Here is a 72,089-nt window from a genome sequence, read left to right as displayed (position 1 = left end):
AATCTCAAAGTTCACTGGAATCAAGCTCAAAAGCCTCCAGAAACATCACAAACCACAAATCAGCGAAGCTCTACGGATTCAAGCCTCCAAAGCCCCGAAGAACTTCCACCACAAACCTTCGAAGACGAAGAACATTCGAAGAGGAATCATCCAAATCATATTCCTACCCCCCCCCCCCCCCCCAAAAAAAAAAAAAAAAATCTAATATCTTGCTTGAAGTTTTGGACTTGTTTACATCTTGTGGTCACATATAGCAATTTTCTTTGTAAATTTCACTAAAATGTAATTTTAAATACCATCAATTTACATCTTAGATATTAATATTGAAGCTGACCTTCGCTAAAGGTAATCTTCCTGATGGTTCCAGGTCCTCCATTTCCTTCAATTATTTCAGTGGACTTAATGGCCTGTGGTTCAACCTTTGGGATGAGGTTGTCAGAATCAAGGACAAAGGCCTTGAAAAGCCTAGCTGGGGGGATAACAAAGGCGTTCTCAGATTCATAAGTGATGACACCCATGATGACTTAAAAAAGAGTTTTGTACTGATCAAAGAAAAAATGAACTGTTAAGGAGTGTTTTGATGAGCTTTGAAGATGTGAGTACTAAAGGAGTAGAGGGTAGCTTTTATAGAGCGAGGCATGAAAGTTTCGATAATAATTTATAGTCAAAGGAAACACGTTTAGTAGTTGTTCCAAATGCTATCAAAACCATGCGAAATTTTTGTCTTTATTTAACACGACTCTATTATTAACATTATTTATTTTTATTACATATCAATTACAACGGATTACGTCAACGGTTTTTATATAAAAATATTGTGAAAATTTCAGCATCTCTAGATTTATTTTAGGTATAGTTTGGAGAAAAACTAGTTGTACCATGAGTTTTGTGATAATCTGGGAAGAGTTATTAACGGAGCATCTGGAATCCGGAAGCATAGGCGGTCTTACGATTGAAGACTGGATTCATTGACCATGTAATCAAGCTAAATAGGTAAATATGCGTGTTTGCTTATATATTAGTGAAGGACCAAGAGTGTTTCAAATCAAAACTTTCTATTCTTTACGCACACCATGTGAAAAATATGGCGTGCGTAAAGAATATTTGATGTACAACTTTTATACTAACTAGTCACGGCCAAAATAGGGTTTTACCTATTTTTCACAAACTTTTCAGCAAAATACCCCATGTCTAAAACTATTTAGGGATATGCCCTTATTTTAAAACCCGATTTTTATAAAATCGAGTTTCAATATTGTGAGAGTGGCCTTTTTTTCTCACCTTAGTAGCCCAAGGATCCTGGGCCAAAGAAATATTTTTGGTAGACTGGGCTCGATTCACCACAGCTAAGAGGGCTGTTTAAGAACCGAGTGGTGCACAAAACAAACTTCCTACAATTCAAATAACTAAACAAGCAAAGATATCTGTATTGAATGACTTTTCAACAGTAAAGAAATGCACAGTAAAATGAAATATAATGTAAGAACAGGTTAGGGATCCTCGAAGTGGTGAGGTGTATTTTATTAATTTTCTTTAGTTATGATTGCAATGCTCACTAAAACGTGATGAAAGATTCAACTAAATTCAAAAACTACAGCCTTTGATAGCTATTTAAGCTTCAAGACTTGCAAAGTTTGAATTTGTTGAATCCGAGCATGTGCTATAGTGGCTATCTCTGGGATACCGGGAATGGTTCCTCTGTTTTCTTTCAATTTTACAGAGCTCTTTTCTAGTTCTGTAAAACTTCAATAAAAATGGCCGTGAATGGCTGAGTGTTCTAATCAAAGATGAATCTCTCTCCCAGAATCTCTATCTCCCCTTCAGCATGGATCCCTTCCTCTTTTTATAGCACAGCTTCGGGCTCCGGGGTACTAACGATTTCTCCCTTTTGCCCCTTAGAGTTCGTGCCGTGCCAGGTTGCTCAGGGTCATGTTGTTTCCTTTTTCTCTCATAGTTTCTTGCTTTTGGTTTGACCAAATAAAAGTCTCTCAGCTAGTTTTCTATTCCTAGACTTCTCTATTGGCTGGTCTGAATCTATTTGGCTTTTTCTTCTCAGTGCTCTAGCTTTTTCAGTGTACTCTTCCTTGTCACTTTCTCCAAATGGTCGGTACCAGACTCCTGCGTTTTGCTTCGTACCTCCTGGCTCCATTGCATGTCTGGAGCATGAGATTTGCATGCCCTTTGTCTTCTTCTTTTTTTTTTTTTTTTTTTTTTTTTATCTCTTTTTAAATTTGCTTTAATCTTAAATTGTTGAGGTCAAAAATTAATTGGTCACAGACTAAGGCCCAAAGAAGTAAAACGCTGGGCCCATTTCACACAAAAGATAAATAAATAATAAAACTAAGAGAGAAAAGGGAAGGCTGGACTCACACAATAAAGAAAAGAGAAGAAGAAAGAAGAGGCCTAGATGGTTGGAATCCAGAGACCCACAAAAGAACAAGAAAAGCCCAAACCAGCAGAACCAGCAAACAAAGAAAGCCCAGTAAGAAGAACTGGGTCGATCCAAAAGTCACCAGAGTCAGGGGATCCCTGGACGCGCGAAGTGAGATTGAAGCAAATTCAAAGAGAGATAAAAAGACAAAGGGCATGCAGATCTCATGCTCCAGACATGTAGTGGAGCCAGGAGGTACGAAGCAAAGCGCAGGAGCCTGGTTTTGACCATTTAGAGAAAGTGACAAGGAAGAGTACACTGAAAAAGCTGGAGCACTGAGAAGAAAAAGCCAAATAGCTTCAGACCAGCCAAGGGAGAAGTCTGAAAATAGAAAACTAGCTGAGGGACTTTCATTTGGTTAGACCAAAAGCAAGGAATTATGAGAGAAAAAGGAAACGACATGACCCTGAGCAACCTGGCACGGCACGAACTCTAAGGGGCAAAATGGAGAAATCGTTAGTACACCGGAGCCCGAAGTTGTGCTATAAAAGGAGGAAGGGGTCTATGCTGAAAGGGGGTCAGATTGAGAGAGAAAGATTCATCTTTGATTAGAACATTCAGCTATTCACGGCCATTTTATTGGAGTTTTATAGAACTAGAAAAGAGCTCTGTAAAATTGAAAGAAAACAGAGGAACCGTTCTCGGTATCCTAGAGACAGCCACTATAGCACATATTTGGATTCAACAAATTCAAACTTTGCAAGTCTTGAAGCTTAAATAGCTATCAAAGGCTGTAGTTTTTGAACTTAGTTGAACCCTGCATCACGTCTTAGTGAGCATTGCAATCATAACTAAAGAAAATTAATAAAATGCACTTCACTACTTCGAGGATCCCTAACCTGTTCTTACATTATATTTCATTTTACTGTGCGTTTCTTTACTGTTGAAAAGTCATTCAATACAGATATCTTTACTTGTTAGTTATTTGTATTGTAGGAAGTTTGTTTTGTGCACCACTCGGTTCTTAAACAACCCCCTTAGCTGCGGTGAACCGAGCCTAGTCCACCAAAAATATTTCTTTGGTCCAGGATCCTTGGGCCACTAAGGTGAGAAGAAAAAGTCACTCTCACAATGTCTTTGCATGGAGTCACAAAGACATGCCAAGGATTAACCCAAGTGTCATTACCCACTCTCTGAATGTGTATCCTTCTTCCAAGCCCATTCGTCAAAAGAAGAGGTTCTTCGCTCTTGAATGAGATAATACTATCAAGGAAGAGGTCCAGAAGTTAACCATAGTGAAGTTTATTCGGGAAGTTTATTACCCGGATTGGTTGGTTAATATGGTGATGGTCAAGAAGGCTAATGGCAAATGGAGGATGTGTGTGGACTTCATCGATTTAAACAAGGCTTGCCTCAAGGGTAGCTATCCATTGCCACTTATTGACCAGCTAGTAGATTCAACTGCAGGTCATAAGTTGCTAAGCTTCATGGACGCCTTCTCAGGTTATAACCAGATAAGGATGGACGAGGTAGATCAAGAGAAGACATCCTTTATTAATAGTTAAGGCTTGTTTTGCTACAAAGTGATGCCTTTCGGTTTGAAGAACACAGGGGCTACCTATCAGAGGTTGGTTAATCATATGTTTCATCCATAGATAGGACGAAATGTAGAAGTATAAGTACATGACATGTTGGTGAAAAGCTTGGACGAGAAGAAGCATCTGGATGACCTTAGGAGATCTTTGACACGATTAGATGATATAATATGAAGTTGAATCCAAGCAAGTGTGCCTTTGGAGTTTCATCAGGGAAATTCCTAGGGTTTATGGTTTCACATAGGGGAATTGAAACAAATCCTGATAAGATCCAAGCAATACTGAACATGGAACCACTAAGGAATATCAAGGAAGTTTAGTCTCTCATTGGACGAGTTGCTGCCTTTAACAGGTTTGTCTCAAAAACTACTAACAAATGTTTACCATTTTTCAAAGTTCTCAGGAAGGCGTTTGAATGGACGGACGAGTGTCAGAAGGCCTTCCAAGACCTTAAGGCTTACGTCACAACAGCTCCTCTGCTAAGCCCATCTACACCAGGGGAGAAATTGTATTTATACTTAGTAGTGTCCCCACATGCAATGAGTTCTGCATTAATCAGAGAAGAAGGGAAGATACAGAAGCCTGTTTATTATACAAGCAAAGCGTTAAGGGGAGCAGAGGGATGGTATCCTATGATGGAAAAGCTGGCCTTTGCATTAGTAATGGCTTCCAAGAAGCTAAGACATTACTTTTAGGCTCATGTCATCAATATTTTAATGGATTATCCACTTAAGAAGGCAATGAACAAGTTGGAAGCCGTAGGATGACTAATCTAATGGGCCATAGAGCTTAGTGAGTTTGACATCAGGTATCAACCAAGAAGTACGATAAAGGCTCAAGTATTGGCATATTTCATTGCAGAATTCACCCTAAAATATGGTGACCTAGATGAGGTGGATGAAGCTAAGAAGTGCGTCGTTTATGTAGATGGTTCGTCCACATAATATGTAGGAGGTATAGGGGTTATACTAAAATCTCCGGAAGGGGATAAGCTAAAATATTCAGCTCGTCTACAGTACCAGATGACCAACAACGAAGTTGAATATGAAGTCGTCCTTAAAGGGATAGAATTGGCTAAGTCCTTTGGGGCAGAGTCAATAGTTATCTAAAGAGATTCTCAGTTGATCATGGGTCAAGTGAATGGAACATGTGAAGCTAAGGAAGAACAGATGAAGAAGTATCTCAATAAGTGAAGCGGCTTGTTAAGAAATTTAAGGAAGCCAGTTTTTTTCAAGTTCTAAGGGAGGAAAACATGGAAGTAGATGCCTTAGCAAAGGCAGCGTCGGCAAATGGGTCAGTGGACGAGTATGACAAAGTCCAGTACGTGCCAAGCATAAATCTTCCAGAGGTGCAGCAGTTGAAGGAGAAGAAAATTGGATGACCCTAATAGTGGCTTACCTCAGGGATGGAAGGCTTCCAGAAGATAGGGACGAAGCCAGAAAGTGAAGGATCAGAGCGGCTAAGTATGTCCTTATAGACGAGGTACTATATAAAAGAAGTTTCTCTTAGCCTTACCTAAGGTGCTTATCTCTAGACGAGTCAAACTATGTATTGAGCGAAGTTCATGAAGGAGTATGTGGAAAACACTCAAGAGCAAGAGCTTTCGTCCATAAGATCATCTGTGTAGGTTACTACTGACTGACCATTCAGGCAGATGCTAAGGCTTATGTTAAGGTGTGTGATCAGTGTCAACGCTTCAGCAATATCCCTAAACAACTTTCAGAGTACGTTACTCCAATGATGGGCCCATGGCCCTTTGCATAATGGGAATTGGATATTTTGGGTCTCTTTACAATAGGAACCAGGCAAATGAAGTTTTTAGTAGTAGGGATCGATTACTTCACTAAATGGGTGGAAGCTAAATCCTTAGCAAAGATTATGCAAAAGAATGTCAAGAACTTCGTCTGGAAGAACATCGTTTACATATTTAGGGTTCCTAGGGTACTAGTGTCAGATAATGGAAGACAGTTTGATAACACACCCTTTAGAGATTTATGTGAGTAACTTGGAATAAAGAATCATTATTCCTCACCCTCCCACCCACAAGCAAATGGACAAACTGAAATTGTAAACAGATCCTTGTTGAAGATCATCAAGACTTGGCTTGAGGGGGTGAAGGGAGTATGGCCAGACGAGCTACCAGGTGTTCTATGGGCCTACAAGACGACTGTGAGGGCCCCCATAAGGGAAACTCATTTTAAACTAGCTTATGGAAGTGAAGTGGTCATACTTGCAGAAGTACACATAACTAACTACAGGGTGATGAAATATGAGGATGAGAAAAATGAAGAACAACTTTGCCTTAATCTTGATTTGATAGACGAGGTAAGGATGGATGTAGAACAGAGAACAGCGAGGTATAAAAACCTCATGGCTAGACAATATGATGCAATGGTGAAACCCAGATGCTTTAACGTTGGGGACCTTTTCCTAAAAATGGTCTCTTTAGCAACCAGAAACTTGGCCCACGGAAAACTGGGGCCTAATTAGGAAGGATCCTATAGGGTTATTAATTGCAAAAGGCAAGGATCGTACTACTTGGAAACCCTGTATTTACGGAAGTTAGAGCACCCCTGGAATGTTGAGCAATTAAGAAGATATTACTAGTGAAGTATCAGCTTGGACGAGCATCAGCCTGGACGAGCTTAAGTTATGTGTCACTTTCCATTACTTATGTTTAGTTGTGTTTGTTACTAGTACTTCATTTTTTTTAGTATTTCAATTCCCTAAAGTGTACTAGCTTCTAGCTTGTGCACCATCTATGGACGAAGTCATGACCTTCATCCGTTTGTACATAAAGTATTTTCAATTCCCTAAAAGATCCAGCTTCTAAGCATGTGCCATGCTCGTGGACGATGTTTATGATATGTAAATACAGTTTGGATTTTCAATGTATATAATGTTTTGTGAATTTTCAATCTTAATATTGTTGAAGTTTTCATCAAAGCCAACCCACAAGAAGGCTAAAGGCCTAAGATGAGCAAAGTCTCTGGACGTAGGGATGTAACGTCTATAAGCTTTCCTTAAATAAGGTAAAAGAAAAATAAAATAAACCTAAGGTATCTTCATCAAACTAATGGACGAGGCAAAGCATGCATTCAAGAATATTCAAAATCCATGGATAAATCATAAATGTAACCAGCTAAACAATCAAATCTCTAAATGAGTAAATGCTGGAAGCGTCTTGTCCAAAGATGAACAATAAGCCGTCTAGCCTATGGACGAAGATTAATGCAAGCTATAAGTCTAACCAATGGACAATGAAAGCTAGCAATAAAAATTTCATTCATAAATGAGTTACACTTGTAAAATCTAATGAGTGGTAAAATGTTGAGCATGAAAAAGTTTTCTTAATATGGACGAACTAAATGCCTTCACTGATGGACGGACCACACTTAATGGTGGACGAAACACACTTAAGAAACCATTGGATATAACATGGACGATATAAACAAAAGAAAATTCGTTCATAGTATATTTAACAATAGACAAAGAATGAAGATGGAGATAAATGTTCATTCATGAAAGTCCAAAAAAGGGTAGAGAACCATCATCCAAAAACCCTTATATTGTTAAAGCCAATGAAGGTAATTGAAAAGGGTAGGCAACCATCATCCAAAAACCCTTATACTGTTAAAGCCAATGAAGGTAATTGTATCTGTTAGACGTCCACAAACTTGGATGAGAGAATTGTACTTAAATAAGTTTTAAAATAAAAGCCCAAAATAATGGACATTCCCAATAAAATAAGAAAATAAATTTAAAGAAAATATGAAAATTACTGAAATAAACCACTAGGGGCATTCTCCCCAGACTTTGGATCATCCTTGGTGAGCTCAGCATCGTCTTTAATAGGCTCAGTTGAAGTGTCGTCCACGATGTTGACATCCTCAGAGCTCATCTGAAGTAAGGAACTTTTGGCTGCAGTAGTAACTTTAAAGGAATCAAAGTCCATCCCAGAATAGGCCTCCTTGGCATTAGAATGAAAGTCTTCATAGCCAGTAACATAATGTTAGTCTAGACGATTGGTGAAGTCATCTAACTTCATGAAAGTTGCAATGGCTTCCTTCTTGGCATTCTCCAGGGACGAGGTGAACTCTTGACATTTCACTTCAAGGTGATTGATATGAGTCTCCTTCTCAATAGAGTCCACCTTGAGCTCCTCCACCTGGTTCCTTAGTTCCTTCTCTATTCCCTAAAGACGAGTGAGCTCCTCGGTCAGCCTAATCCCTTCCCCCTTCTTCAAAGAAGCTCGTCCTTCAATTCCTTATTCTTCGTCCTAAGGGCCTTAGCCTCGTCACTAAGCTCCTTGGCTTGGATGGACGCAATATAAAACTTTGTCATGGCCTGAAAAACAAATGGACGAAGGAGAGTTAGAAATTTTCCTTAAATTTCATAGAAAAATGAAATGAGAGTAATGAGAAAACTATATACCTTGAAAAGATCATGGATGGTAGAGCGTTCAAAGTCTCTTACTAACATGTCATAACATTCACTCACCTCTCTGTCAGAGATAATCCATTTGAATTGCATGATCTTCGTCCAGTACCAAGTTAGGAGGACGTTTGGTTAGAATTGAAGGATGAACTCTATGAGGAACTTTGGCTACAGGGGGAGTAGGATTTTCAGGCTAGATGACTGAAGAAGAAGCTTGTAAGGCACCAAGTTCATTGCTGGGTCATCCAGGATTACCGTGGTGTCCTGAGGCTTTGAAACTTTGGAAGGAGGGGTCTTGTTAGATTTTTGTTTCTTAAGACCTTGGTGTCTTGGAAGATTTCCAAGTTCTATGCTACTTGAAATGCTCTTCCTCTTCCCAGCAGTAGCCTGGATAGTAGACTTTTGGACGGCCAATGGAGCTGGCTCTTCTGGAATCTGGAATTCTTCCTCTTCTTCAGTGCCACTAGCCACATTCTTGCCCTTATTCTCCTTCATAGTGGCTAACCCTGCAGTAAAGAAAAGTGAAAAGTTAGACAATAATAATAATAATAATAATAAAAAGAGTGAAAGATGACATATACTTCGACGAGTTGTCTCCTTGTGTGCAAGGTTCTCCTCAGTGGGCTCAGGACAAAGCCCCCAAGTAGTAAGATGACGTAAAGTCACCAAGCTATGGAAGGACCTTTGAGGATGAGCATGAGCCCTGTCAATATGCTCCAAGTAAAACTTATCCAAGCGTGGACGAGTAATGGCTGCACAAATGGAAGACATGGTTAGACGAAGAAAGAAATAAATAAAATGGACAAAGTAAAAGATGAAAGACGAACCCTCAGGATGAAGACAACCTAGGGCACTGGTAAAAGGAGGAAAGGGGGCATTATTTACATCATATGGGTCCCCAGCCCAATTTCCTTAAATGAAGAAAAATTCTTTTTTCCACGANCTGCATCATGCCTTCTTTTATAGCACAGATCGAGCTCTAAGGTACTGGTGATTTCTCCCTTTTGCCCCTTAGAGTTTGTCCCGTGCCTGGTTGCTTCAGGATTATGTCTTTTCCTTTTCTTCATAGTTTCTTTCTTTTTGTTGCGATGAGATGAAAGTCTCCCAGCTAGCTTCCTATTTCCAGATTTTCCCGTTGGCTGACCTGAGGCTTTTTGGCTTTTGCTCCAGCTTTTCCAGTCGTACTTTTCCTTGTCTCTTTCTTCAAATGGTTGGAACCAAAGCCCTGCGTTTTGCTTTGTACTTCCACTGCATGTCTGGGTTACCACGTGCCTTTTGTCTCTTTTCTCTCTTCAAATCTGCTTTAATTCACTTTAGCTGTGCTGCACGTCCTGAGGATCCCGAGCCTCTGGCAGCCTCTGGGGATCCCGTCCCAGCTCTTTCACTGGAATTTGCTGGACTTTTTAATGGCTTTTTTTTTTTGCTGGAAATCTGAACATATATAAGGCCTTGATGTTGATTCTTCTTGCTGCACGAATTGGGCCTTCTTTATTTTTTTATGGAGTGGGCTTTATTGTGAAATTTTGGACCTCAACACTATGTTAGAAAGCCATCTGGGGTGCTGAATGGGCTTAATAAAACCAGCTGCTAGCAGCTTCTTGACCTCTTGAGTTATCTGGGCTTCTACATCAGTGTGAAAGACCCTGGCTAGTTGGATTACTGGTTTAACTCCTGGGTCCACATTGAGGGCATGGACTACTAACCCAGGATCCAGACCAAGTATTTCATCATAGGTCCATGCAAACACATCCGTGTATTCTTTGAGCAAAGCCATTAGTGGCTCCCTTTCTTGTGCTGCCAACTGACTGCTGATGAAAACAGGCTTCTGGGATCCCAGCTCAGCCCCTAAGTTTATTTCCTGCAATTCTTCCTTAGGCTGGATTTGTGTCTCTTTGACTAGTTCCTCTAGAACTTCCTTTTGAGCTACCATACATTCTGCTGGTCCGGGGCCTTCTTGCACGATGCACTCAGGTCCCGCGCACCTTCACAAGCGGTAAATTAACCTTCCCCCGAGTTCCTGTACCACTACACACTCCCGGGATCTTGAGGTACTAAGCTCCTTCTTTTACCTTTTCCTCTTCAAGAGGTATCTTAAGTCATGGGTACCTCTTCATTCTTCTTTTTCCAAGATAGGTGTTCCTGGGGTCCTTGGCATAGGACTCTCATCGTCAGGTTCTAACTCATCATAGAACATAGCTTCTACAAAGTTTACTTCTCCTTGGCTGAAAAGGTTGTGGTTGGCAGGGATCCTTACAGGCCTCCCATTCAATCTCCCCTTAACACACTGATGGTATGTGGATGGTATAAGGCGGTGCTTATAGAGCCATGGCCGTCCCAATAGTACATGGTAGGACACCTCTGAGTTGATTACATGGAATCTGGTCAAGGCTATTATTGGCCCCACTCTTAGGGCCAGCTGTATATATCCTTCGGTTGATTCCGCCAATCCTCCAAATCCGTTTATCTCTATGGGAGCCCCCAAGATCCTCCTTCCTACCAGGCCTACGGCTTCCAAGGTGCTCAGAGTTATGAGGTTGAGTGATGCCCCTGTGTCCACCAATGCTCTTCTGATTTGGACACCATTTATGGTGGCCATTAGATAAAGGGGTCTGCTGTAGTCTGGATGTTCAACCTCCATGTCTTCGTCAGTGAAAGTTATGGCATTGGTTGTTTCTAGGAAAGCTCGACTAGCATGTGATTCTGCTGTGAAACACTCCATTCCTGAATCTACTGCTATAGTCATGAGAGACTTCGTGGCCACCCTTTTTGCTTCTGGTCCAAATCCCAGCTGGTTGAATAATGATCTGAACTTGGGATTCTTCTTGAGGGTCCTAACTATGTTTGGGTGGAAAGATCCTTCTAGCTCTTCTGATTCTGCCGGGTTCCCATGGATTACTACAACCACCACCCCTTTTCCTTTGTGGTTAGGCAAAGGGTTCCTTTGTACTTCTGGCTCCTTCTGGGTGAGCTCTAGGGTTCCTTCTCTCAGCTTCCTGTGAAAGAGCCTGCAGAGGGTTTAGCAATCCTTAGTGGAATGCTTAACATAATTATGAATCCTGTAAAATAAAGGATTTTTCCTTTCTTCCTCGGTTGGTGGTCTGGACACAGTGAATGGCTTAATCACTCCATCCCCGATCCATTTGTCCAGAACATGGTTTAACTCTTCTGCGGTACATGGGATCACCGGTGGTTCCTCGAACATTTTTCCATTAGGCCTCTTTCTTTTTTCTCCCACCAATGTCGTCATGGCTTGGGATGCTGGCATCCTCTTCACCCTCATAGTTTGTGCTGTTCTTCTTGTTCTCTGTAACAGGTCAGGGAACTATGTGATACATAAATTTTCGAGGTTGAGTCTGTAATCGAAAAGCATGTTAGATATGCAAGTCTCTACATGCTCTTTTTCTTCATGGTCCCCATAACAATCTAGAGACACATCTTCAAATCTTTTGATGAACTGGGTGGGATCCTTTCTAGGCCTCTGCCATACCATCTGAAGGCTTTGGAAAGTGACCTTGTCCTCACTAGGGTAATATTTTGCACAAAATCTCTCCATCATCTCGTCCCAGGTCCTAATGGACCCAGGTCTCAGTATGGTGTACCAAGTGTATGCCCTGTCCACTAGGGACTTAGCAAACTCTTTTAGGCACAGCTCTCGGTTTCCTGCGTAGGGGTCCATAGTGTGGACGAACCTACTCACGTGTTCTACTGCGCTTCCATTCCTTCCATCAAAAGGATGGAACTTTGGTGGCTCATATCCCTTGGGGTATGGCTTGCCAAGGAGTTCTGATGGGAATGGGGGATCCCAAGAAAACTGCTTGGGGATCCCGGAAAGCTTTTCCCTTTCTTGGTCCAGGAGGACACTGACATCTACCAGTGTTAAGTACTGGGGGTTAGTTCCTCCTCCCACTGCTGACCCTCCCTCTGGCTAGATTCTATCTTGGTTGCCCACATGGGGGACATTGTCTTTGACTTCATGTGTCTTGCCTTCCTTGAGAAGGCGAACTTCTTATTGCAAGTCTTTCAACATTGTAGTCATCTAAGTCATGGGGTCTAGCTCTTGTCTTGCATTTCTTTGTTCTGACACGGCCTCTTGTTCTGTTAGAGGCACCTCGCCTCTTTGTCTGGAAGTCACTTCATTTTCTCCCACGGGCTCAGAGGCCGTGGGTGGCATATTAGCACCTTTACTGTTCCTTGGTCTTGGAGGCATGCTTTGCGAAGGGATTGCTTCTTCCCTTTTCTTTACCCAGTCCCCAGCGGAGTCGCCAAAATGTGAGAGTGGCTTTTTCTTCTCACCTTAGTGGCCCAAGGATCCTGGGCCAAAGAAATATTTTTGGTGGACTGGCTCGGTTCATCACAGCTAAGAGGGCTGTTTAAGAACCGAGTGGTGCACAAAATAAGCTTCCTACAATACAAATAACTAACAAGCAAAGATATCTGTATTGAATGACTTTTCAACAGTAAAGAAATGTACAGTAAAATGAAATATAATGTAAGAACAGGTTAGGGATCCTTGAAGTAGTAAGGTGCATTTTTATTAATTTTCTTTAGTTATGATTGCAATGCTCACTAAGACGTGATGCAAGGTTCAACTAAGTTCAAAAACTACAGCCTTTAATGGCTATTTAAGCTTCAAGACTTGCAAATTTTGAATTTGTTGAATTCGGGCATGTGCTATAGTGGCTGTCTCTGGGATACCGGGAACGGTTCCTCTGTTTTCTTTCAATTTTACAGAGCTCTTTTCTAGTTCTGTAAAACTTCAATAAAAAAATGGCCGTGAATGGCTGAGTGTTCTAATCAAAGATGAATCTTTCTCCCAGAATCTCTCTCCCCCTTTAGCATGGACCCCTTCCTCCTTTTATAGCACAACTTCGAGCTCCGGGGTACTAACGATTTCTTCCTTTTGCCCCTTAGAGTTCGTGCCGTGCCAGATTGCTCAGGGTCATGTAGTTTCCTTTTTCTCTCATAGTTTCTTACTTTTGGTCCTACCAAATGAAAGTCCCTCAACTAGTTTTCCATTCCCAGACTTCTCTATTGGCTGGTCTGAATCTATTTGGCTTTTTCCATCTCAGTGCTCCAGCTTTTTCAGTGAACTCTTACTTGTCACTTTCTCCAAATGGTCAATACTAGACTCTTGCGTTTTGCTTTGTACCTCCTGGCTCCATTGCATGTCTGAAGCATAAGATCCGCATGCCCTTTGTCTTTTTTTTTTTTTTTTTTTTTAATCTTTTTTTGAATTTGCTTTAATCTTAATTCGCGCGTCCAGGGATCCCCTGACTCTGGTGACTTTTGGGATCCCGACCCAGTTCTTCTTACTGGGCTTTCTTTGATTTGCTGGTTCTGCCTGGTTTGGGCTTTTCTTGTTCTTTTGTGGGTCTCTGGATTCCAACCATCTAGGCCTCTTCTTTCTTCTTCTCTTTTCTTTATTGTGTGAGTCCAGCCTTCCCTTTTCTCTCTTAGTTTTATTATTTATTTATCTTTTGTGTGAAATGGGCCCAGCGTTTTACTTCTTTGGGCCTTAGTCTGTGACCAATTAATTTTTGGACCTCAACAATGACTAACTAGCTAGCTTATTTTTTCCAATTCAATTAGGTACAACTTTTTAAAATCTCTCATTTTTTTTCTTTTTCTTAGTTAAAATTTATCAAATCCAAATGCACCTCATTGCTCAAGACAATTTACTTAAATAGATACTAAGAATAATTACAGAGAGAAAAAAAGAATAACATACTCACATCATATAGAAATACAATTTACCTAATGAGCAAAATTCTAATATTATGTGTGGCGTGACCTGGTTGCTCAAAACCAATTTAAAGAAAATTTCTAGCAACCCATTATGTTGCGATTGATAATGTACTTTTAGTGTCATGACCTATTCAATTTCAATTTCCTCCAAATGGGTATCTCTTTTTTTTCTTTTTTTCCAAGTTGGTTAGCATATGGATGGCATTTTCCGCACACGCATGGAGAGAGAGAACATTTTGGATCGATAACAACAAACAATGTGAATTAGCTTCATTGAAAGTGTTTCATGACTTTATCTCTCGAGTCATTTAAGTGCATCATATTATACTATAATGGTAGACAAAATTGGCCTTTGCCCTTTTCGGGAAAAATAAGTAGCATTCTGCCCTATTTTCCAAACTAATTAGGAAAATGCCTCTCTTTTGAAACTCGATTTTCTCTAAATCGAGTTAAGCCCTATAATGACGTTTTTAAGGACCTATAGTGACATTTTTAATGACCTATAGTGGCGTTTTGTAACTCGAGCTCCATGAAATCAAGTTATACGTAAAAATATTGCATATAACTCGATTTCATGGAGCTCGAGTTACAAAATGCCACTATAGGTCCTTAAAACGTCACTATAGGTCCTTAAAAATGTCACTATAGGACTTCAGAAATTTTTTAAAAAACTCAATTTTGAATAAATCGAGTTTCAAAAGAGGAACATTTCCCTAATTAGTTTGGAAAATGGGGTAGAATGCTACTTATTTTGCCCGAAAAGGGCAGAGGCCAATTTTGTCCCTATAATGGCTACTAAATTAAATACTAAATAGATGATGTGTGTTCTCTTTAAAATAAAATGATATGTGTTGTTCACTCTTTAAACCTTTTGTATCTAAAATTTAATAGATGTTCGACTTACTTTTGAAAAAAAGAAAAAGAAAAAAAGAAGTACGACATTCATCCTTCAAAATTAAAAAAAATTATAGTTTCGTCTCTATATATTTAAAAGCAATTTCATCCTTTTATCAATATATTAATAATGTAATTGTACACATCGCAGATGTGCGGGACAGGTTAAAAAAAAATGAGGTAACTTTGAAATAATTTATTTTAATAACAATGAAAAAAATTACAATTTTTAATTTTTAATTTTTTTAATTATGAAGTTGTAACATTTTTAATTAGACAAAGTTTGGCTACAAATGGGTTAAAAAAATAGTATGGTTATTCACTTATTCTTATTCTAAATTTCTAATCCTGGTTACATGTTTGAAAATATAATCATTGAATTGTATGTTCTTTATGTTATTAACACACATGTCAAATTTTGTGTGAATCAAATGTTATTTACTATTTAATCTATAAACTTATTCTTTATGCATAAATTTAATTACAAAATTTCAAAATTTAAACATTTAATTGATAATATTATAAACACCCAACATTCTACTTTTTATTTTTACATACAATCCAATAAAATAATATAAACTACACAATCAAATAATATAAAAAGTTTTGTTTCTCTCTCTCTCTCTCTCTCTCTCTCTCTCTCTCTCTCTCTCTCTCTCTCTCTCTCTCTCTCTCTCCAAAGAAATATTTTTGGTGGACTGAGCTCGGTTCACCGTAGCTAAGAGGGCTGTTTAAGAATTGAGTGGTGCACAAAACAAACTTCCTACAATACAAATAACTAACAAGCAAAGATATCTGTATTGAATGACTCTTCAACAGTAAAGAAATGCACAGTAAAATGAAATATAATGTAAGAACAGGTTAGGGATCCTCGAAGTAGTGAGGTGTATTTTATTAATTTTCTTTAGTTATGATTGCAATGCTCACTAAGATGTGATGTAAGGTTCAACTAAGTTAAAAAACTACAGCCTTTGATAGCTATTTAAGCTTCAAGACTTGCAAAGTTTGAATTTGTTGAATCCGAGTATGTGCTATAGTGGCTGTCTCTAGGTTACCGGGAACAGTTCCTCTGTTTTCTTTCAATTTTACAGAACTCTTTTCTAGTTCTGTAAAACTTGAATAAAAATGGCCATGAATGGCTAAGTGTTCTAATCAAAGATGAATCTTTCTCCCAGAATCTCTATCCCCCCTTCAGCATGGACCCCTTCCTCCTTTTATAGCACAGCTTCGAGCTCCGGGGTACTAACGATTTCTCCCTTTTGCCCCTTAGAGTTCGTGCCGTGCCAGGTTGCTCAGGGTTCATGTCGTTTCCTTTTTCTCTCATAGTTTCTTGCTTTTGGTCCGACCAAATGAAAGTCCCTCAGCTAGTTTTCTATTCCCAGACTTTTCTGTTGGCTGATTTGAATCTATTTGGCTTTTTCTTCTCAGTGCTCCAGCTTTTTCAGTGTACTCTTCCTTGTCACTTTCTCCAAATGGTCGGTACCAGACTCCTGCGTTTTGCTTCGTACCTCCTGGCTCCATTGCATGTTTGGAGCATAAGATTCGCATGCCCTTTGTCTTTTTTTTTCCCTTTTTTTTTTAATTTAATTTAATTTTATTTTTATCTCTTTTTGAATTTGCTTTAATCTTACTTCGCGCGTCTAGGGATCCCTTGACTCTGGTGACTTATGGGATCCCAACCCAGTTCTTTTTACTAGGCTTTCTTTGGTTTGATGGTTTTGTCTGGTTTGGGCTTTTCTTGTTCTTTCGTGGGTCTCTGGATTCCAACCCTCTAGGCCTCTTCTTTCTTTTTCTCTTTTCTTTACTGTGTGAGCCCAGCCTTCCCTTTTCTCTCTTAGTTTTATTATTTATTTATCTTTTTGTGTGAAATGAGCCCAGTGTTTTACTTCTTTGGGCCTTAGTCTGTGACCAATTAATTTTTGGACCTCAACAAATATAAAACTTGATTATTGGACAATCGAGTTTTAGAAAATCGAGTTTCAATACAAGGGCATATCCTTAAATAGTTTCAAATATGGGACATTTTACTGGAAAATTTGTGAGAAATTGAGTAGCAAATATTAACTGCAAATATATAAACAAAGACCATAATATGAGGAAGACATACCAAGTTTCGAATTTGAGTAGCAATATAACTTTCTCGTAGCAATCAAGGTTTTGAAATCCGGACCATTCATTGAACCGTAAAAGGGAGAGGTTCAAGGTTTTTGAGGTCAAACCGAGGTTGAACCGGGGTCAAACCGTGATGATGTCATAATTAATTTAATAATTATTTAAAATATAAATAATATATTAAATTAGTAAAAATATATATATATATATATCTATTATTCCTTTATAGAAACAAAGAAATCTATCTTTCAAATGTATTTTCTATATCATAATTCATAACTTTAAGAAATATTAAATCCTAGTATTTTTTACGTTGATTAATTAAATTCGTGATAATATCTAATAATATAATAATTAGAATAAAAAATATATATATAAAAAATGGTATTTGTGTTGCATGTCCGCAACATGGCACTTATAAAATTGCGAATGCATTAATTTTTTTTAAGAAAAATGATATGTCCATAACATTTTCACAATATTTTTATAACAAATTTTAAGTTGCAGGTTGTTACTAGTTATTATTATTGAAGCAATAAAAATAATCTTAGCGTTAGGTTCAAATTTGAACTAATAATAACTAATTACCTATGATTTATTGTGAAAATATTATAAAAAAGTTGCGGACGTAATACCTCTCTTTATTTATTTATTTATTTAATTTTTGATAGGAACACCTCTCTTTGTTTAATGTGATGAACGGATGATATTTGTGTTGCATTGCATGCAATGTGGCCCACTTGTAAGATAAGAATCAACATTTTCTTTAAAATAAAAACAAAACATAAAAAGTTAAAATTTCAACCACTAGCAAAGCAAAACGTGGAACTCCAATAAATCCTCCCACCTACCCACCTACTACCTTGACCACATCTCTTTCTTTACTTTTGGCCGCTGAAGTAGTGAAGCCATAATTCATTATTTTATATTTCTTCTTTCTGTTCTTTTGTGAGTTCTCTGTCTCCACTTTGGTCTTCGTCCTGGAGTAGCCTACATCTGCTTGTTGGGTTTCTTCTCCACAATCAACAATTTGCTCTTTCATCAGTGGCCTCTTTGTGTTCGGGACTGTGTTTGTGTTTGTGTTATCAATCAAAAAGAGATCCTTCTCTTGATTATCAAAAAAAAAAAAAAAAAAGCTCTTTGTCTCTCTCTTTCTATAGCAGATTTGAAGATTGTGAATCAGTGAAGCTTAAGCACCTCCAAAAATTATCAGATCTCCTTCTGATCTTTGTTCTTTTTTGTGTTCTTTCATTTCTTTTTCATTTCTTCTAGATCTAATCATAACTTCATCTCAGTGTACCCAAAATTCATTGGAAAAGCTGAAGGAAATAGGAACCGTCCGAACCTTAAAAACCGGTCATGGTTCTCAGAATCGCACTGTCCAACCACAGTTCGCACGGGTCCTTGATTTTTTCACATAGAGCGGTTCTTGAAGCTAAAAACCCACAAAACTGAGAGGTTCACGGTTTTTTCATCGGACTGTACAGTCTGGTCCGGGTTTTAAAACCATGGTAGCAATAACAATATAGACAATCAAAACATGAAACAATATCAAAATTATATTACTTAAGTTCATTATTTTTTATGTTGAATCCAAACAAATAATTAATTAAAATTAATCTAAATAAATAATTAATTAACCAAAAATCATAGCTTTTTAATAAGAAAACAAAAAATCATATGAACCTAAATAAAAAGTATTTAAGGTGTAGAATTAAGATCAATTTATTGGCTCTTTTTGATATATACTATTGTTAGTTTTATTAAAACCTTCTCTCCTCTTTTCTTGTGTGTGTGTTAAAATACTTAGTATTCTTAGAAGAAAAAAAAAAAAAATTAACCTACTGATACGTAAATACCAAAAACCCCAAGAGTTAAAACTTCAAAATTTATAGAATCCTCAAATTCTACTTCAAAACCAAACAAAATTTAACAAATTTATATACAACATACCAAATAAAAATTTATCGTTCCCTAGGTTGGAGGACATAAGTTGTAGTTTTGATTTTTCTCCAAAAAAAAATTGAGATGCTTTATCTGCCATAAACAATATATAAAAATAATTAGTAGAAATTTCAACCCAAAAACCAAACTCACGAAAACAATGTCAATATAAATACGGAAATTAACCCAAATACTTAAAAGAAAATCAATTCTAAACACAACAAAAGAATAAGATAGAAAGAAAATCTCAAGCACATATGAAAGCAAATAAAAAATTCAACATAAAAGATAAAATTCATTAATAACAATATAAACAAATATCCACATATGTTGAATTGAAATTTTATTAATAATAACAATATAAAAAAATTCGACATAAAATTCATTAATTAAAGAAAAAAGTTGAATTAGATTGCTTGCATTTTTATTATTTATTTTTTTTTTACGTTAGTCTTTGTGGTTTTATTTTAATTTTAATTTTTTATTTAAATCCTATAGTGAAGTTAAGTTTAGGGTTTTAAAGTGGTAATTGCTAATATTTTGAAAAGGGAAAATAGACTCCTAACAGGAGTCCTTCTCTCTCTTCTTCTTTTTATTTTATTTTATTTTTTATTTTTTATTTTTTTGAATCCTAAAGTGAAGTTAAGTTTAGGGTTTTGAGGTGATAATTGTTAGGACTTTGAGGAGGGGAGAGAGAGTCCTAATATGACTCTTTCTTTCTTTTTCTTAATCTAAGGTGAGTCTTTTTTTCTTTTTTAAGATTATCAACGTTTGAGTTTGAGTTTGAGTTGGACTTATTAGAATGATAGAGTTTCACTCATTGTTAAGTTTTGATTAAACGAAAATAATTTTGTTATAAAAAAATAATAATGATAATGATGAGTATGAGTTTAAATTGGACTTGTTAGAGAGATAGAGTTTTTTAGGTGGTAATTACTAAGGTGAATATGATGAGACACATGATTTCACAACTAAAAAAATCATGTCAATTTGGAACTCTTTTGATATAAGCATGTGCAGTTTCTTCCTTTAAGCTAACAAGTGTCCTAGAATCACATCACTGATGGGAACATTTCATGTTCTACTCTAAAAAATTAAGTGAATATCAGATGTAATGGATGGTTGAGTGCATTTTGGATTAGATTTTAAGGAGTAGCGGAGTAAGCGATTAGTTACATTGCTTTTGCCTTTACTCTACAGGAATTTTCTTCTCTTTGGGATAGGGATAAACCTGACCAAATTTCTAGAAGCCAGGTTCATATTCTAAGCAGTTTCATATTTTGAACCTTAATACAAGTTGATCTGAAGTCCTGATATATTATATTATAACAAACTAGTATGTAACCCATGCTTAAGTCAATTGTAGTGATGCTATTGATCATTTTTTTTCCGGTTAATCATATGGAGGATAAGATTAGATAAAACAATGAAAAAAAAAAGTTAAATATTGCATTATATGATTTAAGTGATGCTATTGGCCTTTTTATTTTTTATTTTTTATTATTTATCATACGGAGGATAGCATTAAATAAAACAATGAATAAAAAAAGAGAATATTACATTTTATTATTTAAGTGATGCTTCAATGAAAAAAAAAATAGAGAGAATATTGCTTTATGTTATTTAAGGAGTATTATTCCTTCATTTCAGGTAACGGCATAGGTGGATAGTCTTTTAATGACTTTCCAGCTTTAATCAAAAGCTTTTCAATTTCATATAGGGTATAACTTTTCAATTGATTTTCAGAAAGGTTGTAGCACCTTTTACAACATTTAATAGCATTCAAAGATAGAACTGTTCTCCACTTGAAGGTTGTGCATAATAAATTCTACCAATGGACCGACCTGACTTTCTTCTCCTCCGTTCTTTGTTTTTCTTGTCCCAAACCCATTTTTTGGATAGTCTTGGAAGGTTAGCTGTCTAGCGTCTTCATACAGTCAATTTGCTATCATCCACTCTGCAAAGACAGTTTTGTCAATTCCTGTTCTATTTACCACATTATCCAAATATTCATAATCAAAAAAGGTCACTTGATTTTCATTTTTCAAATGAGAGTTCAATCTTTGAACAGCTGGGTCATGGTAATGAATATCAAACTGAAAAATTCTCCACAATGCTTCTGATGCTGATATATATCTGCAGTCAAGGAATGTTTTTATTTCATCTTTTTCTAGTGTATATTCTGTTCCATCATCTGAATTGCAGACCACATTTTCTTCCAAAACAGCAGTAACATGATCTGTGCCTTTACTAATGTACTTAAAAAGATATTTGATGGCCTTTGACCAATTACACCATTCAACATTTAAGTGCGACAGATACTTCACCAGCAAGTCAATATTGTATGGGACTACATACGGGTTGTCTAATTCCACACTATTTTCAGCACAAAGCGGCCATCCTCTTGTCTTCTATAAGTTGGAAAGCCTTCGTATTATTTGAAATTAAATCAGTTCCCACCATATGAACCTCTTCTAGCATCACATCCACAGGAACATCTAATAAATTTTCATCTATAACTTCCTTGTCCCATCTTTGGAGAATTTCATCATTCAATTGAGATAGCACCAGTGTATTTTCCACATTCCCAAAATCAAAATCATATCCAATAATAGGAGCCTTTACTTATTCTTTGTTGGTAAATCCCACTATTTTTCCCAATTTCAATCTCTTAGTAGCACCGTTTTTATCATGACTTTGAAAGGTATAGAGTCCAGGACCATACTAAATAGGAGCATCATATAGATTTCCATTGTTGGTTTCACTTCGAAGAGTAGAGGTACCAGGACAATATGAAATAGGAACATCAAATAGATTGCTAGCATCCATTCACTTCTAGTACACATCTCAACTTGAGTCCGGCCAACTCTTTTCTTATATAAAATCAAACGTCTGTTTGACCTTTTAGCTCATGCTTCATCCATATCTATCTCAAGTAATATATTTGTATTATCTGTTAGAATTACTGAATAAGTGTATTGTATTTCTCCAGTAATAGAATATACATGAGTGCCTTTATTTTGGAGGCAAAGTGTGCAGTACAAGCAAATGTGCTATACAAGTAAACAAGGTGGGCCTAAAGCCCACATACACTAATATATGTTAACAGCTTCCCTCAAACTCAAGGTGGATGTGAAACCAACTTGAGGTTGTCAACCAAAGTACGAAGGCATCCCTTAGGATGAGACTTGGTGAAGATATCTGCAAGTTGATCTTCAGAGGAGACTGAGATTAGCTTAAGAGTATCATGGACAAGATGATAACGGATAAAATGACAATCGATCTCGATGAGTTTAGTCTGTTCATGGAAGACATCATTGTGAGCATGAATAGCACTGTGGTTGTCATAATAAAGAGAAGTAGCAGAGGATGTGGATACACCTAAGTCTTTGAGAAGCCATCGTAGATGTGATATCAGCAAGGGCATGATATTCTACTTCAGTACTAGAGTGGGCTATATGAATTTGTTTCTTACTTCACCAAGAAATCAGAGAAGAACCAAGAAGAAAGCAATAACTAGTGGTGGACCTGCGATCAGTGGGATCTCTTGCCTAATCAGCATCAGAAAATGAATGGAGAATAAGAGGGGACTGAGCAGAGTAGAAAATGTCATGGAAGAGAGTGCCTTTTAAGTATCAAAGAATGCGTAGAATAGCAGCATAATGAGTCGATTGGAGAGCAGACAGATACTGGCTCACTTGGTGAACAGCATAGGAAATGTCTAGATGAGTGACAGTGAGATAAACTAGGCTGCCAACCAAGTATCTATAAAGAGAGGGATTAGACAGTGGTTTCCCCCATGAAGGAGTCAGATGCACATTAAACTCAACTGAGGTATCAACAATCTTACTATCAGTGAATCCAACTCGAAACAAGAGTTCAGAGGCATACTTGGCTTGAGTAATATAAAGTCCATCTGTAGAATAAGTAATTTCAAGACCCAAGAAGTAGCTAAGATGTCCAAGATTTTTCATCTCAAATTGCTGAATGAGAAAATCCATGAATTCTTGAATGCCAATGAGGTCATCACCAGTTATGATCATACCATCCACATTCAGGAGAAGTAAAATAGTGCCTTTGCCAGTGCGATGAAGAAATAAGGTAGAATCATAATGACTGGCCATGTAACCCAAACGAGAGACGGTAGAGCTGAATTTGGCAAACCAAGCTCGTGGAGCTTGTTTAAGGCCATAAAGTGCATGTCGAAGGTGACAAACCTTATTTGAATTAATAGAGAGACTAGGAGGAGGTTGCATATAAACTTATTCACTTAAATCCCCATTAAGGAATGCATTTTTGACATCTATCTGAAAAAGGTCCCATTTACTGGCAGCAGCAACAGCTAAGAGAGCACGAACAGATGAGATACGAGCAACCGGAGCAAAGGTCTTTTCATAATCAATCCCATACTCTTGTGTAAAATCTTTTGCAGCAAGACAAGCTTTGTAGCGCTTAATAGATCTATCATAGCGAGTTTTAATCTTGTAGATCTACTTACAACCAACCACAGATTATCTAAAAACTGAGTTTGGAAAATTGAGTTTCAACAATTTTTGCAAAATTAGAATATACTTGCAATAATTCATAATGATGTTTCATATGAAAAATCTAGCCATAGCAGGAATAATCATCAACAAAGACCACAAAATATCAAGATCTACCAATACTAGAGATAGAGGAAGGCCCCTAGACATTAGAATGAATTAGGTTAAAGATATCAGTGAACATTGGTTCACTAGTATTGAAAGGCAAAGTTGGTTGTTTTCCTAACTGACATGAAATACAATCAAAATTTTTTGTGGACATTGACCTAACAAACCTCTAGAAGCCAAGTGTTGTACTTGAGAAGAAGATGCGTAACCAAGTCGGGCATGCCAAAGTGCAAGGGAAGGAATAGAAGATATTGTAGTAGCTGCAGCAACAGAAACATGAGTAACAAGTGGAAGACAAAGGTTGTCCACGGGAAACATACGCCCAACTCTGGGATCGGTCCCAAACTCCTGTCTTGTCCTCGGATCCTGCATAATACACCAAGAATAATCAAAGATAATGCGATAACTCAACTCAGCTAATTGTCCCACGGGAAAAAAAAAAAATTGTAAGAAAGGTCAAGAACATTAGACCCCAGGAACTGAGAGGTTGGACGTCGAAACAGAACCTATATTATGACCAAACATTGTGGAACCATTTACTGTGCGAATATTAAGAGAGTTTGGTGTAGGTTTAAGGTTAGAAAATAAGGACGAGTGAGGTGTCATGTGGTTGCAACAAGCAGAATCCATAAGCCAAGAGGAAGGAGACATACTAGATAAAGCTGAGAGAAAAGAGAAATAAGATGCATTACCAACCATACAAATGGTATTAGCGATGACGTTTATAAGGTCATCTTTGGAAATGGTGAAAGTGGATCTAGAAGACTTGGACTGTGCAAAGATGGAAGCCATTGGTTGGACACTCTCAGTGTTAGCAACAATAGCAGCAGAAATTGAAACAACTAATTTATTGCGATGATAGCAAGTCTCAATATTGTAGCTAAGACGTTTGCAAAAATTGCAAAAACGTTTTCTAGATTGTCGGCGACGATTATTGCAACAAGAAGAAGACCTGTCCTTATTCTTCATTTAGAAGCAAAATATGCAAAAAAAATGGACTGCAAAATGAAATCTATGCAAAATATTGGGCAAAGAGCATCAGGATTGCAAAAGTCAACTTTAGGCCAAAAATCAATGGTCAACACTGGTCAAAGTCCAAGGTCAAAGTCAATGGTCACTGACACAACATGCCAACAAATGATGTAGCAGGATGACGCCAGCAAGCAGCTAGGGCTGACGTTAGCAGATGACTCAAACGGCTAACATGGTAGAGATGATGTCAGGGATGACGTTAGCAGGTACTTTACCGGTGCGTGCCGAACCTTAATCGGCGTGTGGCGATGCGTGCAGCATGTGGGAGACCTTGCCGAATCTTTGAGCAGTGCGTGAGAGCACGTGGACTGTTCGATTAGGCCGATTCTTTTCTGATGATGTTGATTGAGAAAGACGATTCCGATAGCGGTGCCGGTGATTTGATTGGAGCAACACCAAAGGCACGTGAGACGGTTGGAATAAATTGCCCAAATTTTGACTGGCGCGTGGATGGTCAGATAATGATGATTCCAGCGGCGTTGTGTAGATCGGTTGAAAATCTACACTGTGATATGTCTTATGTCCTAATCAGAGGTCCGATGTGGAAGATCTGACGAAGGCAATGGTCTTGGTGGCAGTAATCGAGCTTCTGATGGTGAAGATTCAACCTTGGGCACCTCTGACAGTAGTAGAGTAGTCAGGAGAGAGCACAGAAAAGGTTTACTAACCAAAGAAGTTGAGGCAGTGAAAAATATTAGTAAGGACAAGACTGCAAGACACAAGAAAAGTTAGAGCAATAGCTCTGATATCATGTTAGAAATACTGAATAAGTATATTGTATTTATTTAGTAATAGAATATACATAAGTGGCTTTATATAGGAGGCAGATGTGCAGTACAAGCAAGTATGCTATACAAGTAAACAAGGTGGGCCTAAAGCCCACATACCTTAATACACATTAACATTATCAAACCATTAATGCAATATTATCACTAAATACATTTATACATAAAGAATTCCGTCTCCAGTTAGATGCATAACTTGAAACACAACAGCAATTGTGAACTTCCATGAAACCTCAAATTAAATAAAAGCTCTAATGAAAACCATATTAACAATCAGTCATATAATTGACCATTAATAATTAGAACATTATCAACAAAATATAGCTGGCCTTTGTTAAGTGAATAAGCAATTATTAATGCAATATCACAGCAAAATAGTAAATACTCACCATATATTTTGTAATCGCTACATAAACAGCAAAAAATAAATTTACTTACAATTTTTAAGCACTAAGATGATTCCAAGAAATGGGAAGAATTGACTAAGTCTAAAATGGTTGGAGGTGTGGGATTTCATAATTTAGCACTTCATAATGACTCACTCTTGGCAAAACAAGCTTGGCATCTTCTCCACAATAAAACCTCACTTTTCTCTAAAGTATTCAAGCCAAGGTTTTTCCCGAATTGCTCTATTATGGAAGCCAAAGACTCAAGGTTGGGTTCATATGCTTGGAGAAGCATTTTATATGGTAGGGATGTGCTAAGTAGGGGAGTAAGATGGAGAGTGGGGAATGGGGAGTCAATAAAAATTTGGCAGCACAACTGGCTTCCAAGAAAGCATCCCCCACAAGTGACTTCTTTTCCTATCGCTTCCATGGAGACAGTCATGGTAGCTGACTTGATAGACACCAACACTAGGCAGTGGAACCATGAAGTTATTGATGGGATTTTTGCTCAAGAAGAAGCTGCCCTCATCAAGAAAATCCCACTTGGATGGTTTGCCTCAGAGGACATCCTTTTCTGGCCATACTCTCCGAATGGTAGGTACAACTGCAAGTCAAGATATCGATTTCTCAAGGAAGAAGCTCAATTGCAAACTGCCCAAGAACCCCACAACCAGGATTCAATGCTTTGGAAAAAAGTTTGGAGTCTTAGTGTGCCAAACAAAGTTAAAAACTTGGTTTGGCGTGCTTGCCAAAATGCAATGCCAACCAAAGCAAACTTAGTGCGAAGAACCATTATTGAGGATCCACTATGCGACTGGTGCAAGCTGAGCATGAAACACCTTTGCACGCCCTATGGGAGTGTAAAGAGCTGAACACGGTGTGGGCATCATCTGGGCTAGATCATATAAGAAGACAATCAAGCTTCTTGGACTTCAAGGACCTTGTAGTTTCGCTACTGCAACAGCAAACGGAAGTGGGACTGGTAGCTGTGATAATGTGGTCTATTTGGACCAAAGGAACCGGGTTCGGCTCAGACAACCTTCCACATCACTCCAACAGATCGTTTAGCTCTCAAAGGACAGGTATAGTGAAAAATGCAGTTTTGGAAGGTGATTCATTGCTGGTGGTGAAAGCTTTGACAGATTCAGAGAGCTCCATGTCTCCCATCGGACCTTTGATCAATGATGCTAAATACTACTCCTTTTCGTTTGAAAAATTACTATACTCTCATGTAACGAGAGATTGTAATAGCATTGCTCATAGTTTGGCCAAATATGCACTTAATATTTAAGAATTTTTAGTGTGGATGGAAGAAACCCCACCACAAGTTTTTCATATACTTCAGCCTGATTTAGCCGATTTATTTCAATGAATTTATAGATTTCCTCCTCAAAAAAAAAAAAAAAAAAAAAAAAAAAAAAAAAAGATGATTCATTCTCATTAAATATTTTTATTGAAATAAAAACACATTATTCACTTTCCAATTTTTCAACTTGAACTTCACAAGGTAGCAGATAATGACAACCGCAAACTTCTTTATTAGCAAGCCAAAGAACAAATTTTGACTAGACAAAAATATTAGAAAAAGAAAAGGCCGCAACCTGAACTGCCAACGGGACACACCAACCTTAATAAACACAAGGTTTAGTTGTACAGATTAGGGTGTGCCAAGAGGTAGGCATCAACAGCTAGCCTTGATTAGTTCAGAGACCTTTCCTTTACCAGCCTGGATTTGCTCCCCCGTGAGCTGAAAGTCACCCTTTGTCTGGTACTTGCTGGTGCTCTTCAAGATGGATCCTCCTTCAGGGCTTGCCTCAATCTTGGTCTCATTAGAAATACTCTGCAGCTTGTCAGACAAAGCATCACCTTCAATCACGCTAAAGCAAAATGTACAGTGTTCAGGGTCAGTCACATCAGTCCTATGCTTTGCATTGCTCCCGAGCACCGAAGTTTTTCCCCTGAATTGGCTGCCTGCAAAATATAGACAAGATTTGTTACTTCTTTACTATCATATGCCAAGAAACTGAAGATAGAATTAAAGAAGTATCTAACGGCTAGTGTTTCAAATATAATATCATTTCTCATTAAAGAAATGGTGTCGGCTTGAGCAGGACAAGTGGCTGTGTTATTGGTCAAAGATGGTGTCTAACCTTATCTTTGACTTGTAAAATATCAGGGTTCAGTAGCAGAAAAGTCTAGTTGTTGGTGATGGTAATTGAGGTCGGTCTGGAGGTTAGAGTTTGTAGCTGATGACATGTCACTCACTTGTGTAACCGTCCCAATCTTTACGGATCTACGGTTAGGCAGTTAGAGTAATCTATCTTTGAGATTGTGTATATATATATTCACGTAAAGATGTATCTGTATGAAAATAGTTGCTATTCATTTCATTCATTCTCTCACAGCTCTCTGCACTTCCTCTCTATCTCTCAATCTCTTTTTCTTTTCTTTCTTCCGCCATTGTTGAAAAACTCTGTTTTCTCAAGTAAACTTTCATGGTATCAGAGCCAAATACCATGGCTTCCACAACTGCCTCTGCAACCAGTTCTTCTTCGACTAGCAACACCATCACTCCCATTCAATCGCCATTACTTCTTCTGTCTAACATGTCCAACCTGATGTCCATTAAACTCGACTACAGCAACTATATTCCATGGAAGCACCAATTGGTGACTATCCTTGAAGCCTACTCTTTGATTGAGCACATTGACGGCTCAATTTCACCACCATGTCCTTTTTTGCGTGATGCACAGGGCAATCCAACAACTACAGTGAATCCAGACTATCAAACATGGAGGATAAGTGACAAAGCTCTTCTTTCTTTGATTAACTCAACACTGACACCTCAGGTGTTCTCTCTGGTTGTTGGGATCACAAATGCTCAGGAGGTGTGGAACACTTTGGATCGAAGGTTCACATCAACATCGAGAGCCAATATACTGAATCTTAAGCTTGAATTACAAAACCTGAAGAAAGGTAATGAATCTGTTAATGGATTCCTACAAAAGATCAAGATAGCTAGAGATAAGCTTCTTGCAGTTGGAGTTGTCGTTGATAATGAGGAGCTGATTTGTATAGTTCTCAGAGGTTTACCTAAGGAGTTTGCACACTTTTGCTCTGCTATTCGCACCAGAAGTGATCCTATCTCCTATGAACAACTCTCCATCATGCTTCAGAGTGAGGAACAAGCTATGATGGAAGTTTCAGAATATGTTCCACATTCCCTTGCAATGTATGCTTCTAATTCTAAGCCAAATGGCAATGGAGGAAATTCACAGTCCAACATGTATCTGAACCAAAGCTTTCCAAGAGGAAGAGGAAGAAACAATTTTAACAGAGGTAGAGGTGGTGGTAGATCAAACAATTACACACCTCATCCTCAAGGCACCACAGTGGTAATTTAGGTCTCTACAACACTGGTAGTAACTTTGGTGGTAACTCAGGCTTCTATAATCCCAATTTCTCATCACAGCATCATTCACAGAATCAATCTAGTAAGCCTGATCGTCCACAATGCCAAATTTGTGGTAAGATGGGCCATACAGGCCTAGATTGTTATCACAGAATGGATTTTGCCTATCAAGGCAAGAATCCACCAACCAAGTTGGCTGCCATGGCAACAGCATCAAACACTGCAATTCTTGGCAACTCAGATCCATGGCTTACTGATTCAGGGGCTTCAGACCATATCACTGCAAATCTCAACAATCTGACAAGTCAATCTCAGTATAAAGGGCCTGATCAGATAGCAGTTGGTAATGGTCAATCTCTTCCTATTAACCATATAGGTAATTCTTCTCTTCACACCAAATTTCATCAATTTCAACTAAGAAATGTCCTACATGTGCCTAGAATTGCATCTAATCTTCTGTCTGTACACAAACTTTGCCTTCATAATAATTGCTCATGTTTTTTTGATGCACACAAATTCCTTATCCAGGATATTCCTACGGGGAGAATCCTGCTCCACCCAAGGTATCACTCATCAACTTTCTTGTCCACACACACCACAACAGAATGGTGTGGCAGAAAGGAAACACAGACACCTTGTGGAGTGTTCACTTACTCTACTTTCCCATTCCCATCTTCCGATTTCCTATTGGTCCTATGCTGTTTCTACAGCTACACACATTATAAATAGACTTTCTACTCCTATCCTAAACAATCTGTCACCTTGGGAAAAGTTATACAACTCTAAACCTGATATTAGTCACCTTAGGGTCTTTGGCTGCACATGTTTTCCCTTGCTTCGCCCTTACAACTCTCACAAACTTCAACCACACACTAAACCATGTCTGTTTCTTGGCTATCCCACACACTCCAAGGGCTATATTTGTCTTGACCCTACAACTCACAAAATATACATCACTAGACATGTTCTATTCAATGAGTCTGAATTTTTATATCCTGAGACTTCTCCTTTATCTTCTGGTTCTTGGCATTCTTCTCCTAATACTTCTACTCAGCCTCCTCTAGTCCCATCTACTCAGCCTACTCCAGATGCCACATTACTTCATTCTCACATTATTCAGTCTCAGCCCACCTCTACATCCACTCCTATACCTTCTAGTGATCCTCCATCTCCACATCCTACATTTGAGCCTGACCCTACCCCTACATCTGACCCCACACTTGCTTCCTTACCTTTAATTCCTTCCAACACTCATCCAATGGTCACTAGGTCTAAAAATGGTATTTCCAAGCCCAAAGGCTTCACTGCTATTCAGGCCCTCACTGCTAAGATTGACTACTCAGAATTGGAGCCACCAAGCTTCAAAATTGCAGTCCAATATCCTCAGTGGTGTACAGCAATGGATGAAGAGTTTGAGGCTCTTCAAAGACAGGATACTTGGATCCTTGTCCCTTCTCATCCCAGTCAGAATGTTGTGGGATGCAAGTGGGTATACAAACTTAAACGCAACAGTGATGGCTCCATCAGTCGTTACAAAGCAAGACTTGTGGCAAAGGGCTTCCATCAACAATTTGGTGTGGATTTTGATGAAACATTTAGCCCTGTCATTAAGCCTCCTACTGTGAGGATCATTTTATCCCTTGCTATTCAGTTTAATTGGCCCTTAAAGCAGCTTGATGTGCGAAATGCTTTCCTCCATGGTCATCTCAAAGAAACTGTACACATGGTCCAGCCTTCTGGTTATGTTGATCCCAGATTTCCCAACTATGTCTGTAAGCTTCAAAAATCTCTCTATGGGCTGAAACAGGCTCCCCGTGCCTGGTTTGAGAGGTTTTCTACTCACCTCCTTCACATGGGATTTGCATCTTCTCAGGCAGATTCCTCTCTGTTTATTCTTCGTTATAATGGAGTTCTTGTGTATCTCCTGGTTTACGTTGATGACATCATTCTCACTGGTAACTCTCCAGTGTTCATTCAATCTCTTATTGCCCAGTTGAGCCAAACTTTTGAGTTAAAGGATTTGGGGGATTTACACTACTTTCTGGGACTTCACATTCATCGCTCCCCACAAGGGCTTTTTATCAATCAAGCTAAATACATCACTGACCTTCTCACTAAGCATAATATGCTTACTTCTAAGCCTGCCAAAACACCTTGTGTTCCCAATGTTCGTCTTGTTCCAGATGATGGCTCTGCTCTCCCTGATCCTCATGTTTATCGTAGTCTTGTTGGCTCTCTGCACTATCTCACCTTCACCAGGCCAGATTTAAGCTTTGTTGTGCATCAGGTTTGTCAATTCATGTCCTTCCCCACAGATGTTCATCTTGTTGCCGCTAAACGCATCCTTCGTTATTTAGTTGGTACACAACATTTTGGTGTTCTTTTTAAGCCTGGTCCTTTGTCACTATCTGCCTTTTCCGATTCAGACTGGGCTGGTGACCCATATGATCGAAGATCCACTACTGGCTTTATTGTGTATCTGGGGTCCAACCCCATCACTTGGAGTGCTAAGAAACAACTAACGGTTTCCAGATCCTCCACTGAATCTGAGTACCGTGCTCTAGCTTCCACTGCTGCTGAACTTTGTTGGATTCGTCAGGTTCTTCGTGATTTGGGCATTTTTCTTGCTCTTCCTCCCAAGATCTGGTGCGATAACGTCTCTGCCTTAGCTATTGCTTCCAATCCTGTTTTTCACGCTCGCACGAAGCACATCGAGGTTGACTACCATTTCGTTCGTGAACGAGTTCTTCGCAAGGATCTTCAGATTAAATACATCTCTACATATGATCAGCTTGCAGACATTTTTACAAAGAGTCTGCCAACACATCGTTTCCAGATTCTCTATTCCAAAATCTTGTTCACTGTGGTGCCCAAGGTTTTGAGGGGGGATGAAGATAGAATTAAAGAAGTATCTAACGGCTAGTGTTTCAAATATAATATCATTTCTCATTAAAGAAATGGTGTCGGCTTGAGCAGGACAAGTGGCTGTGTTATTGGTCAAAGATGGTGTCTAACCTTATCTTTGACTTGTAAAATATCAGGGTTCAGTAGCAGAAAAGTCCAGCTGTTGGTGATGGTAATTGAGGTCGGTCTGGAGGTTAGAGTTTGTAGCTGATGACGTGTCACTCACTTGTGTAACCGTCCCAATCTTTACGGATCTACGGTTAGGCAGTTAGAGTAATCTATCTTTGAGATTGTGTATATATATATTCACGTAAAGATGTATCTGTATGAAAATAGTTGCTATTCATTTCATTCATTCTCTCACAGCTCTCTGCACTTCCTCTCTATCTCTCAATCTCTTTTTCTTTTCTTTCTTCCGCCATTGTTGAAAAACTCTGTTTTCTCAAGTAAACTTTCAGAAACAACAACAAAAACAACAACAACAAAAATCATCTAATATCTTGTTTGTAGTTTTGGACTTATTTACATCTTGCGGTCGCATATAGTAATGGTAATTTTCTTTGTATATTTCACTCAAATGTACTTCTAAATACCATCAAATTACATCTTGATATTAATATTGAAGCTGACCTTCGCCAAGGGTAATCTTCTTGATGGTTCCAGGTCCTCCATCTCCTTCAATTATTTCAGTGGACTTAATGGCCTGTGGTAGAACCTTTGGGATGAGGTTATTGTCATTATCAAGGATAAAGGCCTTGAAAAACCTAGCTGGGGGTATAACTGAGGTTCCCTGCGATTCATGAGTGATGACACCCATGATGACTTAAAAGAATTTTGTGGTGATCAAAGGAAAAATGTGAACTATAAGGAGCGTTTTGATGAGCTTTGAAGATGTGAGTTGTGAGAGATGTGAGTATACGTATTAAAGGAGTAGGAGAAGGCTCAAGGTTATCTGGCATGAAAGCTCGAATAATATTTATAGACAATGGAAGCACGTTTAGAAATGGTTCCAAATGCTATCAAAACCATGTGAAATTTTTGTTTTTATTTCACATGAGTCTATTATTACAATTATTTATTTTTATTACCTATCAATCACAACGGATTGCATCAACAGTTGTTAAAAAATTGTGAAAATTTCAACATTTCTAGATTTTTCTTAGGTCTGGTTTGGAGAAAAACTAGTTGTATCATGGGTCTTGTGATAGTAGCACCTGGAATACGAAAGGACTTGGCATTTTTTAACGGTTAAAAAATTTTTTAAAAAAATTCACCTTTCAAATCTTTTTTTCCTAGGTGAATTTTTAATTTTTTTTTTTTTTTTGACCTTTTCGTGTGTTTCTCTGGTTTTAGGTTCGATGTGTTCTTGGAATGGTTAGGGAAGGTGGGAGGGGATTTGGAATGGTTAGGCAACTTAGGCCGCTTTGAATTTCTTTTCAAAATCTTGAATTCAAGTTTCATAGACACAATCAAATTCATCACCAATCTCCACAGGGTCTTTTACAAAAATTAAACATAAAATTTTACAATTGCTTATGTTTTGTCAAAGATTTGAATTGGATAATAAATTTAACGATCCGCAACAAAACGTATTAATAAGAATCAATCTTTCTTTGTCAGTTCAGATCTAATGTTTGAGAGTGGATTTTAAATTTAATTTTTCTTCGAAGAAAAAAGTTTGAATAGCGTGATGAGAGAGAGAGAGAGAGAGAGAGAGAGAGAATAAATGATTATGATGAGAGAGCAAAAGGGGTGAGGTATGGTGAATTTGATTGTGGATTAATTCTGTATAAGTATAATTGGCGTAGGATGAGATTATTTTAATTGTTAATTCCATGCTATTGTGGAGTAATTCGTGATAAAAGGGGGAACTGATTTACGTCTCTAGCATTTTTGAGTTTGGGATCTGAGTTTGGCGAAGCTTTGTTTGGAAGCTAAGAAAATCGGACTGGATTTGAATTAAAATTTTATGTTTAATCTTTTACAAAAATTAAACATAAAATTTTACAATTGCTTATGTTTTGTCAAAGATTTGAATTGGATAATAAATTTAACGATCCGCAACAAAACGTATTAATAAGAATCAATCTTTCTTTGTCAGTTCAGATCTAATGTTTGAGAGTGGATTTTAAATTTAATTTTTCTTCGAAGAAAAAAGTTTGAATAGCGTGATGAGAGAGAGAGAGAGAGAGAGAGAGAGAATAAATGATTATGATGAGAGAGCAAAAGGGGTGAGGTATGGTGAATTTGATTGTGGATTAATTCTGTATAAGTATAATTGGCGTAGGATGAGATTATTTTAATTGTTAATTCCATGCTATTGTGGAGTAATTCGTGATAAAAGGGGGAACTGATTTACGTCTCTAGCATTTTTGAGTTTGGGATCTGAGTTTGGCGAAGCTTTGTTTGGAAGCTAAGAAAATCGGACTGGATTTGAATCATTTTTTGTTTTTGTCTTTAATTTTTTATTTAGATGTTGACTTGACATTTCTTAACTGTGAATTGATTTTTTAATATTATTTTATTTGCTGTGTAGGTGGGAAATGTGCCAGCTATACATGCTGTGTGACACGTAAGTATTTTTTGTTAGTGAGTTAATGGATCAAATTAATTTAAAGTTGAAAATAACATGGACTAAATTTACTGTTATTAAAATGTAAAGACCAAATTAATTGTGACCCAAAAATGTAGGGACCAAAACAGTGTTTTATCTTAGAATTATTTCCTCTATCTATATTGATTATATGGTATAGTATAGCCAGTGTTTAATATCAAAAATGGTTACCGGGAATAACATAAACTTGATGTTATGCTCAAACTTAAATTGATGATCTATGTACCAATTCAACACTACAGTGTCATTAATATCATTGTCTTAGAGGATGAAGGTCAGATGTACCATATGACCAACAGTCATTGTGGGAATCTTGCTAAGTGATTTTTCTGAGTTTTGATTCCTTAATCTTTTTTATACAAGCTTTGGATATTTGACATGGTGGTAACGTATGATTAATATGTATAATTATTATAGGGAGTGATCCATAAGCTTCATAAAAATTAAAGAGAGAGTGATCTATAAGTTGGTAGGTTTATATCATTAATGCCATTGTCTTGGAGAAACAAGGTTAGATGTACCATGTGACCGACAGAGTCATTGTGCCATGTTTAATTTGCCAATTGAATTTTCTTTTTCTTTCTTTTACTCCTTTCCTCCATCTTTCATATATCAACTTTAGATAGTTTGACATGGTTGTAATGCATACTTAATATGTATAATTATGACAAAGTTTAATAATTTGTATAAAATGAAAATTATGGCATATTGTCAGTTACCTATATCCAACTTCATTAATTCAATAATCTCTCTTTCTTTGTTTTTTAGGCATATGCCTCATTTTGAATAAATTAGAGACAACAAAATTATGTGTGACATTTCAATAGCTTCTCTGTGTATTTCACGGGTTTGAGTCTAGTTCCTTACAATGCCCATGACTTCCTTTGTACAAAAGAAGAAGTTGCTATTAATGTATTTATTTTAATGAATGATATACGAAAGTAGGACGTTGCTATTAATTTATATATATATATATATATATTTAATAAATGGTATATGACTTCTGTAGGGGTGATAGGCCCAGTAGTATATATATGTCTATGTATATATTGGGCCGGAGGCCTAATTTGAGGACATAAAGTAGTCCGAGAATGGGTAAACACTGTTATGGGAGTCTATGTTAATGAGTGGAGATGTGAGGTTTGGTCAAAAGAGTCCAAGAAGGTAGTTTGAGGATGAATGCATCCTTGGCTAAACAAAGCTGAGGTCCAAAGATGTGGTCTGCCGTCTAGGGCAACATTCCAAGAGGTTTTGTTGATAAGGACAAGCATCCTAGAAGCACAGAATAGAGGAAAGCCATATAATATCTAAGAGAAAGCTGCTACTATTGTATTGAATGCTTTGTAGCTAACTCTCTGACCGCATTAATGAGGAAGTAATACCTGAACAGTTATTTTCAGCCTTACAGCTGCTCCCCAAAGACTTTAGGAAGGTGCTGATGAGACAATGATCAATACTAGCAATCTAATCTACATGTGGAGGGTAGAGACGAAAGAAGGAAGATAGTATAAAATAGAAAGAAGACCTTAAGGGAAAGAGATCAGAGAATTAAGAGGAAAAACACTGTAAGAACAAGAATTAGACTTGTAACTAAATCCAAAAGAATTATATACAAGAACTGATTTTCTCGGATTGAGACGAGGACGTTTTTCTTTGAATTAAAATATTTTATCTGTGCTTTCTTGTCATCTGGGCCAACTATAGTTGTTGCGTGATTCATTAGAACCTAGTTTTCAAACTCATTCTCTATAAATTCATTGTATTGGGCTTTTTGGACCTAATTCTTTCAGTCCTTTGGGCTGAGGAACCAAATCTTGCCCTTACAACTTCCTCTATAAAACGCAAGAAGTTACAATTATAAAATATAAAATTTTTTCTTAAAAACAAACTAACTATTAAAAACACACACACACACACACACACACACTTAATTACATTATTTCATCAAAGTTAAACACATTACTTATATAGCATTATGCCCCCCTTGCCAAACTAAATAGGGAAATCCCCCTCATTTAAAACTCGATTATTGATAAATCGAGTTAAAAAAAAAAAAAAAAAAAAATTTCTTAGGGCCTATAGTGATGTTTTAAGTAGCCTATAATAATGTTTTAAGGACCTATAGTGGCATTTTTTAACTCGACTTCAATAAAAGTTATAGGTAAAAAAAGGCCAATATAGGTCGATTTCATTGCCTATAACTCGATTTCATTGAAATTGAGTTAAAAAACGTCACTATAGGTCCTTAAAGCGTCACTATAGGCTCTTTAAAAACGTCACTATAAGGCCTAACTCGATTTATTAAAAATCGAGTTTTAAAAGAGGAGCATTTCCCTAATTAGTGTGGAAAGGGGGGCATAATGCTATATAATTTGCCTGAAAAGGGCATAAGGCATTTTTGTCCAATGGAGTAGTGCTTTAAGCAATGGAAAATAAACCATATTTATTTTAATAAAATGCATAGCATAATATTTGTAGTCTAGTAGTGTGTATTGACATATTGTCCATGACTTCCTCTACCTAATTACGTATACTCTAGCTTTCAGCTTTTATTATGATTATTATTATTATTATTATTTTAACTCAATTATCATCTACTCATTAAAAACCAAGCAATACCCAAAAATATCGGGTTGGGTAGGGTTGGGTTCCCATTACCCAATGGATTTTGCCATCCAATAATAATAATATTGTTGATAAATAGAGCTGACGATATACATAAACATAGTGCATTACTATCTTGCTACTTGATTTATCAATAAAAAGAGGCCAAGGCATTCTACTTGGTCGACTAAGAACATGTCAAGACCCCTACTAAGGTTGAGTGGGTTACAAAGTATAATTATTATCATTCATTATGATACAAGGCTGAATATGGGGGCACGTGAAGGCTGAATAGGGAGGCACGTGACTGAAGTTTGGTCTTGAGGTGCACTGAGGGGTGCGTGACTTGCTGCTGTGATTGGCAAGAGTTGCTGATGTAGTTAGACAGTTACACAGTTACCATATACCGTTAGTTGCTCATTTACCATTAATCATTGATTAGTGCATTGTAATCAAGCATTAGGGAATTAGTTACTATAAATGATTAAGTATATAAAGAGACTGAACGGTATTGTTTGAGATATATGAAATAAGTCATTTCCTTTGGTTTTCTATACTCTGTTTCCCCTTTCTCATTATTCCCCTTTTCTCTCTATCTTTTAGAGGCTGACTGTCCTCGAATTCAGTTAATCACTATCAGGATCCTATCAATTGGTATCAGAGCAGGCTTATCCTGCGATTACAAGGGTTGCCATGGCTAAAACTCGATCTACTGCAATTCTCAACGAAACCCTAGCTTCATTAAAAGCTATTACTGATCACCACAACAAGGAAATCCAAGAAATTCACACAATTACTAGCATCCATACTCGTACCTTGAATGAAATGAGTCAACAATTGGCTACGATTTTACAGAAGTTGAATGCGGTGGAAGGGAATTCGCACAATCTTGGAGATCGCAACTATCAACAATCTGTTTCAAGATTTTCCAGACCCGTGAGATTGGATTTTCCCAGATTTTGTGGTGAGGAACCAACTTCTTGGATCTACAAAGCTAATCAATACTTCAAGTATTATAGGATTCCTGAATCAGAGAAATTGATGATGGCCTCTTTTCATATGGACGGAGAAGCCTTGGTTTGGTTTCAAAAAGGAGAAGATGCTGGTGTAATTAGTACACGGGAGGCCTTGGTTCAAGCAATGTTAATCAGGTTTGGGTCTACAGCCTATGATGATCCAATGGAAGCTTTAACTAGGTTGAGACAAACTACAATTGTGGCTTCATACAAAGGTGAATTTGAAGCTTTGGCTAATCGGATTAAGGGTCTGTCTCTGCAACATAAACTAAGTTGCTTCTTGAGTGGGTTAAAGGATGAGGTGAGGTTACCTGTTCGAATGTTGAATCCTCCCTCTCTCATTGCAGCATTTGGATTGGCTAAAATCCAAGAAGAATACTTATTGGGTTGTAAGAGAAGTTATAAAGGAACCCATGATCAAGCTAGACCTTCACTACTTGGTGTGCCTAGACCTTCATTGCTGGGGGCTGCCCTAGTTGACAACAGGACCACCAAGATCCCTGTTAAGAAGATCACTACTGCTCAAATGGAAGAAAGGAAGAAGAGAGGGCTTTGTTATAATTGTGATGAAAAGTGGGCACCTGGGCATAAGTGCAAGCAAGCTACTTTGTTTTTATTAGAAGGGGTGGAAGTGACTTCAGATTCTAGCTGCAATGATCTGGTTGTGGAGTTGGTCAATGGGGGTTGCATGGAGAGAAGACAAGATGAGGAGGCAGAACCAGAAATCACCTTATATGCCTTAGTTGGCAGTCCTAACCCAGGAACAATGAGAGTCAATGGTAAGGTTAATTCTGTCTCATTAGTAATCTTGGTAGATTCTGGTAGCACCCATAATTTCATTGATGCAGCTGTAATTTCTGTCCTTCATATTCATGTGGATAAATCCCAAATTCTGGAGGTTAAGGTTGCTAATGGTGATGTTATTAAGACCCAAGGCTTGTGCAAGGATGTTCCTGTGTGTTTACAAGGGAAGGTTTTCTTAGTTCAATTACATGTGCTACCTTTAGGAGGTTGTGATTTGGTTTTTGGCACTCAGTGGCTCAGCACTTTAGGGATTATTAATTGGGATTTCAAGAATCTTTCAATGGGGTTCATCCATGGAGGTAGACAGGTGCTGTTACAGGGCCTTAATACTTCAAGGGGTTTTGAGGTGCAAAATGAGGATCAGTTCTTCAAAGAACCTACCAGGAGGGGTTTAATTTTACAAATTACCACTGGTAGTACAACTGAAAGGCAGTCTTCTCTTTCTCCTGAAGTCACAGCTTTGTTGCAGGAGTTTAAAGGTGTATTTACTACTCCAATGGGCCTACCACCCGTGAGAGGTCATGAACACCAAATCAACCTTAAGGAAGACACTCAACCTATTTGTCAAAGACCATACAGGTATCCCTATTACCAGAAAAATGAAATTGAGAAAATTGTGAAGGATTTGTTGGAAGTAGGATTTATTCAGAATAGTCAAAGTCCTTTTGCATCACCTGTTTTGTTGGTTAGAAAATCTGATGGCTCATGGCGTATGTGTATAGATTATAGAGCATTAAACCAAGCCACTATTAAAGATAAATACCCTATCCCTATTATAGATGAACTTTTAGATGAATTACATAGAGCCTGCATTTTTTCTAAGCTAGACTTGAGGTCTGGATACCACCAAATCAGGATGAGGAAGGAAGATATTCCAAAAACAGCTTTTAGAACTCATGAAGGACACTATGAATTCCTTGTCATGCCCTTTAGGTTGACAAATGCCCCTTCCACCTTTCAATCCTTAATGAACCAAGTTTTCAAGCCTTTCCTTAGGAGGTTTATATTGGTTTTCTTTGATGATATTCTGGTTTATAGCAGAAACATGCCTGACCATATTGAACATCTCAGAATTGTTTTAGGAGTGTTGGCTGCAAACCAATTGTATGCTAAGATGTCTAAGTGTATGTTTGCTTGCTTGGAGGTGGAATACTTAGGTCATATCATTTCTGGGGAAGGTGTAAAAACTGACCCCAAGAAAATCTTAGCTATGCAAGAATGGCCTGTGCCTAAGAAAGTGAAGTCATTGAGAGGGTTTCTAGGCCTAACTGGTTATTACAGAAAATTTGCCAAGGGTTATGGTCATATTGCAGCTCCATTGACTGCCCTTTCGAGGAAGAATTCTTTTTCTTGGGGTGCTGAAGCTGAAGTAGCCTTTAATCAGTTGAAATTAGCTATATCTAGCCCACCTATTTTGGCCGTACTTGATTTTACTAAGATTTTCACAGTCGAGTGTGATGCTTCTGGCAGTGGCATTGGTGCTGTTTTAATGCAGGAGCACTAACCCATTGCCTTTCACAGTCAAGTCCTTAAGGGCAGTGCTCTAGCAATGTCTATTTATGAAAAGGAATTTCTTGCCTTAATTTCTACAGTAAAGAAATGGAGGCCTTATCTTGTGGGGAGACCTTTTATCATCAAAACAGATCAACAAAGTCTCAAGTATTTGCTGCATCAGAGGATTGGTACTCCACTTCAACAGAAATGACTGTCCAAATTGTTGGGATATGCATTTGTGGTTGAATATAAGAAGGGTTCTGAGAATGTAGTAGCAGATGGTTTGTCTAGATGAGGAGAGGGGTTTGAGCATGAGGTTCACAACTGTCAAAATGTACTTGAAGGTACTGCTATTTTAAATTTGATGGGTGCTGATCAAACTGATGAAGGGTTGGACAAGGCTGTTGCTGCATTACCTTCTTTATCTGGTACCTTATATATAATTTCATTTCCTACTCCAACCTGGGTGGCTGAGCTGAAGGCAAATTATGAGACAGATTCAACCATTCAAGCTATCTTGTCTACATTTAAGGAGAGTGGTAATCCACCTAAAGGTTTTTCTTTAGTGGATGGGTTGTTGTTCTTTAAAGGCAAGATCCATTTGGGTTCTAATAGTTCTTTAAATTCATCCATTTTGCACCATGTTCACAATGGGCCCTTGGGTGGTCATTCAGGATATGTGAAGACCTTACACAGGGTTAAACAAGATTTTTATTGGCCCGGTATGAAGAAGGACTTAAAGCAATATATCAAGGAGTGTGATGTGTGTCAAAGGGTTAAGCATGAGAATTGTAAGCCAGCTGGTTTACTCCAACCTCTACCTATTCCTTCCAAGCCATGGTTATCTGTGAGTATGGATTTCATTGAGGGATTGCCTAAATCTCAATTGAAGTCTGTAATACTTATGGTGGTGGATAGGTTGACTAAGTATGTTCACTTCATTGCTTTATCCCACCATTACACTGCATCCAAGGTTGCTTCTGTTTACATGCAATTTGTGTTTAAACTTCATGGTATGCCTGCTTCTGTAGTAAGTGACAGGGATCCCATCTTTACTTCTCGTTTTTGGAAGGAAATAATGAAGATTCAAGGGGTAGACTTAGCTATGTCATCAGCTTACCATCCCCAAACAAAGGGCCAAACTGAAGTGGTCAATAGAAGCCTAGAGCAGTATTTGAGAGCCTTTGCAGCATCTAAACCTATTGCTTGGGTAGAGTGGCTGCCCTTGGCTGAGTTCTGGTTTAACACCAACTTCCATTCCTCAACCAAAATGACTCCCTTTGAAGCATTATATGGATATTAGATTACATTCCTAGCACCACCTTGGTAGAAGCTGTGGATGATCATTTGCAAAGTAGGCAGCAGGTCATATCCTTACTTAAACAAAACTTATTACTGGCTCAAGAGAGAATGAAGATTCAAGCTGATAAGCATCGGGTAGAGAGGAGTTTTTCAGAAGGTGATTGGGTTTATTTGAGATTGCAACCTCACAGGTAGAGGTCTTTGAAGCCTACTACTCTTGGTAAGCTTTCTCCAAAGTTTTATGGGCCCTTCCAAGTGGTGCACAAGGTTGGGGAAGTAGCTTACAAGCTGGCCTTACCAGCTGAGTCCTTAATTCACCCTGTTTTCCATGTCTCCTATCTTAAGGCTAAGATAGGACAGCATATCACTCCTATTTCTCAATTGCCCTCTGTCTCACCTGAAGGTATTCCTGTGCTTGAACCTGAGGCAGTCTTGAAGAGCAGGTCAATTCAGCTGAGAAGCAGGACCATCACTCAGGTTTTAATCAAATGGCAAGGCTGTACTACTGATGATGCTACTTGGGAAGATTTATATCAGCTCCAGCAGAAATTTCCTCACCTTGTGGGCAAGGTGCTTTAAGGGGGGAAGTATTGATACAAGGCTGCATATGGAGGCACGTGAAGGCTGAATAGGGAGGCACGTGACTGAAGTTTGGTCTTGAGGTGCACTGAGGGGTGCGTGACTTGCTGCTGTGATTGGCAAGAGTTGCTGATGTAGTTAGACAGTTACACAGTTACCATATACTGTTAGTTGCTCATTTATCGTTAATCATTGATTAGTGCATTGTAATCAAGCATTAGGGAATTAGTTACTACAAATGATTCAGTATATAAAGAGACTGAACGGTATTGTTTGAGATATATGAAATAAGTCATTTCCTTTGGTTTTCTATACTCTGTTTCCCCTTTCTCATTATTCCCCTTTTCTCTCTATCTTTTGGAGGCTGACTGTTCCTCGAATTCAGTTAATCATTATCAGGATCCTATCACATTATTTCATTTACAAAATTGAAGGGATTTTTTTGGGTACTATTTTGTCAAGTATAATTGATGGTATTTTGCCTCTTTCTTTTTTGGTTAAGTGATAAGACCATTGGCTTATGATATTCAACATTAACAGTATGTTTTGAACCTCAAATTTGTGAAGGTGAACATGATGATACACATGATTTCACAACTAAAAAAATCATGTCAATTTGGAACTCTTTTGATGTAAACATGTGTAGTTTCTCCCTTTGCGATAATTAGAGTTCTAGAATCACATCATTGATAGGAACATTTCATGGTTGAGTGCATGTTGCATTAGATTTTAAGGAGTAGTGGAGAAATTGATCAGTTGCATTGCTTTTTCCTTTACTCTACAGGGACTTTTCTTCTCTTTGGGATAGGGATGAAACCTGGCAATATTTGTAGAAGCCAGCAGTTTCATATTTTGAACTTTAATACAAGGTTTTTTTTTGGGGAGGAAAAACTTTAATAAAAGTTGATCTAAAGTCCTGGCATATTATAAGAAAATGCTGATCCCTCCCAATCTGTTAGTAACTTATTTGTACCACCATGACTTGACCTTCCAAATATTTGAGTACTTATTTTAGTGATCAATAGTGTGGAAATCATTATTAACGGATACTTCTTGGGCCAACAAGTTTCATATCTAATAGCTTGGAAATCATGATTTATGTATTATTATTTTGAGCTGCAAAGCAGACCTCTGCTCCTAAATGTCAAAGATGTTTAAATTGTTCAAAACTTGAAAATTAAATTTTTTGTTTGGATTTCCCAAGAGAAATAAATGCACTCAAAAAAAATTTTTTTGAGGAAAAAATACACTCACAATTTGTAAGCAATACAATGATTCATTCTCATTATGTATATTTATTGAAAAAATTACACATTATTCACTTCCCAATTTTTCAACTTGAGAACTTCATAAGGTAGCATATAATGACCACCACAAACTTCTTAATTAGCCAGCCAAAGAACAAATTTTGACTAGACACAAATAGAAAAAGAAAAGGCCGCAACCTGAACTGCCAATGGGACACACGAACATAAATAAACACAAGGTTTAGTTGTAGAGATCAGGATGTGCCACGAGGTAGGCCTCGACAGCCTTGAAAAGCATAGAGGCCCTTTCTTTACCAGCCTGGAATTGCTCCTCCGAGAGCTGAAAGTCACCCTTTGTCTGGTACGTGCTGGTCCTCTTCACGATGGATCCTCCATCAGGGTTTGCCACAATCTTGGTCTCAGTAGAAATACTCTCTAGCTTGTCAGACAAACCATCACCTTCAATCACACTATAGCAACATGTAAAGTGTTCAGGGTCCATCACATCAATCCTGTGCTTTGCATATTTATATTTGCTGCCTGCAAAAAATATAGACAAGATTTGTTACTTCTTTACTATCATGTCAAGAAACCCAAAAAAAAAAAAAAAAATCTAATATCTTGTTTGTAGTTTTGGACTCGTTTACATCTTCTGGTTACATATATTAATTTTCTTTGTATATTTCACTCAAATTTACTTTTAAATACCATCTTGTATCTCAGATATTAATATTGAAGCTGACCTTCGCCAAAGGTAATCTTCCTGATGGTTCCAGGTCCTCCATTTCCTTCAATTATTTCAATGGACTTAATGGCCTGTGGTACAGCCTTTGGGATGAGGTTGTCACCATCAAGGAAAAAGGCCTTGAAAAGCCTGGCTGGGGGGATAACTGAAGTTCCCTGAGATTCATGAGTGATGACACCCATGATGACTTCAAAGAGTTTTGAAAGTAAACAAAGAAAAATGTGAACTATAAGGAGCGTTTTGATGAGCTTTGAAGATGTCAGTACTAATGGAGTAGAGGGTAGCTTTTATAGAGTGAGGAGGAGGCTCAAGGTTACCTGCAGTGGCGGAGTCAGGATTTCAATTCAGAGGGGCAATATTTAAAGACTATTTTTACAAAGGCAAAAACAAAAACAATTGTATGAGAATTCGTTTAGAACTTGATTTGGACTCATTATTATACTCAGGATTTTCCATAATTTCAATTAAGTACAAATATATATTTCATATCAAAACAAAAATAACCAATTTATAGTTACAAACAATTAAAGTAAGAGATTAATCTAATTACATAAAATTTAGATATCTAATTTGATTCCTAAAAATTTAGATACCTAATGTTGTATACACGTCTATTGCTTTGATTGCTTTTAAATAATATCTACAATTCAATTTTTTTTGTTCTTTATTCTTCAAAGTATTTAAATTTGGGTTTGTAGTAGAAACCTAGACCTAGAGTTTAAAATTGAAATGTCTGAGAGAGGGAGGAGAGAGAAGATAGTGGAGGTTAGGGTCTGAAACTAAAGTACAAGGACATTAGTTAGTTTTTTTTTTTTTTTAATAATTATTTTGTATAAAATATTAAAATATAAGACCTACCATCAATTGAAAATTTATGAAATAAAAAAGAAAAGAAAGTTGGGATAAACGTTCCAAGAATGGTAGTGACATGCTTGAATCTGGGACTTGATAAAAGTTTCTTTTTAAAACCAAAATGATGTAGTATGTTTTAACAGTGTTTTTAGCTTTTCTTTTTCGGTAACAGAGCTATTTTAGGGACTGCATTATGTTTTTTTCTTTATATCAGAGGGGGCAAACAGGTTAAGCATTTAATAGAGTGTTTGCTCACTTCTGCAGGATGTTACTATGAACTTATTTTGGGTGGAGTCAGAGGGGGCAAGTGCCCCCCTCGACCCCCCCTGACTCCGCCCCTGGTTACCTGGCATGAAAGTTTCAATAATAATTTATATATATAGTCAAAACCATGTGAAATTTTAGTATTTATTTCGCATGAGTCTATTATTAACATTGTTTATCTTTATTACGTATCAATGACAGCGGATCACGTCAACGGTTATAAAAAACTTGTGAATTTTTTATTATTATTATTATTTTTTTAATTTCTAAATTTATTTTTGGTGTAGTTTGGAGAAAAACTAGTTGTACCATAAGTCTTGTGATAATCGTGGAGGAGTTATCAATGGAGCACCTGGAATACGAAAGCATAGGTGGTCTTACGATTGAAGACAGGATTCATTGACCATGTCATCAATCTAAAATTCTAAATAGGTAAATATTGGTGTTTGCTCATACATTAGTGAAGGACCAAGGTCCAAGAGTGTTTCAAGCAGAATTATCTATTCTCTATGCACACGGCACACCTTGTGAAAAATATGGATGTTAAAAAAATGTAGATATTTGATGTACAAATTTTATACTAATGATGTATAAGAGGAGTGTGGATTGTGAAGGTAATAGTTTTTCTTCACAGGATCCTAGTTTGCCAAAGCAATGAACTCATTTAGAGCCAAGTATTGTATTGATAATAAAATACTAATTTGACACATCACATTTGTCAAATCTGTATTTTATTGAAATCAATTTGAAAATGACAACAATATGCGTCACAAAAACCCATAAGAATATTTTTATAATATTTTTTTCATAATTCATTTAAAGTAATACTATGTTTCATAATATATATAAATTTTTTTAGAATTACACTTTACGGTCTTAAACTATACTCTAAATTACACTTTGCATTTTACACTTTTTGAATGTATACATTTTGCACTATAAACTATGACATTTGTTATACTTTGTACCCTAACGTTAAATTTGCTATTAATGTCAGAGTGTAAAATGTAATAAGAGTCATAATTTAAAGTACAAAATGTGCATTTGAAAAGTTTATGGTGCAAAGTATAATTTAGGATATAGTTTAGGGTGATAAAATATAATTTGTTTTTTCTCAATTTATCAAGGTAATCAATTGTAATTGTAATATTATTAAAGAAGAATTGTGATTGTAATAATATTGTCTAAGAGATGTTGCTAATACCATTTTTATTATACCCCAATCATATTAGGCTACTTTACAATAAATATTTTATATCTTAAAAGTTTAAACTTCCTCATTCATTTATAATGCATCATCTCCATCATTCTTGAAACATCACACTGTCATACTTGTCAATCTATACGGCATTGAAATCGACATAAATGTATAATAATAATAATAATAATAATAATAATATATGCAGCTTAATCAAAATTTATATGTAAATAATTTTTTTATAAATTTATTTAAAATAAATAATAAAAATAAATGAATATTTTACTTTTAAGTTACAAAAATGCATATATATATATATATATATATAATTGAATGGAAGAGGGTAGACGTACCTAAAAATATATAATAAAATGATTTTCAATAATACATTGAACTTTAAGGCTCAATTAATCACATATATTTAAATGGAAAACCCTTGAATTTAATAGTTAAAAACTATCCAAAACAATAATTGAGATCATGTTTAAGTGAAACCTCAATTCAATAATTAAGAATAATCTAAATTATTAAACATTTAAAAAATTGAAGTAGAGAGAGACTCACATGAGAACTTAATTTTTGTCCTTGAAAGCATGGAAGAAGGCATTGAAACTTGAGTGAGTTTCACCCTACAAGTTTAAGTTTAAACTTAAAGTTTAAGTTGTGCGTTGCACGCTACATGTGTGTGTATATGCATGAAAAATGATCTGAATTTAATATTTATTGTAGAAAAGAGGTGGTGGAGTCTTACCCCTATCTAACTAATTCTTGTTATAATTCCTTTGTATAGCGTGTGTATATGCATGAAAAATGATCTGAATTTAACATTTATTGTAGAAAAGATGTGGTGTAGTCTTACCCTTGTCTAGCTAATTCTTGTTATAATCCCTTTGTTTTGCAAGGAGGGAGAAAACTCTTCTTTTATTAAAAAAGAAAAAAGAAAAAAAAAGTCAGCGTTAATATATAATAGCTAAGATATTAATATTTGGAAGTGGTATCTCATACAGATTAATATTTCAATTATGGCTTTTGGTAGTTAGAAATTAGCGCATAGTAGTTAATAATTAGAAAATTACTTTGAAATTTTTTAAACCAATCCCTTAAAAAAGTTTTAGTAGAGTTTAAATCACGTTAATAAATTATCTCTCTATTCAATTTTTTTTTTAATCATGTTAATAAAAAGTTACTAATAAAACTATTATTACTAAACATTTCTTAGGCCTATCTATTTAGCTTTGTTGCCAAATTTATATAAACTCTTTTTTTTTCTTTTTTTTTTTCCGAAGAATATAACACAACCAAAAACCTATAAACAACAATTTACATTCAATATAAAGAATATAATCAAAATTATTCATAATTTAAAATTAAGAAATTAAGACAAATTATAAATTAAGTTAATTTAGAGAAAGAATAAAGAATAAACATGTTTGTTTTTTCTATCACTTTGAGAGATGAAAGTGTGAGTATGTAACTAAAACCTAAACCAATTGTTGTAGAAGCGAATAAATGAGTACAAAAGTTTAATATAAAGAATTGGGTTAAAATGTATGTGAGAAGTTTTTATTAATTTTTTTGAACTTAAAGTAAAATAGTTTAAACAAAATGAAAAAATAATAATGAAAAAAGAATGCATACTTGTCATGGGATTTAGGCATTCACATATTTTAATAAACTTTACTTCAAAAAGGATATATATATATATATATATGGTAGAGTTTCATTTTATGTAAAATTTAAATCCTATTAGAAATAAGATTTCTAATCAATTTGTTTGTTAAAAAGTGGATTTAAAAAAGTCATATGAGTAGAGAGAAAAAAGAAAACATTTTTTTTAATTGAAAAAAGGAAACTTTTCTTTTATAACCAAAAAAGAAAAAAAGAAAAAAAAACAAACGTTTTTTTTTAGAAGAACAAACATTTATTATATATAGATACTTTCTTTTTTTAGAAGAAAGAGAAGGTGTTTATTTTAAACTCAAATATTTATTACCTTTTTTACATTTTTTTTTTTAAACTTTATCCAAAAACATTTTTGGTAAATCGGTATGAACAATAATTGTCTTAAAAAAAAAAAAAAAAAAAGTCACATGTGAAGTGGAAGATTTTGCTGTTGAATACGTTGCTTTTTTTTTTTANAAATGAATATTTTACTTTTAAGTTACATAATGAATGCATGTTGTGTGAAACTAAAGTATCATAAAATGCATATATATATATATATATATATAATTGAATGGAAGAGGGTAGACGTACCTAAAAATATATAATAAAATGATTTTCAATAATACATTGAACTTTAAGGCTCAATTAATCACATATATTTAAATGGAAAACCCTTGAATTTAATAGTTAAAAACTATCCAAAACAATAATTGAGATCATGTTTAAGTGAAACCTCAATTCAATAATTAAGAATAATCTAAATTATTAAACATTTAAAAAATTGAAGTAGAGAGAGACTCACATGAGAACTTAATTTTTGTCCTTGAAAGCATGGAAGAAGGCATTGAAACTTGAGTGAGTTTCACCCTACAAGTTTAAGTTTAAACTTAAAGTTTAAGTTGTGCGTTGCACGCTACATGTGTGTGTATATGCATGAAAAATGATCTGAATTTAATATTTATTGTAGAAAAGAGGTGGTGGAGTCTTACCCCTATCTAACTAATTCTTGTTATAATTCCTTTGTATAGCGTGTGTATATGCATGAAAAATGATCTGAATTTAACATTTATTGTAGAAAAGATGTGGTGTAGTCTTACCCTTGTCTAGCTAATTCTTGTTATAATCCCTTTGTTTTGCAAGGAGGGAGAAAACTCTTCTTTTATTAAAAAAAGAAAAAAGAAAAAAAAAGTCAGCGTTAATATATAATAGCTAAGATATTAATATTTGGAAGTGGTATCTCATACAGATTAATATTTCAATTATGGTTTTGGTAGTTAGAAATTAGCGCATAGTAGTTAATAATTAGAAAATTACTTTGAAATTTTTTAAACCAATCCCTTAAAAAAGTTTTAGTAGAGTTTAAATCACGTTAATAAATTATCTCTCTATTCAATTTTTTTTTTAATCATGTTAATAAAAAGTTACTAATAAAATTATTATTACTAAACATTTCTTAGGCCTATCTATTTAGCTTTGTTGCCAAAACAGGTATTATGTTGTTGTGTTTTTTTATTTTTATTTATTTATTTATTTATTTACACAAAGTAATATAATTTAAATTAAAAGAAAAAAGGAATAGATGAAGATTGTTGATTTTTTTTTACGTGTTTTTTTTTTACACGTAGTAATATAATTTAAATAAAAAAAATGATTAGACGAAAAGTTTGAATTGTAATCAAATTAAAAATTTTTATCAACCTATAAATTATAATAATAAAAGGATTAGATGAAGAGTTTTGATTGTAATCAAATTAAGATTTTTATCAATTTAGAAATTCTAGGAGAATAAGATAAGTACAAAAAATTATATTAATTTTTTAAAAATTCTAAAAATAATTTATGCAATTTAATGCAGCTACTTGGTACAACTACGACTTCTAAACCTAAATTTTATTATATAGAATATGATATATACATAAATGTGTGTGTGTGTGTGTGTGTGTATAAATTGAAACATGACATTTATTATGTCTACACTTTTATTGAGTCATATCAACAGCCATATCATTATTTTATTTTCATTAATAAATTAAATTATTCTATTTTCATTATTTTTCTATTAGTCTTTTAGCGATTCCACAATTTTCACTTCATCTTCCATTACACCTATGACCCCCCCTCTTTCCATTATTTTCAACTTTCCATGTAAGCTTTTTAATCCCTTACACTCTCCATCTCCTCTTTTCTTACCTCCTCCTTTACTCATTAAATCCAACCAGCTCATACATGTTCAATTGCCACCACCATCACTATAAAATCAAAGAAATGATATATAAACCATTAGTTGTTTTCTATCTCTCTTAACGGAAGATGAATGATTTTGAATATAGCTCCTACCAAAAAAGAACTCATTTCAAAGCATCAATCCTATATTCTTGAGTGGGGGTATTGCTCTGTTCCTTAAAACATATGGAATGTCAAGTGTGTTTTCAATATTGGAGTATTGTGAGTTTTTATTGTTTATTTTTATGTCTCCTTTACAGTGAATTGTTGCCAAGCAAAATGGTTTGCTCTCTGTTTCGATGATAAATGTAATCCCAATATTTGCAATTCTATATATCCACGTGTTTGATAAAATGACTATAAGAATGATTTAAAAAAACAAAGATGGTCAAGTTCATGTAGAAAAAGAAAAAGAAAAAAGGAAGAGCGGATGTTGAAGAAAGCTATTATGTTAGTACACTTCATTCATAAATGGGGTTTCAACGCTATGAAAAATACCTAGGATGTGTTTCATTGGATTATATTGTAGAAATGAAGATAGTAATATATATATATATATATATTCAAATAATAGTTACATTCTTATTCATCTAGATATATATGAGCTAATCAACATACCATAACATGGGGTCCACAAGAGTAAGAGTAATGTTCAACTAAACAAAAATTTACATGAGTGAGTTCTAGTTAACTCAACTGGTAAAATCTCTGATGACTGATTAAGAGATTTGGGTTTTAATTTCCGTATATACCAGAAACCGATTGGTGTCTTGGTATAACCGATTGGTGTCTTGGTATGACAATATAGAACTATTATGAAAAGCAGATGCCATAAATTGAAACTTTCTTTAAAAAAAATTAAAAAAAATAAAACCTTGTGCTTTTCAAAATTAATCACATATTACATCAGTTTTGTTGGGAATTTATTTATTGAAAATTTTCTACTCTTACTTAAAAAAGGAGATGACTATCCTTGCTGTACTACTAAAACTTTGGGAAAAGAGGAAGGAGATCAAACCTGAACCTCTTTTATTTATTTATTTTTAGCCATACTCACCTATTAGTTATTTTAAATTTTTAATCTAGCCTTTTGGTCGCCTCCTCTGGCTACACCAGATTACTCAAGGTGGTGGTTGGATTTGGTACCAAATGTTAGGAACCCATAGGTAGAACTCATCTTTGAAAACTAGCTTGCAAAGGGAGGGTGCCTAAGAGCTTATAAACGTAAGGTTAAGCTTACACTTAATCCATGTGGGGCACTAGGGTCATAACATATCTAAGTACCCTTGAAGTGGCCAACAACAACCACTACTCCCATTCACCATTCTTACTTGTCCACAATTCATATTCATGTTCTAACAAGTTCTTATAATTTGTTATTAGAGCTAACCACCACATTGATTAATCAAACGTAGCTCATTGAGTATGTAATCAAATGAATTGCGTTTTTATGCTCAAGACTCATAGAGGGCGACCTAGATTCTAGATTAAAATGGTTTACTATGTCATTGAATAACTGATAGGTGAGTGGAGTCGACAAAAAGAGAAAGGGCTATCATTGGGTCAATGTCGATAGAGTAGGCCGTCGTGGATGTCGACTGTGGAGCGTGGTGGTATATTATGATCCTACTGTCCTAATGAATTAAGTCTAAGCTTAATCATGTGTTTATAAGCTTTTAAGAACTAGTCCTTTGCAATCCGGTTTTTAGGGCTGAGTTCTACCCATAGGTTCTTAACATGTTATTAATTATGGAAGGCTATGTCTTACATTTAATTATGGAAATCAATTCTAATTGAGTAGATTTTTTTTTTCAAACATTGGTGACATATTTAAACTATCAATTGCTTTCTTTATTAAACATTTTCAAATGACACTAGTCTAAGCTAATGATTTTGAAATGATACTAGTGGTATATACAGTGAAAATCAATTAGTGATTAATAAGAAAATTGATGTAGTAAGTGCTTGTTTAACATTTTCCCTAATATAATACTAATGGCATTATTACTTTCCATCTAAGTGAAAGTTAGAATCATGATATAAATGGTTAATAAGAATTTATTTACGTCAATCATGGGAAGTAATAATACTAATGGATTTATTACTTTCCATCCAAGTAAAAGCTAGAATCATGATATAAGTGAATAATAAGTCATTTGACTTTACAAAGAAGGAATAACTAGAAAACACTTAAATGGTGTTTTAAACGTTAATAATAAATTTTTTTTTATTAATTTTTTTGAGAGAGTTTTAACTTATGACATTCGCATCTGATGATAACTCTTTATCATCAAACTAAGACACCTATCAGTTGTTGTTGTAGGTAGAAATTGTACCTTAGATCTCTTATTCAACCATTAAAGTCTATACTAATTGAGCTATTGGTTTTTGACTATCAAAACCTATTGATAATAAATAGTCTATATACGGTTAATTATTTGTACAAATGGTAATATAATCAGTAATATATTTCAAGAATTTAAAAGTTACACAAATATGATTCTCAAACTAAAAAAATAAAAAATAAAAAAAAAAAAAAAAAAAAACGAAAGCATTTACTCTCCACTCTCGTCCATGTCAGCATCTTCTTCCTCTCATCCTCTCTCACATCTTTTTTCTTGCACTATGTACTTTTAAACCATCACCATTGATTTCTTAACAGTATTTTGTCTTGAGGTACTTGAAAATTTTAGAAGTATATGGCTAAAGTCACAATTCTTTTAGAGAACGATTGTTGAGACTAAGTATTTCTAAAACCCTCATGAAAAATTTTATTCAACGTATTGCCAAAACTCAAATGGAAGAAAAACAATTTCTCCTTTTTTTAAAGCCATATATCATGGTTAAGTAATGGCAAAACAATACTCCCTCCATAATAAATGAGTTTGCAAAATGGTAATCAAGTTTATTAAAACAAAATAAAGATAGCTTGTATTTACAATTTTATCTTGAGAATTTTATGAATGGTTGAGGCCTGAAAGTATAGTGCAAAAAGAAAGTCAAGAGGAAGAAGATAATAATATGGACAGAAAAAAGGAAAAAAGAAAAAAAAGAGTTAATTCTGTGGTTTTTGTTCCTTTAATAAGAAGAATTAATGCCTAAATAACTAATTTATAGGGAGTAATAATGATACTATTGTAGACATCAAAATTTTATGATATATTCACAACCATCCGATTGTTCATGATAAAATATTTGTGATCAAATTAATCTCCAATTGATGAGGTGGACGATCGACAAATGAAATCAAGCCACGTGGCAACATCAAATAAGAAAGTCATATGGCAATGTCAGAAGAAAAGACCTATATGGAAAGTTCTTATTAAATGGGAGACCAAATTAAATTCATAATTAAATCTCAATAAATGTTGAGAGAAAATTCCAAATTAAATAGGATTAAGTTGCCTACAAATAAAGGCTTCTCATATGAGAAAAGAGACAGACACTTAGAGAGAAAACCTTACTGACACTCTACCAAAATAGAGAGTCATCTCTAAGTTCATAAGAATTCCATTGTTCATCAAGGCTTATTCCTACTTCTTCAAATCAAAGTGGGGATTCTCGCTTAATCCAATCCGAGATTAAGCCAATGACCCTCACATCAAATCAAGCACGTTCAAATATTCATTCAACCTAAAGACATCAAAGCACAATTCAAGATCAAGTTTCACAGCCCCTTCAGACCGTAAAGTTTCTTGGAAATTGAATTAGAGGAATTTATTGTACTCTTTCATTGTAAAGATTTATACAGAGGATTGTACTCACATATATACAAATCAATAAAAGTTGATAACTTGTTACGCTATTTTGTGATTGTGTGATTTATATTTTACAAATTTTGTGTGTACAACTACTATGAGTGTTTTTTGACCCTTAGATTTAATAGTAATCAATAGTTTATAAAAAGGTGCAACTCTTGTGAAGTTATACCAAGTGTAACTTGAACCCATCTATATATATATGTGTGTGTGTGTGTGTTAGTTAGTCTTCCCTTGTTGTTTGACCATCCCAAGCTATTAGAGTTTCAATTTTGAACAGCACAAGGTTTCTAGAGCATTGGTCAGTGACTAATCCATATATAATATAAAACCGAAAGCCTTTGTCACTCTTTCTTAATTTCTTCTCAGTGCAGTACAACCTCTTTCTCTCAAACCTGGCCTAAGATTGGGGAAGGAGTTCTACCTTTATTATCTTTTAATAAGAGCATACAGCCACACACTTGCATGGACCTCTACGGCATTTTTTTTTTTTTTTTAAATTTCACACAGTCATTGACCATTAATAAATTGCTTTTTGCCTTTTTGTATAACCCATTGTCAAATTGATAAGAAAAAGATCTGTGAATGATATTTTTTTTAGAGAATAAATTTGTAAGAACTAGATTTGGAAGCCCAAACCCACTTAGATTAGTAGTGCCTTGTTCTTTAACCTAAGCCCAAATAATAGAATTGTTTATGTAGAGGTAGGAAGGCAACTATGATATAGTTGCAAGTTAAGCCTAGGGCTAATGTAGTGGTTCTCAAACAAGGAAGAACAAAACAAGTAGTTGTTGAGAAAAAAAGTTCTCCTCGGTCACTTTCGAGGACGAGTTCTTCTATATGTCCTACTCTGGCTTTTATCAAATTATACATTGTCCACCTTTCTGTTTCTTACTATCTCCCTTTTCCCTAAAAAAACCTCCATTCATTGTAGAACTTCATTCCTTTTATATATCATCCTTCTTGACATTCTAGCCCTTCACTTGTACACCCCATAGCTCTTCTTGGATAATTCTCCCATCAGAGCTCTATTGAAGGTGGTAGAAGGGATTGCTAGCTATGATAATACTGTTCAGGGGCCACTTATCCATTAATGCAGCTGATAAGGTTGTTACAAAGCATTTAATGCGGGGGTGGAAGGTACACCCTTTCAAGAAGCTTCCTCCCACCGTGCTAATCCTCTCCTATAGCTCCATTTCTCCTAGTCGGGTGCTAATAAGCTGTTATGTCTTTTCTCCATTCTCTTCTCGGGTTGACTGGCTCCTCGGGTCAAATGCACTTTTATAAATGAGTTAGTGCATGGTGTGGTGGTGCCCCACCTCTTTCTCTTCTTAGTTCTTGGACACCCTACATTATCCCCCTAAAACCTTACTATTAATGCCTATTCTAAGAGTAAGGTTTTAGCAACACTGGGTTGGGTAGTACATGCCAAGCGCATTCCCACGTGAAGACATCGTTTCATTTGTCTTCTACACGTTCCTGATGCTTCAGTATCCACGATCTTGCAATTATTGCACCAGGTGGCTGTTTGTCCCCCCACATTCTATGGTGTAATAAAGATCATGCAATCCTTATTTTCCACAATTTATGAGTGAGAAAGTTACCACCCATTTTTCACCCTTATAAAAGAAGGAAACGGGACCAACTTTGTCCCATTTACTTTCCCTTTAGCCATTTTGTTGAAGTAGTAGTCCGAGGAGAGAGTTTTCATAGCGTTTATAGGTGCATTTAATTTTACACTCCGTACCGCAAAGGGATTTATTTGTTGTTGTTATTTTTCTTTTTTACAATTTAAGCTTATAAGGATCCATGGGTAGATTCGCTAGAGTAGTTGACACTCCTAAAGGCAAGGCCATCTTTAGGGCAAAATATAAGATTCCCGACAATGTTGAAATTCAACATTGTGAACAAGACTAATGGTTAGTCATAAACAGACCACTCGATTAAGTAGTTATTCCAATGATCGCCTTCATAGAAGGCGGGATGGAAATTCCCATGGGTAGGGTTACTAGGGATGGAAATTTTGATGATCGCCTTTATAGGTTATCCCCAACTCAATGCTCTCCCAACCTTTTTAGGGTCCTCGGTCGTGTAGATATGATAAACCGAAAGATAGGGACTAACCTCACGTGGAACGATGTAAACTGGGTATACAATTGCTAAAAGGGAAAAGATACCGATTACTACTTCAAATGTAGGGTCCCTTCTGTTAGGTCTCTTGTATACCTAAGTCGAATAAAGGAATGGACGAATATTTCCTCATCATTTTGGGTGACTGGCATGATGGGTTGCACTATCCTACCCAAGATGGGGAACTATGTAGGGTTCCTAAAGACTTTAGATTAACTTAGGGCATCCATTTTCTCCTATTTTGTTTTTTTAAAGGAAAATAAACCACTTTGTGATTTAAAGTTTCTGTTTACTTGCAGATGAATTCCATACTGCTTCGACCAAGAGCTTGGTAAACTTTGCAAACCTTAACCGAATCCTTAAGTCAAAGATCTTTCTCCACCAAGACAGGCAACTTCGGGCGGTACATGTGATCCTCGGATTCAAGCCCATCTCTAATTATTTCCAAAATCCCAAGCACATGATCAAGGTGAAGGATCCAAGGTTAGCGTTGATTGATGGTTGTTCTTGGATTTTTGACGCAGCCTCCTCTGTCTGGCACCCAACATGCGCAATTGCCAGCCTCACTTACAGCCAAGCTACTCTATTCCCAAAAGTAACCCATCCCTTCCGATAACAAGCAAGAGGAACACATGCCCGAACCTACCATCCCGGCCCCTACTCATCATCGTTTGGCCATTGCTTTTGTCAGTACCAGTCAAGAAACAGCCAATATCTTGGAAGCTATGGTTCTAGAAGAGAAGACTCCAGACTTGCTAGCATTGCCCACCACCCACGCTAGGGGTAATACTCCCACGATTCCTATGGTGCCTTAGCCAGCAAACCCTACTCCCACTCATGCCTCTTCTAGTGATTTTCCTAAGAAAAAGAGAAAGAAGGGCAAAGCATTCGAAGGTGTCGAGGAGGGGGAAATAACCTACCCAACACATCAACCACCTACTAAAGAATCCAGAGTCACGAGAGCTCAACAACAAAAAAAAAAAAAAAATGAAAAAAAAAAAGGGTACCTATTTTGGGCCCACCAAAGGTGCCGAGGGAGAGCAGTGCTTTAAGGCCTTAATATGGAACCGAACATTTGTACTAAGCTCAGGGAATTTGGTTATGGATGATGCTTCCTTAGGGACCTCTAGAAGGTCAAATTAGGGCTACTCTTCGAGTGTTTGGAGAAGGCCCTCTTGCTTCCCGAAGACATGCATGAACTCTAGTCATTACGGAAGCGTGAGGTGTTTCTGTCACTCAAGAAGAACCTTGCCAAGGTATGCACTTAACTTTTTATCTCTATATACCAAAACTTTTGTCCATGTACTCACATACATGTTTTTGTAGGCTGTGCAACAACCTTCGTTGCTGAAGAATGGGTGGATCACGCTCTATCCAAAACTCGTGAAGCAAAAGGCAAATTGGAGCAGTTTAAGAAGGCCTTGGTTGACTCTAAAAAAAGGCTCAAAGAGACCTTCTTTCATTTGTTCGAAGTGGAAAAAGGGTGCAAGAATGCTGAATCGTCCTTAACAGGGTTCGAGAAACAAGCCAAGGAGGCACGACTTTCTCTGAAGAAAGTTGAAACCCAAGTGGCCTTAGAGATAGAAAAGACCAAGCAGCAGCTTGAGAAGAAAGACGTCGAGAGGGCCAAGGTTTTGAATGTTGCATATGATGCTGGCATGACAAAGACCATTCAGAGCTTGACCTCTCAACTTCGGAACGTTGCTCAGGCCTTCTATGTGGAAGTCTGGGGCAAAGATTTCAACGCCGCGGGAGTGAATGTGGACTCTGAGTTAAGGGGGGCTGATAAGGTTTATTACCCTCAACCACTCCGTATCACTCCTAGCCCTACCCCTACTCTTTTTGAGCCAAGCTTTACCTTCTCAGTGCCCCAGCCCACTGTGACTCCATCTTCTGCCACCTCTTCTGAGAAGGAAGAAGAGTAGCACCCTCAATCTCTTGTTGTGGAACTAGGACAAGAGGAGGCGATTGAGGTTGAACAGCTAAAGAGGAAGAAAAAAGAGAAGGCAAAAAATGTAACTGAATAAGTTCTTCTAGTTTTAGCACTTAGGGTAATTTTGAAAGGCACTGGGCTTTAGAAGATGTATATTTTTTTTGTAATCCTAACTTTTGAATAAACATATATGCAAGTTTGTTGGCATTCTTAATTTTCATTAGTTGTAAGTTCTTTATTTTTACCATCAGTATTCATATTTCATAAGTGAAAGCAAATAACCAATCATATTGCAACTCATATTAGACTTACTTTTGCCTTACTTTCAATTCATATTTGAGTTCTGTTTCAGAGTAATTTAACCAAGTCTTGTGATCCGAGGAGGTATACAAGACCACAACTGTGTTCATTATTTAGCCTATTTCACGTAAAAGTTAATTTACCCAAGGTTTGTGACCCGAGAAATCAAACATGACCGAGGTTCTATTTAACACTTAGCCAATTTCACATAAGGGTTAATTTGCCTAAGACCTGTGACCCAAGGAGTCGATTGAGGTTCTGTTTAATACTTAGCCAATTTCACATAAGAGTTAATTTACCTAAGGCCTGTGACCCAAGGAGTTGAACAAGACCAAGGTTCTGTTTAACACTTAGCCTCTGGCTAGAAATTATTACGATTTAACTTGTAAATACAATAATAAGAAAATTAACAAGAAATGAATAGAAATTTTCATATTATTAATAATAGTACTGACATAGATTATTTACATTCCATGGGCGTGGAACTACATTTTCATCCAGATCTTCTAAGTAATAAGTCCCAATTCCTACCACCGAGGTTATTCTGTATGAGCCTTCCCAATTAGGACCTAGTTTTCCCCAAGATGGATTCTTCGTTGTCCCCATAACTTGTCTTAAAACTAGATCTCTGGGTGCCAACGACTGTGCTTTAACTCTCTTATCATACCCCTGTCTAAGCTTTTGCTAGTAATGTGCCATTCGAACCATGGCCACATCTCTTTTTTCATCAATTAATTCTAAACTTGTGAAAAGTAGCCGATCATTCTCCTCCCTACTAAACTTATCAGTTCTCAAGGTCGGGAAACCTACCTCAAAGGGTATAACTGCTTCGGACCCACAAGTCATTGAAAAATGAGCCTCTCCCATTGACCTTCGGGGTGTGGTACGATACGTCCATAACATGTGTGGCAACTCATCCATCTTTTTTTTTTTTTTTTTTTTTTAATCCTGAGACTATGGTCTTGTTAATTGCTTCTACATGACCATTCCCCTGAGGATAGGCTAGAATAGAATATCTGTTTGTGATACCAAGCTCCCCACAATACCTTCTAAAGGTTTTGCTATTGAAATTGGAGTCCATTATCTAAGATCAATGTGTGAGGGACTCCAAATTTGGTAACAATGTTCCTTCAAATGAACCTATTTGCATCTACATCTCTAATGTTAGAAAGAGGCTTAGCTTTCACCCACTTTGTAAAATAATCAGTTCCAACCAAGATCCACCTTCGATTTCCTACGGCCCTTGGTAAGGGCGTATCTTTGACACTAATCGCATTTCTGAACATATTCTTGTGCGACTTTCTGCATGCTTGGTCACTAATACCTCTAGGTGAAAGCTACATAGGATAAAGACCTTCCCCTAGTGACTGCCACAAATACCCTCACGTAATTCCTCCAACAGCGGTTCCATAGCGTCTAGATGAATGCATAGTAAATATGGTCCTCAGTGGGAGTGTTTATACAAATTTTGCTCCTTAGAAAGCCAATATTGTGGGGTCTTCCTATGTATTTTTTCAGCTTTAACTTTATCCTTGGACAATAACCCCTCCTTCAAAAATGATATCACAGTATCCATCCAACTCGGACTTGCTTGTATACTATTTATTTGGATAGAAAACTAGTCATCACAGCTAAGAGATATTAGATCTTCTACTGTTATAACTCGGGGCAGGCCTGATCCCGAAGAAGTAGCCAACATAGCTAATGAATATGCATAGGAGTTTTGCCATCTTGGGATTTGCCTCAAGGTAAAACTTTTAAAACTAGTTTGGTCACACTTAACTTTATAAAGACACCCCTGCATTCTTTGATCCCTGGCTTCAAATTCTCCACTGACTTACCCGACCACCAGGTAGGAGTCCGAGTATATTTTTAGGACTTCCCCTCCAAGTTTGCCAACCATCTCCATTCCTGCTAATAAAGCCTCATATTTAGCTTCATTGATCGTAGCTGGGAAACCCAACCACAAAGACCTCTCTACCACCAGCTTCTCGGGAGTCACTAGTAAAATTCCCACTCCAAAACCTCTTAGGTTTGCTGCTCCATCTGTGTACACCTCCCACGTTGAAGGAGAGGGGGCAGAAACCACCAAAGTGCTAAGTCCCAACCTTTTATCCTCCCCAACGTCCTCAATAAATTCTGCGATGAAGTCTACTAGAACTTGCCCTTTTACGATGGTAGGGGGCATATATTTAACATCAAAGTCCCCAAGCATGGTTCCCCATTTTGCTATCCTTCTTGTGTAGTTCAATTTTCATAGCAATGCTTGCAAAGGAAGCTGTGTGAGCATCACTACAATGTGGGCTTGGAAGCAATGAGGGAGCTTCCTTGTGGCATGTATTATGGCTAGCACTACCTTCTTCAAGTGTAAGTAACGGGTTTCGGCTTCCTACTAGGATTTTCTTACATAGTACACGGGTTTCTAAACTCCATTCTCCATTCTAACTAAGACTAAACTTACTGCATGATTTGTAACTGCAATGTACGCATATAGTACTTCCTCTCTCTCAGGTTGGTACAGGATAGGTAGGTGCGATAAATAACGCTTCAACTTCTCGAAGGCCACCACACATTCTTCAGTCCATTCAAAACTCTTCCACTTGTGAAGGAGCTAGAAGAATGGTCTACATTAATCTGTTGATCGAGAAATGAACCTATTCAAAGCAGTCGTCAACCCTGTTAGCTTCTGCACTCCTTTAGGATTCCAAGGAGGATGCAAATCTTTAATAGCCTTTATCTGGTCAGGGTTCACTTCTATTCCTCGATGAGTGATCATGTAACCCAATAATTTTCCCAAACCGACACCAAAAGAACACTTAGATGCATTCAAGTGCAATCTATGTCTCCTAAGCACTAAGAACGCTTCTTTCAAATCCTCCAGATGCTCGAAAGTTTGTTTACTTTTTACTACCATATCATCAATATACGTCTCCACATTTCTCTCGATCTCTACTTCAAACATTCGTGTCACCATTCTTTGATATATAGACCCAGCATTCTTTAAATCGAAGGGCATTACTTGGTAGTGATAGTTGCTGGTGAGGGCTCGAAAAGCAGTCTTTTCTTGGTCAGACAACGCCAAAGGTATCTGGTGGTATCCCTGAAAAGCATCCAATAAGCTCATCTAAGAATGTCCAACTGTCACATCCACCAACTGGTCAATTCTAGGAATAGGGAAAGGATCTTTTAGACAAGCTTTACTTAAGTCTGTGAAATCTACACACACGCCATTTCATGTTCTTCTTCTTAACTACTACGGTATTAGCTAACCACTCAGGATAAAAGACCTCCTTGATTGTCCCTGCCTGTTTAAGTTTATTTACTTCTTCCTTTACTACCTTAACATGCTCTTTCGAAGAGCGTCGAAGTGGTTGTTTTCTCGGTACTACACCAGGATTAACATTCAACTGATGACAAATAAATTCGGGATCAACTCCTAGCACATCATAAGTACTCCATGCAAACACATCCACATTATCCTTCAAAAATGCCATCAACTCTGTTTTCTCCTTAGATGGTAGCTGAGCTCCGACTTGAAAGTATTTGTCTTCATCTTGACTGGCCATAACTTTCTGTAATTGTTCAGACAACAATTCCTTTGTCTCAGATCCAAATTCCTCCTTGGGGTCAATTAATTGCTATGGAGCCTGCGCTTCCCTTACTAGTGCTTCATCCACTGAGTACTACCTAACAGTAGCTACCAAATAGTGTTTATCCATTGCCTTACCCCTAACAATCTCCACAACTCATCCCTATGTGGGATACTTAACCTTTAAATGTAAGGTAGACAATATTGCTCCCATTGCATGAAGCCAAGGCCTCGCCAAAATTGCCATGTAAGGGGAGTAGGTTTCCACCATAATAAAGTTAACCTGAACTTCCTCGTCTCCAGCCTGCACTGGTAGCTTAATCCTTCCCCAAGGGATTACCATTCTACCATCAAATCCTATTAAAGGTGAATCATATCTCTCCAGATCCTCAGGTTTAGGATTCAACCCCTTATATAAATCTGGGTACATAATCTCAGCTTCGCTCCCTTGATCCACCAAGACCCTCTTCACATCATACCTCCTAATCTAAAGATTTACTACAAGAGTATTCTTATGGGGCTAGAATGTCCCCACTTTATCTTCCTCCGAGAAGCCCAAGACTAGTGATAGCTTTAACTTAGCCCTCTTTGACACCTGGGCTAGATTTCCCTGCTCTAAATTCGAAGCAACAACCAAAACTCTAGAATGCAAATTTGCATCACCCTCGGGTGCAGCAAAAATTACACTAATCGTACCCAAGGCTGGACGATGAGCACCATCCCTCTAAAACCTCACTCCGGGTTGCCCTACCAAACCTGCGGGTTGATGTAAAAACTATTTCAGCTTTCCTACCTTTACCAACTGACCCAAGTAATCACGTAAAGTCATGCGATCCTCGGTTGTATGTCCCCTTTCTTGATGGTAATGATAGTAGAGGCTTTGATTTTTCTTGGATGGATCTCCCCCCATCTTGTTGGGCCACTTAAAGTATGGTTCATTTTTTATCTTCTTGAGGATTTGATAGACTAGCTCCTTGACCATAGGCGCATTATTTCTTGGTGATTGGTTAGAAAAATCCCTCCAATGCCGATTTTGATTATATCCTCCTGCCCGAGGATCCCTTTTTTTTTCCGAAAACACCTTGACCTTACCCTTCCCTTGTGTCTAGTCTTCCTCGACCTATTTATGCTCGTCAATGTGATCCATGAGTTGACGCATGCTATGAGCAGGTTTCATTGTCAATGATTTCCTTAAATCATGCTCTATTGGAAGCCCTACCTTGAAGGTTCTTATGGCCGCATCTTCAAAATCTCCATCTATCTCATTAAATGTTTCCCAATATCTATCTGAGTACGTCTTAAGAGTGTCATCCTCTCCCATTGCCATGGATAATAAAGAATCCAAAGGCTTGGGAACTCTGCTACATGTTACAAACCTTGCTCCAAATGCTCAGGTTAGTTCTTTAAAAGATTTTATTGAACCCTCTTCTAGAGCATCAAACCATCTCATAGCAACAGGGTCAAGGCTAGAAGGGAACACTTTGCACATGAGAGCCTCATTTCTAGAGTGAACAACCCCTTTGATTAAAATGACTCACATGCTCCACAGGATCTGTTCTACCATTATAAATGGTAAACGTAGGCTACACAAAGCGTTGGGGCAACTTGACTTTATCAATCCTCCCTATGAAAAGTGATTTTGAAATTTGGCGAAGGGCCTTACTCATCGCGTCATTCCCCATATTCTGAGAGAGTGAATATTCTCCTTGCTTCCCTTTGCCACACTCCCTCCTATGCTCTTCAAATTCATCCGACTACGAGGATACGGAGAAAGATTCACTGGGAGGAGTTCGAGATCTCCGCCTATAAGATCTATCTTTGTTCTCCTTGAACCCTTCGCATGATGTGGGTGTAAAATTTCTCCTGATGCGCTCCCTTTTATGTAGTTTTTTTTATGCAAATGATCAATTTCCAACCTCAAATTTCACATTTCATGTTCATGCAAAATGTGACTCCCTATCCTAGAGTAACTCCTCTCAGTATGTACTGTACCTTGCGTCTCTACCCTAACACTAGGTGTGGGATTATTCTTCCTATCCCTCCGTCATTCCAAATTAACAAAATGATCCTCGCACTGAGAACCAATAGATTCTTCCCTATTGCGATCCAAGTTAGCCATGACTTAGAAAGACTACCAATAATTTCCCACAGATGGCACCAATTGTAAGATTTGGAAGCCCAAGTCCACTTAGATTAGTAGTGCCTTATTCTTCAACCTAAGCCTAAACAATAGAATTGTTTTTGTAGAGCTGGGAAGGCAATTATGATATAGTTGCAAGTTAAGCCTAGGGCTAATGTAGTGGTTCTCAAATAAGGAAGAACAAAACAAGTTGTTGTTGAGAAAAAAAGTTCTCCTCAGCCACTTCTGAGGATGAGTTCTTATATATGTCCTACTCTGGTTTTTATCAAATTATACATTGTTCACTTTTCTATTTCTTACTCTCTCCCTTTTCCCCCAATAAAACCTCCATTTGTTGTAAAACTTCATTCCTCTTATATATCATCCTTCTTAACATCCTAGCCCTCCACTTGTACACCTTATAGCTCTTCCCTGGATACTTGTCCCATCAAGACTCTATTGAAGGTGGTAGAAGGGGTTGTTAGTTTTGATAATACTATTTAGGGGTCTCTTCTCCATTAATGCAACTAATAAGGTTGTTACAGAGCATTTAATGCGGGGCTGGAAGGTATACCCTTTCAAGAAGCTTCCTCCCACTGTGCTGATCCTCTCCTATAGCTCCATTTCTCCTAGTCAGGCGTTCATAAGATGTTATATATTTTCTCCATTCTCTTCTCGGGTTGACCGGCTCCTCAGGTCAAACGAACTTTTATAAATGAGTTAGTGCATGGTGCCCCGCCTTTTTCTCTTTTCGGTTCTCGGACACCCTACAAAATGCATATGACATTTTTATAAAACTGTACATGCCTTTATTTCTATGGGCTTTATGTGTAAAAAAATGTATAGATATACTTAAATTTAATTTTTTTAATTGTATAAATATATTTGATTTTTAAAGATATTGACATGTTGTACGAACTTGATCAAATGATTTAAATGATAAGAAAATATCAACTTCAAATCGACAATATATTGTGAGAAATTTAAATTTATTTTTAGTCTCTTATACTTGAATATTTTTAGATATATATGTGTGCGTGTCTATACATTTATACATTAATTGTTAGTCAAGATTATTTATTTTTATATATTCATTTTTAATTTAATTATTAAATTTATTATGACATCAACATAGTTTGAACATGGCTAACCTAAAACACCTTGAATCTCTCCATTTTTCGGTTCTTTGAACAATCTCGGTTTCAAAACCATGGACTCAGGGGAGTTCTTCTTGTATTGAACTTTCTACATTTATTCAAAGGTTCTATGGCAATTGGTTATATGTTTATACTCATGTAAAAAATTTCGGTTTCATTGTTCTGACGAACTCTCTTATAATGATCGAAATAAATGACATAAGGGCTTAAGTTGCAATAAGGTTATTCGGATACCCAATTCTTTTGTTGTATAGGGTTTCTAATTTCTAAATTATTATTTTTAAAGTTTTTAAATTATATATCATACTCAATACATTACCAGTGCATCGCAGGGGTTCACAACTAGTTCTTTACAACGCTTGTGACTTCCTCTTTCAAAAGAAGAAGTTGCTATTAATATATTTATCTAAAAAATGATATATGAAAGTAGAAAGTTGCTATTAATTATATATATATTAAATAAATGGTATATGACTTCCACGATAAAAACGCAGGAAGTTGCTATTATAATACATATTTCTTTTAATAAATGCATAACATAATATTTATCGTCCAGTAGAATATATTGTCCATGATTTCTTCTACCTGATTAGGTATTCTCTAGCTTTCAGTTTATTTTATTTTATTTTGTTTTGTTTTATCCAACCTGATTACCCTCTACCCATTAAAAACCGGGTAATACTCAAAAATATCTAGTTAAGTAGGGACGGGTATCCATTGCCCAAAGGATTTGGCCGCCCAATAATAATAAACTGTTGATAAAAAGATGATATACATTAACATATTGCATTGTGATTGGCATCAGTCACTCTCACAGTCATCACAATCACTAGTATCTTGCTAATGGATTTACCAATGAAAACTGGCCAAGGCAATTTAATTGGTCGACTAAGAACATGTCAAGACCCCTAGTAAGGTTGAGTGTGTTACAAAGTTTAATTATTATCATTCATTTACAAAATTGAAGGGATTTTTTTGGGCACTATTTTGTCAAGTATAATTTATGGCATTTTGCCTCTTTCTTTTGGTTAAGTGATAAGACCATTGCCTTATGATATTCAACATTAAAAGTATGTTTTGAACCTCAAATTTGTGAAAGGTGAACATGATGATACACATGATTTCACAACTAAAAAAATCATGTCAATTTGGAACTCTTTTGATGTAAACATGTGTAGTTTCTCCCTTTGCAATAACAGGTGTCCTAGAATCACATCATTGATGGGAACATTTCATATGTGCATTTTGCATTAGATTTTAAGGAGTAGTGGAGAAAGTGATCAGTTACATTGCTTTTTCCTTTTCTCAACAGGGACTTTTCTTCTCTTTGGGATAGGGGTGAAACCTGGCAAAATTTCTAGAAGCCAGGTTCATATTCTAAGCAGTTTCATATTTTAAACTTTAATACAAGTTGATCTAAAGTCCTGGTATATTATAAGAAAATGTTGCTCCTCCCAATCTGTTTGTAATTTGTTAGTACCGCCATGACTTGACCTTGCAAATATTTTAGTGATCAATAGTGTGGAAATCATGACTAACGGATACTTCTTGGGGCAACATGTTTCATATCTAATAGCTTGGAAATCATGATTTATGTATTACTTATTATGAGCTGCAAAGCAGACCTCTGCACCTAAATGTCAAAGATGTTTAAATTGTTCAAAACTTAAGAATTAAATTTTTTGGTTTGGATTCCCCAAGAGAAATAAATGCACTCACAATTTGTAAGCAATACAATGATTCATTCACATTATGTATGTTTATTGAAATAATTACACCTTTTTTTTTTTTTTTTTGAGAAACTATTACAATGTATGTTTATTGAAATAATTACATATTATTCAGTTCCAAAGTTTTCAACTTGAACTTCATAAGGTAGCATATAATAACTGCCACAAACTTCTTAATTAGCAAGCCAAAGAACACATTTTGACTAGACGAAAATAGAAACAGAAAAGGCCGCATCCTGAACTGCCAATGGGACACACCAATATAAACCCAAGGTTTAGTTGTAGAGATCAGGATGTGTCAAGAGGTAGGCCTTTTCCTTGCCACCCTGGATTTGCTCCTCCATGAGCTGAAAGTCACCCATTGTCTGGTACTTGCTGGTGGTCTTTATGTTGGGTGCACGTGACACCCTTACTTCCAGCCCATTTGCTTACCTTGTCAAAGCTCATTTATGAGCTTGGTTCCAAAAGTCTTCATGTCAGCATTGCTTTTGCATGAGACTGGACTTAAGCATGTTTAACATGCTAAAGGAAGAAAGAAATTGGGTGAAGCAAAGAAAGCAAGTTCTTACCATTAAGAAGTGGAGACCATACTTCTCTTATTGAGAAGAGTGGCAAAGCGTGTGGGACACGCTGAAGTGAAAAGAAGAAAAAGAAAGAAAGGCCATTCGGCCTTGTAAGGAGAGCTGAAGCATAAACAGAGAGCTGAAACAGAGAGCAATTTCGGCCATTTTGTGTGTGAGTTCTAGTGAGAGCAAAACACAAAAGAGAGAGCTTCAGCTGAGAGGTGCAGTCCGAAAATAGAGAGAAACAGTGAGAGTGTGAGAGAGTGAAAAAGAAAAAGGAGACATTTTTTTTTGCTCAAGTTTCACACAAAGAAGATAGATTGGTGGAGTTCTCATGGAGTTTTTGAGTGCTACAACCATGGAGAGTTGGAGTATTCAGAGGAAGATTTTGCTACTAGCTTTGTGGTGAGATTGTATTTACTCCCTGAGATTTATTTATTGTGTATCCAATTTATTGTGGACTCAAGTTTAGCATAAACTTGATAGTTGTAATCTCTATTTTATAGTGGATATTTTTCGGAGCTGTTCCGTGGTTTTTCTCTCTGCACTAGAGGGTTTTCCACGTAAGATTTGGTGTTCTTGTGTGATTGTGTTTATGCGGTGCTTGCTGGAATTTTTTTTGTTTCCATAATATTGTTATTGCTTGATAGTCATTAATTTTAATTCACATATAGACATAGAGGGGATTGGATTTTTCCCCAACACTTTATGATGCATCCTCCGTCAGGGCTTGCCATCATCTTGGTCTCAGTAGAAATATTCTCTAGCCTGTCAGACAAAGCATCACCTTCAGTCACACTAAAGCAATATGTGCAGTGTTCAGGGTCAATCATATCAGTCCTGTGCTTTGCATGTTTGAATTGGCTGTCTGCAAAATACAGACAAGATTTGTTACTTCTTTACTATCATATGCCGAGAAACCCGCAAAATAATAATAATAATAATAATAATAATAATAATCTAATATCTTGCTTGTAGTTTTGGACTTGTTTACATCTTGTGGTCACATATAGTAATAGTAATTTTCTTTGTATATTTCACTCAAATGTACTTTTAAATACCATCAAATCACATCTTAGATATTAATATTGAAGCTGATCTTCTTGATGGTTCCAGGTCCTCCATTTCCTTCAATTATTTCAGTGGACTTAATGGCATGTGGTGCAACCATTGGGATGAGGTTGTCAGCATCAAGGACAAAGGCCTTGAAAAGCCTGTTTGGGGGGATAGCTGAGGTTCCCTGAGATTCAAAAGTGAAGACACCCATGATGACTTAAAAGAGTTTTGAAAGTGAAGAAAGGAAAAATGTGAACTATAGGGAGCGTTTTGATGAGCTTTGAAGATATAAGTACAAAAGGAGTAGAGGGTAGCTTTTATAGAGTGAGGAGGAGGTTCAAGGTTACCTGGCATGAAAGTTTAAATAATAATTTATAGTCAAAGGAGGCACGTCTAGAAGTAGAAAGGATCACGTCAATGGTTGTAAAAAAATTGTGAAAATTTTCGCATATCTAGATTTATTTTAGGAATAATTTGGAGAAAAACTAGTTGTACAATCAGTCTTGTGATAATGCTGCAGGAGTTACGATTATCAGGAAAAAATTAAAAATTAAAAATGCTGGAGGAGTTATTAATGGAGCACATGGAATACGAAAGCATAGGCGGTCTTACGATTGAAGCAAGATTCGTTGACCATGTCTTCAGCGGGTGTTTGCTCATATATTAGTGAAGGACCAAGTGTGTTTCAAATCAAAATTATCTATTCTATGTTTTCATGTGTTTGATAAAATGACTATAAGAATGATTTAAAAAAACAAAGATAGTCACGTTCATGTAGAAGAACAAATAGAAAGAACGGATGTTGAAGAATATTATTATGTTAATATACTTCATTCATAAATGGGTTCAATGCTATGAAAAATTCTAAAGGTGTGTTTCATTGGATTATATCATAGAAATGAAGATAGTAAATATATATATATATATTATGCAATAATAATTTTGATTCATTATCCTCTTTTCCATTAACATGTTTTAGCAATTGTAAAAATTTTTCCCCCTTACCTCTTGGATTTCAGAAGTTGAAACATAGAATATACTTCGTATTGGGATGCATCACGCCAAAAATTGACAAGACATAATATACTTATGTTACAAATAATCTTTATTTTCATTATCCACACCATCTTTGCCAAAATAGAATAAACTATCTAAAAATTTTGTGACTCTAATAATAATAATCAAAATCAAAATCCTAACTAACAAAGGTTCACCGAATATAAAAGTCATTAAACACAATAAGAATGACTCTTTGTTTTCGTAGGTAAGACAAATTGTAACAAACATATGACTATATGAATATGTTCTCTATTGTTTTAATTACTTTAAATTACAATCACTTGCCTTCTCCTCCATTATATTAAAAAAAATATGTTTTAATTATTTTTTATTAATAGATATCTTTATTGACTGAAGTATCTTCATTTTGTACCACAAATGATATTCCTATCTTAACCATGGATGAATATTTGTAGTTAGCGGGAGGTCACAATGCAACACCCAACAAAATACAAATTTACATCATTATTGTGTTGAGCCACTCTACACAGTCATAAATTTGCAACTTCAAGAGCTTAACAACTGTTTTTCAGAGGCGAATACCGATTTGCTACTTTATATGGCTCGCTTGAATACAAGTTGATACGTCTAGTAAAGTTCTATACATCTGATTTTCTCGGGACATATATCTTGGCACTTGGCTCTCAATTTTAGAATTACATTTGTTACATGCGCAGCAATGACTTGTTTTTAGAGCTTCAAGGAGTTGGTGAACTTGCTTGTTGAAAAGTTAGTGAAAAGAAGGAAGCATAAGACTTATCCATTAGTCTATTTGTTTGTGAAATTAGTTTTGACCCTTTCTGTCGCCACTGCAATAGTAGAAAGAAGTTTTTCAACAATGAAATATGTAAAGAATGAATTGCGCAATCGAATGGGAGATCAATAGATGAATGATTACTTGGTTGTATACATTGAAAGAGATGTAGTTTGTAGCATTGATAATGAGACTATTATGCAACGATTTCAAAATATGAAAACTCGTAGAAGGCAATTATAAACTTTATATATTTGCATGTTTTTTTATTCTTGTCCTTGTCAATATATGAATTTCTCTTTTTATTAGATTGTATAATTATCTCAACAATTGTAAACCGCATCCAATAAGGTTATAAGCTTTTACTTATGAATTTTTTAAAAGTTTTTATATACTCACCTAATACACCGAAAACTTCCATCTCCACCCCTAGTTAATGTCTTCCATTACCCTTTTGTCACGTCGTAATTTTTTTTTTTTTTAAATTGCATTCCAAATTAAAAATGACAGACATTTTTTTATTCAACATTTGAGCCTTTTACTAATTGTTTTATGTTTTCACAATTTATATTATCTTTTCAATCTAATGGACACTTGTTTATACTTAATTATAATATTCCATTTTGCCAAAGAGTGATTTTTTTTAAAATTTATTTGGCCTTCTATTTGTTTCCTGTTGTGTTTTTCTGGTTTGTTTCATTATGTTGTTCATCTATTGGCTTAAACTTTATTATTGTCTGATTGGAATATACTTTATCAAACATAAACAAAAGGAAAGTATATCTTTTTCCTGAAAATAAAATCAACAAGTAGGGAAAAAATCTGGACGTTCTATTCGATCCTTTGAACTTGCGGAGAAGCTAATGTTTGATTTTTGGAGAAGCTCTTTTTGCATAAAAGACTATTGATTGTACCGATATGTCTCTTGGCAGTTTTGTTAATGTATTACATAAGACAAAATTTAGTTACAAAATTAATTATAACCTTAGACGATAATCTTACTTAATAAAATAAATATTACTTCATATTTTGAAAATTTAACTGTTAAATTACATGTTCTTTATA

At 36.2% G+C, this 72,089-nt stretch overlaps 4 protein-coding genes across 4 annotated transcripts in view; 1 reads left to right on the top strand and 3 right to left on the bottom strand.

Annotated features, from left to right (window-relative positions):
• LOC112033493 (major allergen Pru av 1) overlaps positions 1-518 on the bottom strand; it is a 3,496-nt gene extending 2,978 nt beyond the window's left edge. The window contains exon 1 of the mRNA XM_065782396.1: positions 331-518. Coding sequence (XP_065638468.1) covers positions 331-518 — 188 coding nt within the window. The remainder of the gene's footprint in view (positions 1-330) is intronic.
• A 27,116-nt stretch (positions 519-27,634) lies between these two features.
• LOC112018937 (major strawberry allergen Fra a 1.06) lies at positions 27,635-33,494 on the bottom strand. The gene is made up of 2 exons (XM_024051473.2): positions 32,900-33,494; positions 27,635-27,924 (listed from the first exon to the last, which is right to left on the bottom strand). The coding sequence occupies exons 1-2, from the start codon at positions 33,084-33,086 to the stop codon at positions 27,635-27,637; spliced, it is 477 nt and encodes a 158-aa protein (XP_023907241.2). The 5' UTR covers positions 33,087-33,494.
• A 4,686-nt stretch (positions 33,495-38,180) lies between these two features.
• Positions 38,181-40,811, top strand: LOC112018933 (uncharacterized). Its single transcript, XM_024051469.2, has one exon. It carries the CDS (start codon positions 38,181-38,183, stop codon positions 40,809-40,811), a length of 2,631 nt encoding a protein of 876 aa, XP_023907237.2.
• Positions 40,812-43,952: 3,141 nt separating this feature from the next.
• Positions 43,953-44,957, bottom strand: LOC112018936 (major allergen Pru av 1). The gene is made up of 2 exons (XM_024051472.2): positions 44,673-44,957; positions 43,953-44,469 (listed from the first exon to the last, which is right to left on the bottom strand). The coding sequence occupies exons 1-2, from the start codon at positions 44,854-44,856 to the stop codon at positions 44,171-44,173; spliced, it is 483 nt and encodes a 160-aa protein (XP_023907240.2). The 5' UTR covers positions 44,857-44,957; the 3' UTR covers positions 43,953-44,170.
• Between the last annotated feature and the right edge of the window lie 27,132 nt (positions 44,958-72,089).

Source organism: Quercus suber, unplaced genomic scaffold (genome assembly GCF_002906115.3).
Source record: "Quercus suber isolate HL8 unplaced genomic scaffold, Cork oak 2.0 scaffold_300, whole genome shotgun sequence".
NCBI classification, from domain to species: Eukaryota; Viridiplantae; Streptophyta; class Magnoliopsida; order Fagales; family Fagaceae; genus Quercus; species Quercus suber.
This window is presented reverse-complemented; position numbering and strand designations above follow the sequence as displayed.

Excerpts from the sequence above, each read along its gene's own strand:
- LOC112018937 (XM_024051473.2), bottom strand. The coding sequence starts at position 33,086 with ATGGGTGTCATCACTCATGAATCGCAGGGAACCTCAGTTATACCCCCA. Across the intron at positions 27,925-32,899 it reads GAAGATTACCCTTGGCGAAG|GCAGCCAATTCAGGGGAAAA; the intron begins GTCAGCTTCAAT and ends TATATTTTGCAG.
- LOC112018933 (XM_024051469.2), top strand. The coding sequence starts at position 38,181 with ATGGCTAAAACTCGATCTACTGCAATTCTCAACGAAACCCTAGCTTCA.
- LOC112018936 (XM_024051472.2), bottom strand. The coding sequence starts at position 44,856 with ATGGGTGTCATCACTCATGAATCTCAGGGAACTTCAGTTATCCCCCCA. Across the intron at positions 44,470-44,672 it reads GAAGATTACCTTTGGCGAAG|GCAGCAAATATAAATATGCA; the intron begins GTCAGCTTCAAT and ends TATTTTTTGCAG.